Source organism: Papio anubis, chromosome 4, assembly GCF_008728515.1.
Source record: "Papio anubis isolate 15944 chromosome 4, Panubis1.0, whole genome shotgun sequence".
NCBI classification, from domain to species: domain Eukaryota; kingdom Metazoa; phylum Chordata; class Mammalia; order Primates; family Cercopithecidae; genus Papio; species Papio anubis.
Window position 1 is genome coordinate 141,155,625 of NC_044979.1, and position 70,531 is coordinate 141,226,155.

General features: G+C 50.6%; 2 protein-coding genes across 17 annotated transcripts in view; one reads left to right on the forward strand and one right to left on the reverse strand.

The window, feature by feature from the left end:
• TRRAP (transformation/transcription domain associated protein) overlaps positions 1-3,483 on the reverse strand; it is a 135,699-nt gene extending 132,216 nt beyond the window's left edge. For 8 of the 12 annotated variants that reach the window (XM_031665603.1, XM_031665596.1, XM_031665597.1 and 5 more), the window contains exons 1-3: positions 3,336-3,466; positions 760-920; positions 1-41 (exon numbers count right to left, since the gene is read on the reverse strand). The exon at positions 1-41 is cut by the window's left edge and continues 9 nt beyond it. In XM_031665603.1, the coding sequence (XP_031521463.1) occupies positions 1-41; positions 760-859 (141 nt within the window). In that variant the 5' untranslated portion in view covers positions 860-920; positions 3,336-3,466. Of the gene's footprint in view, positions 42-759; positions 921-2,892; positions 3,006-3,335 lie in introns of those variants that run through there. The other 4 variants (XM_031665604.1, XM_031665602.1, XM_031665595.1 and 1 more) reach the window with 3 other exon arrangements.
• A 3,128-nt stretch (positions 3,484-6,611) lies between these two features.
• Positions 6,612-34,878, forward strand: TMEM130 (transmembrane protein 130). 5 transcript variants are annotated; one of them, XM_021935672.2, is made up of 8 exons: positions 6,612-6,651; positions 18,741-19,046; positions 21,728-21,887; positions 25,576-25,742; positions 26,448-26,532; positions 30,106-30,308; positions 33,049-33,161; positions 33,469-34,878. In XM_021935672.2, exons 1-8 carry the CDS (start codon positions 6,627-6,629, stop codon positions 33,655-33,657), a joined length of 1,248 nt encoding a protein of 415 aa, XP_021791364.2. In that variant the 5' UTR covers positions 6,612-6,626; the 3' UTR covers positions 33,658-34,878. The 5 variants fall into 5 exon arrangements, with proteins under 5 accessions (XP_021791364.2, XP_009200868.2, XP_009200870.2 ...); XM_009202604.2 differs by lacking the exon at positions 6,612-6,651 and adding an exon at positions 11,252-11,662; XM_009202606.2 differs by lacking the exon at positions 6,612-6,651 and adding an exon at positions 11,252-11,662 and having other exon boundaries at positions 33,505-34,878.
• The last annotated feature ends 35,653 nt before the right edge of the window (positions 34,879-70,531 follow it).

Here is a 70,531-nt window from a genome sequence, read left to right on the forward strand (position 1 = left end):
TTCACTAACTTCTTGCATCATTTTCAACTTCGTTTCATCAGCTGTAAATGGCAATACAAGCATCAGGTAATTGAAATTATGTTAAGGAAATTATGTTAATGCAAAACTTGGATTTAGTAATTTAAGAGAAGCAATCAGATCTTATCAGTTTGACTGTCATGGCCTAATAGAAGGCACATAGCTAGTTCCCTACAACCAGTCGCACACATTTGTACTCTCAGACATACACACGCATGCACTGACAAGCATATACATACACACAAACATACACACATGTGCCTCTTTGGGGCTCCAGCCAGTATTACTCATCACTTTGCTTCTCTACAAGGTAGAGAAAAGGAAAACGAGAATAAAAGTTAATGTTACAATTAATCTTAAAGTGCACAACATTGGAGCTGAGATGGATGTGTCGTATTTATGCATTTCTTTCTTTCTTTTTGAGAGAGAATCTCGCTCTGTCACCCAGGCTGGAGGGCAGTGGCGTGATCTCGGCTCACTGCAACCTCTGCCTCCTGGGTTCAAGTGATTCTCCTGCCTCAGCCTCCCGAGTAGCTGGGACTACAGGCGTGAGCCACCACGCCCGGCTAATTTTTGTACTTTCATAGAGACAGGTTTCACCACGTTGGCCAGGCTAGTCTCAAACTCCTGACCTCAGGTGATCCACCTGCCTCGGCCTCCCAAAGTGTTGGGATTACAGACGTAAGCCACCATGTTCGGCCTTGTTTATGCATTTCTTAATGACAAAAAGGATCAACTCACGTGTATTCACATCTGTGAGAGCTGCCACGAACTGAAGGTACTTTTTCATCAAAGTGGTCTGGTCAACCACCGTGGCCCCCTGTGTTGCAACAAATGCCATTTTTCTTTTAGGCTGGTTTGATTCTCAAGAGAAAAGTATCAGGTCCATGAGTTTAACCAGCCTATGAAAAGAAGCATAGAGTTAGTCAACTTACCAAGGGCACAGGATCACAATCTCTGTGAAAATCTTACCTAAATGCCTATATAATCGATATGCTTTCATCTTAATCCAGAATCTAACACTATTCCTTCTGGTTTTTTGAATATGAAGTTTACCCATTTTGTCTATTAATTTTGAAACATGATTTTTCTACGCAGATATTTTCTTTCCTATGGTATTTCCTCTTTCCCTGAGTCAGTGGTTGGCAAACGTTTTCTGTAAAGAGCCATATAGTAGATATTTTAATCTTTGTGGCCACACAGTCTGTCACAACTACTCAGCTCTGCTATAACCAGAAAGCAGTCACAGACAGACAACATGTAAACAAATGAGTGAGGCTGTGTTCCAATAAAACTTTATTTATGGATGCTGAAATCTGAATTTCATATAACTCTCATTTACCATGAAATATCCTTCCTCTTTTCCCCAGCCATTTAAAAATATAAAACCATTCTTAGTTCATGGGCGGTATAAAACAAGGCAGCAGGCCAGGCGCGGTGGCTCACGCCTAGAATCCCAGCACTTTGGGAGGCCAAGGCAGGGAGATCACGAGATCAGGAGTTCCAGACTAGCCTGGGCAACATGATGAAATCCCATCTCTACTAAAAATACAAAAATTAGCCAGGCATGGTAGCGGGCACCTGTAATCCCAGCTACCCGGGAGGCTTGAGGCAGTAGAATCACTTGAACCCGGGAGGTGGAGATTGCAGTGAGCCAAGATTGTGCCACTGCACTCCAGCCTGGGCAATAGAGCAAGACTCAGTCTCGCGGGGAGGAAAAAAAAAAAAAACCAAGCAGCAGGCTGGATCGAGGCAACCTTGGTTGTACGTGTGACTGGTTCCCAAACTTCAGCCGGCATCAAAATCCCCAAGTGCCAAAGGTGGGCTCCCAAGCAGCCCCCCTTCAGACTGTGGTTATGTGAGGGGCACGGGAAACTATGAATTCTGTTTGTAGCTGGCAGACAGTAGGTACTCAACGGCTGCACCCAGCTGACACACAGATGGAGACTTGGTTTCTATTTTAACAGGTGTCACAAAGTACACGGAGAAGCTGGTGAAATAAGTTGCTTTAACCCCTCCTCCCTGCATAATCCTGCTCTGCACTAAGTGGCAGTTTCACAGCTTCGTTTTCTTTCAACAGACACACCAGGACCTCCTCTGCAGGCCTACCGGATACACTGCTTTGCAGCGGACACAGGTGACACTAGAGAGCTCCTTCCGGGCACTCTCTCCTAAACACCAAAAACGCTTCTTCCATGCACAGAGCATGCCCACAGGTGTCCCACAACACGCCCACCAGAAGCCCCAGCCTTCTGGCTCCAGGTAGGAAAAGCCACGAAGGAAACCAAGGCGGGGGAGTGTGTCATGCACTGCTAAGGCACCCGGCAACTACCTGTTTCAGGTGACACCCCCGCCCCAAGACAGAAGACCCCACACCCCCTTCCCCATCTCCATCGGGCCAAGACATGGGGTTCTCGGGCCTCTCCCTGCCCATCCCCAACGCAGGGTACCCAAGACTCGGGGATCACGGCCTCTCCCTGCCCATCCCCAACCCAGGGTACCCAAGACTCGGGGGTCACGGCCTCTCCCTGCCCATCCCCATCCCAGGGGACCCAAGACTCGGGGTCACGGCCTCTCCCTGCCTAAGAACCTCCCTAGTCCTGTCCAAACTTCCCCCTTCCCACGGAAGTCGACAACTCTTCCATTTCCCGGGGTCCCGCGGAGCCTGGGGGCCTTGGCCGGGGAAAAGCGCCCCCATTCCGCGTGTCTGAGGGAAAGCAACTTCACCACCCCGAACGCCGAAAGCCCAGGCCTGGCTGGCGCCGCGCCCGCTCCCACTCCCGGGGACAAAACGGCCCTGCCGCCCCCAGACCCCGCCGAGCCCTGCCTGAGGCGGCGCCGCCGGGCCAGAGGGGGCGCTGTGGTCGCAGCTACCTTCTCTCCCCTCGCCGGGCCTAACGAGCCCAGTGCCTGCGTAGAGGCCCGGAGGTGCCAGGTTGGCCGGGGGGCGCCTCCGGAGGGACACGACCCCAACGTCCCACCCGATCTCTCAGCTCGCAAACGGCCCTCCGGTTCCCTCCTTTTGTCGCCGTCCCTGGCGCTCTGCGACCGCGTCCCAGGCCGAGCTACGGCGAGCGACGAGCGCCAATTCCCGCGCCCGCGAGCTCTGCGCCTCCCACAGCTTCCTCTCAGCTCGGCCGCAAACGCCGTCGGCCCCGCAGCCCCGGGTGGGCTCTGGCTGGGGCCTAGAGGATCCCGGGGCGCTCGGAGCCCCCAGCTCCATCCCTCCGCGGAGCCGCCGCGCCGCAGAGGCCTCCCCACGCCTGGGGGCCACGCGCACCTCCCGGGGCCGTTCGGACCCCCGCCCGCCAACTTACCCCTGCCTCGGCGGCCGGGCTCCCGCAGGCCCGGCCCGCGACCCCTGCGACCCCCAGCCGAGTCCTCGTCGCAGCCGCTCGGCCGCGCGCAGTCCCGCCCCCGCTTAAAGCGGCCGCGCCCGCCGACCGAGCGCCAGGCCCCGGCGCGCCGCCCCCAAGTGGGTGCGGCCTGGGCGGGCGCGGGCACGGGGAGGGGCGTCCGCCGTCCGGGTGGGCCCCAGCCCTTTAAACCCCAGCCAGCCGTGACGGGGCCGGGCCGGCGCCCGGGTTCTAGGGGCTCCTTTTTCCCTAAGTCTCCTCCCAAGAGCCAGGCCGCGGGGAATGCTCGGGGATCCTGGGGGTGGGGGGCTTCCCCAGTTGGCAGCGATGGGGCCCAGGTATTGTCCACCACTGGACTGAAGGTGGCAGGCAGGGTAGGATTTGCCACCTCCACTCCTCGCTCCCGGCCCCCCGCTGCCCTCCTGGGGTTCTTCTCGGCCCGCAGAAGGGAGAGGAAGCCAAGAGGGTCTTTGGGAAAGTGAAGGCTGGAGATGGACCGAGACCCTGTTAGTGAAAGAAAGTCCAGGTGGGCTTCCTGGAAGTGGCCGCCCAGGTGCAGAAAGGCCCCATTGGTTCTGCAGCTGCTTTACCTCCGAGGCTGGATCCACCTGGCAGGCAGATCTACCTCCATCAAAACTGGATGGAGAGAGGCCTAAGCCAGGCCAGAGCAATGAAAGGATAGAGTGGGGATGGAGCCAGGGGAGGTGGCATGGGCCAGACCAAAAGGTGTCTCGAAGGTTAAGGTACGGTCAGGCACCATGGTTACCATGTTACAGGGACAGAGTGTGGAAGCATGACGTGAACTTGGCCACCTCCAGGCCCTGGTTCCACCTCCTACACCTTCGTTCACCTACCCCCCACCCTCACCCCATTTACCACTAACCCACCAAGATCATTATGTTCCCTTCCCAGACAGATACATTGCACACCCTACAATAAATAAATGCCGCGATGCCCGTGGGTACCCTGGAGGGGAGGTGCTCTTTTGTGAAATAAGCTCCTTACTTGTTTAATGTTGCCACGCGAGGACAAGGCCACAGCTGAAATGTTGGGATTGTGAATGGATGTTTTTAGCACCAGTTAATTCTGCCCCAGGAGAAACAAAATGGCTCAGAATAGCCCTTCCATCACGGAAGAAGTTGCTTGTTTGCAAGCAAAATCTGCTATTGTCTTACCTCCACTGCCCCCCAAAAAGTGGGAGGTCCAGGCCGGCTGTGGTGGCTCATGCCTGTAATCCCAGCATTTCAGAAGGCCAACGTGGGAGGACTTTGAGTTCAGAAGTTCATGACCAGCCTGGCCAACAGCCAGACCTTGTCTTTGCAAAAAAATACAAAAATTAGTCGGGCTTAGTGGCAGGCACTTGTGGTCCCAGCTACTGGGGAGGCTGAGGTGGGAGCGAGACTTTGTCTCAGAAAATAAAAATAAAAAAATAATAAGTAGGAGGTCCGAAGTTGAAGACTGAAATATTTGAGGGCTGAAATTAGTGTGCTAAACAATTGTTTAATATTGTTTTTTGAGGAGAGTTAGGAAAACAGCTGTAGACACTTTTTAAAAATAAGTTTTGGCTCAATTGCATATGATAAAGACCTACAGTTAAGCCTGGCCCTAACATTGGCAAAATCCTTGCGCTTTCAGGTGGCCTAAGCTTCTATCAAAGTAGTCATCACACTTTCATGATTTTTGCCTGTTTTCTCATCTGTCTCCTGAATTAGAGGTGAGGGACGGTGTCAACTTCCTCCCAATCAGGTAAATTAGATCACATTCACTCCTCTGCTTAAAATCCTTCAGGATTTTTGGAGATTTTTTCGGAATCCCAGCTATTCAGGAGGCTGAGGTGGGAGGATTGCTTCAGGCCAGGAATTCGAGACCCACTTGGGCAACATAGCGAGACCCCATCTCTAAAAAATATTTTAAAAATTAGCAGGGCATAGTGGTATGCACCCAAAGTCCCAGCTACTCGGGAAGCTAAGGCAGGAGGATGGCTTAAGCCCAGGAGTTGAAGTCTGCAGTGAGCTATGATCACGCCACTGCACTCCAAATTAGGCAACAGAGAGAGGCCCTGTCTCTATAAAACGAAGGAATAGGCTGGGCGTGGTGGCTCACACCTGTAATTCCAGCACTTTGGGAGGCTGAGGCGGGTGGATCACTTGAGGCCAGGAGTTTGAGACCAGCCTGGCCAACAAGGTGAAACGCCATCTATCCTAAAAATACAAAAATTAGCCAGGCGTGGTGGTGAGTGCCTGTAATCCCAGCTATTTGGTAGGCTGAGGCAGGAGAATGCTTGAACCCAGGAGACAGAGGTTGCAGTGAGCCAAGATGGCACCACTGCACTCCAGCCTCGGCGACGGAGCAGGACTCCTTCTCAAAAAAAAAAAAAAAAAAAAGGATATCCCTGAACTCATTTTGACCCCTCCAAGCTACTCCAGGATTTAGCCCCAAATGCATCTCCCAGGAGCTGATTCCAAGTCATCGTTACCTGCCCGGCACCCCCTGACCTCCCATAGTTAATTTCCAATGCAGGACAATGAGGATGTGTGGTAGGGATATGGACCCCAGGGCTACTGCCCTCGAATGACCAAAGAAGATTCGATCATACCACCTTGCTAGGGCCAACAGACCAACTAACACTAACTTTCTTTTTTTTTTTTTTTTTTTTTTTTTTTTGAGGCGGAGTCTTCACTCTGTCGCCCAGGCTGGAGTGCAGTGGCACCATCTCGGCTCACTGCAAGCTCCGTCTCCCGGGTTCGCGCCATTCTCCTGCCTCAGCCTCCCGAGTAGCTGGGACTACAGGCGCCCGCCACCGCGCCCGGCTAATTTTTTGTATTTTAGTAGAGACGGGGTTTCACCGTGTTAGCCAGGATGGTCTTGATCTCCTGACCTCGTGATCCGCCCGCCTCGGCCTCCCAAAGTGCAGGGATTACAGGCGTGAGCCACCGCGCCCGGCCACACTAACTTTCATCAACAAGAATTGACATCAAAGAAGTGTAAACTTTCCATTACCCAGAAAAATTCAATGAACCAAAACAGGCCACCATCCCTCCCCCACCACCTCCTCCCAGAGCCAGATGAATGAGGTCTGACTGTTCACAACATCTGATCTGTCCCCAGGTCCCAGACCCTTACCCGTGGCTGCCGTTCTAGATGTTTGGCTCCAGGCATCCCCTGTTAAGGCTGCCCTCAGTGTCTGTTCTGAGCAGTGCTCACCTCGCCAGGGGAGAGAATGTCCCCTCTGTGCTGCTGTGACCATATGAGATGGTGTCTGCAAAAGCAGTCCAAGGTCAGTACGGAGGAGGCACGGAGAAACGGCTTCCAACACTGAGTCATGTTCGAGGCTTTGGGGGAGTTATCAAAGGGAGGCCTCATCTTATTCTTTCAGCCAATCCACAAGCATCTACTTTGCACCCAACTACATGCTAAGTAGCAGGGATGAAGACATATGGCATAGGCGAGGATGCTTGGAGGAGGGTCAAAGTCACCCTGGTAAGAGGTACTTGTGGCCCCTATAGGCTAGGCTGGGAGAATTTGTGGGGGGGAAAAATGACTCTTGAGGCCGGGCACAGTGGCTCATGCCTGTAATCCCAGTACTTTGGGAGGCTGAGGCAGGAGGATCACTTGAGACTAGGAGCTCAAGACCGGCCTGGGCAACATAGTGAGACCCCATCTCTACCAAAAATCTAAAGAATTAGCTGGGCATGGTGGTGCATGCCTGTAATCCCAGCTACTTGGGAGGCTGAGGTGGGAGGATCACTTGATCCCAAGAGTTAGAGGGTGCAGTGACCTACAAGTCACAATTGTGCCACTGCACTCCAGACTGCGCAATAGGGAGAGAACCTGTCTCAAAAAAAAAAAAAAAAAAGGAGGATGACCAAGAAGACTCTTGGGATGATCAGACTTATTTGTACCATTTATACCCAGACAACTGAGTGCTGTGCTTTCCCACTTCAGTAACCGCTAGCCCCATGTGCAGTGTGGCCCATCTGAATGGAGATGAAATCGCAGTGTAAAATGCACATGAGATGGTGAACCCTTACAAAAAAAAACAAAAAAAAAGGCTAGAGTGCAGGGGCACGATCTTGGCTCACTGCAACCTCTGCCCCTCAGTTGAAGAGATTCCCGTGCCTCAGCCTCCAGAGTAGCTGGGATTACAGCACCTGCCACCACGCCTGGCTAGGTTTTATATTTTCAGTAGAGATGGGGTTTCGCCATGTTGGCCAGGCTGGTCTCGAACTCCTGGCCTCAAGAGATCCCCCCCTCGGCCTCCCACAGTGTTGAGATTATTGATGTGAGCCACTGCTCCCAGTTTATTGATCATTTTTACATTGATTATACGTTGAAATGATATTTTGAATATGTGGAGTTTTATAACAGCAGTAAAATTGATTTCACTTATTTCTTTTTTGAACTGTGACTACTCGAAAATTTAAAATTACATACATGGCTCCAATTCTGTTTCTAGCCAACAACACTAATTTTGGAAAGCCAAGTTGCACTCAGTGGTGTACACCTGTAATCCTTGCTACTCTGGAGGCCAAAGTGGGAGGATCACTTGTGGTCAGGAGTCTGAGACTAACCTGGGCAACGTAAAGAGACCCCTCTCTGAAAGAAAATGAAAGAAAAAAGAAAAGAAAAGCTAGCTTTCTGGACTGGGCACGGTGGCTCGCACCTGTAATCCCAGCACTTTGGGAGGCAGAGGCGGGTGGATCACTTGAGGCCAGGAGTTTGAGACCAGCCTGGCCAACGTGGTGAAACCCCATCTCTACTAAAAAATACAAAAATTAGCTGGGCATGGTGGTGTGCGCCTGTAATCCCAGCTACTCAGGAGGCTGAGGCAGGAGCATCGCTTGAATTCAGGAGGTGGAGGTTGCAGTGAGCCAAGATCATGCCACTGCACTCCAGCCTGGGCAACAGAGCTAGACTCCATCTCAAAAAATAAAAGAAAAAGAAAAAAATCAAAAGGAAACCTAGCCTTCTGAGAGGATTTTCTGCCCCTCCCTTATCGGATACTCCCTGGAAGAGTGAAGCTTCCCAGCTTGTTATGGGATGGAGCAGAGATGGGTACTGTGAGGGTGGTGGTGGTGATGGGGTAAGGGTAATGCCTATGGAAAATCCTGGCTGGGCGTGGTGGCTCGTGCCTGCAATCCCAGCACTTTGAGAGGCAGCAGTGGGTGGATCACCTGAGGTCTGGAGTTCGAGACCAGCTTGGCCAACATGGCAAAACCCTATCTCTACTAAAAAAAAAATAAAAAAAAAATAAAAAAATTAGGCATGATGGCGGGCGTGTGTAATCCCGGCTACTTGGGAGTCTGAGGCAGAAGAATTGCTTGAACCTAGGAGCCAGGGGTTGCAGAGAGCCAAGATCGCACCACTGCGCTCTAGCCTGGGTGACAGAGCAAGACTCCGTCTAAAAAAAAAAAAAAGAAAAAGAAAAAAAGAAAAGAAAATCCTGAGTGAAAAACAGGAAGTAGCCAAAGGGTGGCATCAGCATCAATTTCAGGGTGGCCTTGAAGGTGGCTTCCATAACACAGATAACACTGTGGCTGCTGTAAAATTCTTACTCAGTGAAATAAAGTTACACATTTTAGAAACAATACATCTTACTCTATTTGGTACATTTTAAAACGCAGGAGCAACCTGACCTTCCAATTTTGTTAAACAGTCTTAAAGATTTGCAACTTTGCAACCCTGACTATTTTCTTCTCAAGCGCTTCAAACTCCTGCTGAACAAGCCAATGTCTCCGAAGTCCTTCAGCAATTGCTATTTGACACCTAACACTGATTGAACCCTTTACTATGTCCTAAGCTCTGTTCTACATGTTAATTCCTTTTATCTTTACAATAGTCTCATTGTGTTGGGACTATGATGATGCCCATTTTAAAGAAAAAGGGGGCCTGACATGGTGGCTCATGCCTGTTGTCCCAGCTACTCCAGAGGCTGAAGCAGGAGGATCGCTTGAGCTCATGAGTTTGAGACCAGTCTGAGCAACCTAGCAAGATCCCATCTCTGTAAAAAATAATTTTTAAAAAATTAGCAGAGAGGAAAGTGACTTCTCCAGGGTCCTGTAACTCTCAGGGAGAACCCAAATTCTCCTTGTTCCTAGGTCTGGTATTTATCACCACCGTGGCAGTTGATGCCACTAGGGGGTGACATCTGTCTAGCACTTTTTTTTTTTTTTTTTTTTTTTTTGAGAAGGAGTCTCGTTCTGTCACCCAGGCTGGAGTGCAGTGGTGCAATCTCGGCTCACTGCAAGCTCCGCCTCCCGTGTTCACGCCATTCTCCTCCCTCAGCCTCCCGAGTAGCTGGGACTACAGGCGCCCGCCACCACACCCGGCTAATTTTTTTAGTTTTTGTTTTTAGTAGGGGCGGGGGGTTTCACCGTGTTAGCCAGGATGGTCTCGATCTCCTGACCTGGTGATCTGCCACCTTAACTCAAAGTGCTGGGATTGAGCATGAGCCACCACACCATTTCCTGCCTTTTTTTTTTTTTTTTTGAGATGGAATCTTGCTCTGTCATCAAACTGGAGTGCAGTGGCACAATCTTATTTCTGAAACTCCACCTCCCAGTTCAGCGATTCTCAGCCTCAGCCTTCCAAGTAGCTGGGATTACAGGTGCCTGCCACCGTGTCTGGCTAATTTTTGTATTTTTAGTAGAGATGGGGTTTCACCATCTTGGTCAGGCTGGTCTCAACTCCTGACCTCATGATCCACCCGCCTCGGCCTCCCAAAGTGCTGGGATTATAGGTGTGAGTCACCGTGCCCGGCCCTGTCTAGCCCTTTTAACTTTTCACTCAAATCTATTCTCCCTCCATTCCCTGAACATGGCAGTGGGGCTGGTGGGGCCCATTCTTAGGGAAACTCACAGCTATCCCAGAGCCAGGGGCCCTTTAGACAAGTAGTCCCCAACCTTTTTGGCACCAAAGACAATGTTTCCATGAATGAGGGGTTGGAGGGATGATTTCGGGGCGATTCAAGTGCATTACTTTTATTGTATACTTTATTTCTATTATGATTACATACTCACCGTCATGTAAAATCAGTAGGAGCCTGAGCTTGTTTTCCTGCAACTAGACGGTCCCGTCTGGAGATGATGGGAGACAGTGACAGATCATCAGGTATTAGATTATCATAAGGAGCACACAACCTTGATCCCTCACTTGAGCATTTCACAGTAGGGTTTGCACTCCTTTGAGAATCTAATGCCCTGCTGATCTGCCAGGAGGTGGAGCTCAGTGTGGCTCACAGGCCCTGCTCACCTCCTGCTGTGCAGCCAGTTCCTAACAGGCCATGGACTGGTACTGGCGACCAGGGGCTTGGAGACCCCTGCCTTAGATGCCTTGATGTCAGTGCACCGGGTGGTGCAGTGATGGTCCATCAGTGCCCCACAAGCCAGAGAGGAGGTCAAAGGCCCTCACTGTGTGGGAGGATCCCTCGCCCAGGTTTGTAGCAAAGCAGAAGCATAGCTGGAACCAGAACCCACCGGGCTTCCAGCCTTTAAGGCCAGCCAGGCCCCTTCAGCTTCTAGCAGAGCCCAGCCCTGCTTCTCTAAGGCAAATGGCAGTAACCGTGTAGGCCGGTCACCCCTCACCACAGTTGCCTGACTCCCACAAGGCCCTCAGTGACAAAGAAGTGGCCCTGGGCCCAGATATGAGCAGGAGCCCCATCTCACAGCAGCTGTGAGAGGGTAAACAGGGGATGACATCAAGCCCAGCGCAGGGGCCAGGCACTCAGGCCCCTCTTTCAAGAAGGAGCAAGAGACTGGGCACAGTGGCTTACACCTGTAATTCCAGCATTTTGGGAGGCTGAGGCGAGACGATCGCTTGAGGCCAGGAGTTGGAGACCAACCTGGCCAACATGGTGAAACCCCGTCTCTACTAAAAACACAAAAATTAGCCAGGCCTGGTGGCGGGCACCTGTAATCCCAGCTTACTCAGGAGGCTGAGACATGAAAATCGCTTGAACCCGGGAGGCGGAAGTTACAGTGAGCCGAGATAGCGCCACCCTGGGACAGAGCAAGACTGTCTCAAGATTTAAAAAAAAAAAAAGAAAAGAAAAAAAAGAAAAAGAAAAAGAAAAGAAAAGAAGCAGCAGCAGCAACACCAAGGGGAATTTCGAGGTCTTTCACCCTTTCCAGGCCTTTCGCCCAGCGCCTGGCACACCTTAGCACTCAACAGTTCTTGAATGAGGAGCAGCATCTCGGAGCCACGAACATGCAGAGAGAAGGCACCTGGAGGAGAGCCCCAAGGGACCTGCAGGCGACTTGCAGCGCAGCTCACACCCCTGGGGACGCTGAGTCAGTGGGCGGTATCGGACATGGAGGGGCTCGGGGGAAGGGAAAAATGCAGGTGCAGGGGGTGTGGACTCGGGTAGTGGAGGGGAAGGATGCAGCCGGGGGTGGATTTGGGTTGGAGGGTGGCGGTGCAGGGAGGAGCCAGGGCGCAGGAAGGGAGCTCAGGAACCCCTAGAGGGGAGGCAAACTGGGAGGGGCGATCGTGGACTCCTGGAGGGCAGGGGGCGCGGCCGTGGGGAGAGACGCGGGGAGGGAGGACGCGGCGGTGGAGAGGGACGCGGGAGCAAGGGGCTGCAGGAGGAGGAGGAGGGCGCGCGGCGAGGCTGACGTGGGCCGGGGTCGCGCAGCGGGCTGTGGGCGGCGGCAGCGCGCAGCGACAGAGCGTCCCCCGGCGAGGACGAGCGAGCACGGCGCCCGCACCTCCCCGCACCGCCCGCGCTGCGCGCCACGAGGAGCGGCCGCCGCCGTTCTCCAGCTCGAGCTGCATTCCCTCCGCGTCCGCCCCACGTTTCTCCCGGTCCGGGCCCCGCCATGGCCCGGGCAGTGTGGTCGCGCCTCGGCCGCATCCTATGGCTCTCCTGCCTCCTGCCCTGGGCCCCGGCAGGGGTGGCCGCAGGTAAGGCGCTGGGCAGCCCGCCCGGGGCCTGGAACCGTCTCCGCGGGCGGGTGGGCCCGGGATCCGGGATTGCGGAGGTGGCACCGTGCGCCCTGAGCGCATCTCCCTCCTCTGCTGAGGCCGCTGCAGCGCCCTCTCCCCTCTCCTTTCACCCTTTTCTCCCAAAGTCGTCTGGGCACTGCAGGGGGCTCCCCGCACCCCCTGGATTCCTGCTTCCACCCCCCCCCCCCCCCCGGCAGGCTGGCCCTGCCCTGGAAACCGCGCGGGGGTGGCCGGCGCATCCGTCGATGTCTGGGGACCATGCACCCCCTAAGGGAGGGGAGGATGAGGCAGGGAGGTGGGGATGCGCCAGGGTCCATCATGGCACCACAATCCCCCAGGCCTCCAGGGAGCACAGGATGGGCAATGTTTTTGCCTTAAAATGTCGCCTCATCTGGAGGGGTTTTTCACCCCGTTAGTGCTGGCTTTGGGGAGATGCGATTTTGGAGCCCAGGAGGCCAGGCTGCCATTTCGTCTCTGGTGGTGATATCCAAAATGGACCCGGAGCTGACAGGTTGCTGGGGTGTGTGTGTGGGCGGGGTGTGTATGGGGGGGCAGGGTCGTGTGTCTACTGCCCCCACTTCCTCACCGCCAGAAGGCCAGCACCCACCTCTCTGCTACATTTTAGGAACCATCAAAGGACCCAGATTGAAGACTTGTCGAGGGACAGGTGGGACGTGGGCAGCTAAGGGGGTTGAATACCATCCAACGCTTTTCATCCCCCTCCCCCCTCATAAAAGAGTAGTAGAGAGAGAGAGCAAGGGATCTAATGAAAATTTGTGAAAGAAAAACCACGAGGTAAAAGAAAACCTGCAACTCAGGGATGAATTAGATGAATTTTATGGGCATTGCGTTTGGACAAGATCACCTATTTCCTCCTGGAAATACAGAAAAGGGATCTCTTGTCCATCAGGTTTATTTGTGTCCAGAGATTTTCAATGTGTCCTCAATTGCAAAAGAAAAAGAACAAAAGAAAATAACAAAAGTGAATTATTTGGAAATCATGTGTGATTCCCATTCTAGCCAATTGCACCCTCGATGTGGTCAAAATCACAGTGGCTGGGAGTGGAGTTGGGAAATATATCTTCTCCCTCACCTGTGGGGTAGACTTTTCTACCCTTCCCCTTTCTGGAGTCTGCATGAATCAGGGATTTGTAAATCAGAAGTCCATGTACTGGACTATTAATTAATTCCGGCTTGTGTTACCCAGACTTTAGAGTGTTTTGGGTAGTCTGCATATTCTGTGTGAAAGGACTGAGGTAGCCATTTTCTAGAATGTTCAGGGCCACACATGCTGTGTTGTTGGAAAAGGTAGGTGTTTCTTCCATGAGCCAAGCTTCGGGGTGGTTGCCCCATCTCTTTTTGCTTTACCTCTTCAGCTCTGGGTGACTTGGGGGGCCCGTGGAGTCCCCTAAACCTCTGCCTTGGCTGCTCCATACCCCAAGGTCATGTCACCTGGACTCCCAAACATGGAAAGATGAATTTTTTGTTTGTTTGAGATGGAGTCTTGCTCTGTCACCCAGGCTGGAGTGCTGTGGCACAATCTTGGCTCACTGCAACCTCCACCTTCTGGGTTCGAGCAATTCTCCTGCCTCACCCTCCCAAGTAGCTGGGATTACGGGCGCCTGCCACCACACCTGTCTAATTTTTGTATTTTTAGTAGAGGTGGGGTTTCGCCATGTTGGCCAGGCTGGTCTCAAACCTCTGACCTCAGGTGATCCACCCGCCTCAGCCTCCCAAAATGCTGGGATGACAGGCATGAGCCACCGCGCCGGCCTGGAAAGATGAATTTGATGGGTAGAGCAGCAGGCCCTGTGATTGGTTCCTTCGGCCACATTTGGCAAAGGCTTCCTGGTCCATTTCCACCCTGGATGTCCTGGCAATCCCTGAGACCCCTGAGGAACAGGGGTAGCATCACCCAGGGGCTGTGACAAAACTGATTTTGAAAAAATAGACTGAGAAAAAAGTGTCCTTGGAGCCGGCAGGTGGTGGTGGAGCGGGGTGGCGGGCTCCCATGAGCTGGGCCAGTGTCTGCAGCAACGTCTGCAGCAGACACAGCCCCTCCCTGCCCCCCCAATCCCCCCTCCCAGTCCCAGCCGGCTGCCCTCCTGATCCATTCCCCTGGCAACCGATCTGCGTGATGACATGCGCCTGTCTCACTGCAGATGCTGTTTGGCCATTAGCATGCAGCCGAATGTCCCTGCCACCTGCCAGCCTCGCTCAGGCCCACGCTCCTGGGCTGGGGTGGTGGGTAGGGGATGGGAAGGAGAGGAGGGTGCCAGGAGTTAGGGGGATAAGGGAGGAGGTGGTCTCTCATCCATGCACCTCTCTGTCCACAGCCTGGTCAAATGCTGCCTCCCAGTCAAAGGGGAGGGAGAGCAGAGCCTAACCAGGGTGGTACAGACTGGTTGGGTGGTCTCAGGCAGCAGCAGTAGCCCACACGGGCTTCAAGTCCCTCAATGTGATATACACACTGTATTTGCGTGAAAAAGCTCCCACAACAGCACCTGGAATTCCCTCTTTGGGGTTAAGACACTGCAGGTCCCCTTTTCAATGCCAGCATTCTCTCAGAAGTGACCAGCTCTCAGCATCTTGACTTAAATGACTTGATTTTTATTTATTTATTTTTTTTAGACAGGGTCTCTCACTTCGTTGCCCAGGCTGAAGTGCAGGGGGTGCCATCATAGCTCACTGCAACCTGAAACTCCTGGGCTCAAGAGATCCTCCTGCCTCAGCCTTCCAAGTAGCTGGGGCAACAGGTGCACGCTACCATGCCCGGCTAATTTTTTAAATTATTTTTTGTAGAGACTGGGTATCACTGTGTTGCTCAGGCTGATCTCAAACTCCTGGGCTCAAGTGACCCTCTGGCCTCAAAGAGCTGGGATTACAGGTGTGAGCTGGCTAGGCCCGGCCTCAAATGCCTTTATAATTTAAGAAATTGCCCTGAAAGAAAGGGAAATGTGTAATGTGGGCCAAAGCAGTGAAGGCGTGATGTGGTCCTGAGGAAAGCTGGAGCCGGAGTCCCCCATGGGGACAGGTGATGTTGCTTCGAAATGAATGAGATGCAGCTGAAAAAAATAATCTCAGAGTTGCCTGAGCACTGGAGGGGGCGCCCCTTGCACCCTCGATTCCTGCTTCTACTTCCCGGGCTAGCCCTGCCCTGGAAACTGTGCGAGGGTGGCCCGCGCATCCGTCAGATCTCTGGGGACCATGCACCTGCTAAGGGAGGGGAGGACGAGGCAGGGAGGTGGGGATGTATCAGGATCAGTCATCGAGCCACAACCCCCAGCCCCCAGGGAGCACAGGATAGGAAGCCTTTTTACTTTAAAATGCCACCTCATCTAGAGGGGTTTTCCACCCTGTTGATACTGGCTTTGGGGAGATGTGATTTTATTTGATTTATTATTTATTTATTTGAGATGAAGTTTCGCTCTTTTTGGCCAGGCTAGAGTGTGGTGGCACAATCTCGGCTCATAGCAACTGCCATCTCCTGGGTTCAAGTGATTCTCCCGCCTCAGCCTCCCAAGTAGCTGGGATTATAGGCGCCCGCCACCACGCCTGGCTAATTTTGTATTTTTAGTAGAGACGGGGTTTCACCATGTTGGCCAGGCTGGTCTCGAACTCCTGACCTCAGGTGATCTGCCCACCTCGGCCTTCCAAAGTGCTGGGATTATAGGCATGAGCCACCGTGCCTGACCGAGATGCAATTTTAGAGCCCGGGAGACCAGAGTGCTATTTCTTCTGGAAGTGATTTCCTAAAATGGACCCGGAGCTGACAGGTTCCTGAGGAGACTTGCGGGGGGACCTTGTGCCCACCCGGTCGTGCATCTACTTTCCCCACATCCCCGTTGCCAGAAGGCCAGCACCCACCTTTCGGTCACATTTTGGGAACTGTAAAAGGACCCAGATTGGAGACTTGTCGAGGGACAGGTGGGATGTGGGCAGCTAAGGGGGTTGAATATTATCCAACAGTTTTCATCCCCCTCCCCCTTCATAATAGCGTGGCAGAGAGAGGGTAAGGGTTCTAATGAAAATTTGTGAAAGAAAAACAACAAGGTAAAATAGTTGAAATAGTTGAAAACCACAAGGTAAAATAATTGGCCTTTTTAAAAAAAATTTTTTGAGACAGAGTTTCACTCTTGTCACCCAGGCTGGAGTGCAGTGGCACGATCTTCACTCACTGCAACCTCTGCCTTCTCGGTTCAAGCGATTCTCCTCCCTCAGTCTCCCGAGTAGCTGGGATTACAGGCGCATGCCACCACGCCTGGCTAATTTTGTATTTTTAGCAGAAACAGGGGTTTCTCCATGTTGGTCAGGCTGGTCACCAACTCCCCACCTCAGGTGATCCACCCACCTCGGCCTTCCAAAGTGCTGGAATTACAGGTGTGAGCCACTGTGCCTGGCCAGCCTTTCCTGTTGAAAGCCCAGCAGGTCTCCTGTGAGGTCCCTTGGGGGAGGGGCATGTTCTGCATTTCTGGGTCCTCCCAACACAGTAGGGATGGGGTCCACGGAAGGGACTCAGTCAGTGCTGCCCGGGTGAACAGTCTCCCAGGGCCGGGCCAGGTGGGCTGGTCCCTCTGCTGCACCTGCTCTCCAGGTGCCTCTTGGCAACAGCAGTACCAAACACCTGCTATGTGCCAAGCGTTGTGCTGGTCACAGGGACGATGGCGATGACCCCTGCTCTAAAGGATTTTGAAGCGTAGTAGGAGAGGTAAAGAAACCTTCGTTCCCACGTGGAGTTGTGACAACAGTGGACTCAGGCTGTTGGGAGAGAGCTGAGGGGGTGAGAGGTACAGGGAAGTGTTTTTATCGTTTGTTTTCTTTTGTTTTTGAGACGGAGTCTCACTCTGTCGCCCAGGCTGGAGTGCAGTGGCTCGATCTTGGCTCATTGCAATCTCTGCCTCTGGGTTCCAGCGATTCCCTTGCCTCAGCCTCCTGAGTAGATGGGATTACAGTCATGCACCACCACGCCCCGCTAATTTTTTGTATTTTTAGTGGAGACAGGGTTTCACCATGTTGGCCAGGCTGGTCTTGAACTCCTGAGTTCAAGTAATCACCTTACCTCAGCCTCCCAAAGTGCTGGGATTATAGGTGTGAGCCATGGTGCCTGGCCGACAGCTGGATCCTTTAACCCTGACAGAGAGGGAGGAGTGAGGAGAGGAGGAATCCAGAGGCATAAGACCAGCACTGTCCAGTAGATCTTGGGCAATGTGGTTGAGCTTGCTGGCTCATGCCTGTAATCCCAGCACTTTGGGAGGCCAAGGCAGAAGGAGTGGTTGAAGCCAGGAGTTCGAGACCAGCCTGGGCAACATAGTGAGATCCCGTCTCTACAAAAAAAAAAAAGAAAAAAGAAAAAAAAGAAAAAATCAGCCAGGCGTGGTGACTTGGACCTACAAGTCCCAGCTACTCGGGAGGCTGAGGTGGGAGGATCACTTGAGCCCAGGAGTTTGAGGCTGCAGTGAGCTATGATCATGCCACTGCACCCCAGCCTGGATGACAGAGGGAGACCTTGTCTCAAAACAAAACCACAAGGATTCTGGGGAACGGTAGAAATGCTCTCTGTGTGGCCTGCCCAGAAGAGTAGCCACTAACCAAGGCCCTGCCTGGCTGGCATGAAAAGAAAATATAATTTGGGCAACCTGGGCAACATAGACCCCCATCTCTACAAAAAATAAAATAAAAAATTAGCCGGGTGTGGTGGTGTGTGCCTGCGGTTTCAGCTATTTGGGAGGCTGAGGCAGGAGGATCACTTGATTCTGGAAGGTGGAGGCTGCAGTGAACTGTGATGATTGTATTCCAGGCTGGGTGACAGAGTGAGATCCAGAGAAAGGAAGGAAAAGAGAGAGAGAGAGGAGGAAGAAAGGAAGAAAAGAAAGAAAGAAAAGGAAGGAAGGAAGAAAAAAGAAAGAAGGAAAGAAAGAGAGAGAGAGAGAGGGAAGGAAGGAAAGAAAGAAAAACAGAAAGAAAGGAAAGAAGGAAGAAAAGAAAGGAGGGAGACAGGGAGGGAGGAAGGAAAGGAAGGGAATGAGAGGAGGGAGGGAGGGAAGGAAGGAAGGGAGGAAGGAAAGAAAGGAAAGAAAGAAAAACAGAGAGGAAGGAAGGAAGAAAAGAAAGGGAGAGAGGGAGGGAGGGATGAAGGAGGGAGGGAGGGAGGGAGAGAGGAGGGAGGGAGGGAAGGAAGGAAGGAGGGAAGGAATGAAGGGGAAATAACATTGAAAAGACTGTTATCTGGAGTCAGTGGGACCCAGGTTTGAACCTCAGTTTGATGTTGAATTGGCTGAGTGACCCTTGGGCAAGTCACTTGAGCTGCCTGAGCCTCAGTTTCTCCACCTGGGAAATAGAATAGTTGATGCCAGCCCAGAGGTGGCTGTGGGGCTCCTTGCCACATACCCTCCTGAAACACAGTCTTTGTTTCTGGGCTCCTAGGCCTGTATGAACTCAATCTCACCACCGATAGCCCTGCCACCACGGGAGCGGAGGTGACCATCTCGGCCAGCCTGGTGGCCAAGGACAACAGCAGCCTGGCCCTGTCCGCCGACGCCCACCTCTACCGCTTCTACTGGATCCACACCCCGCTGGTGCTCACTGGCAAGACGGAGAAGGGTCTCAGCTCCACCATCCATGTGGTCGGCCACGTGCCCGGGGAATTCCCGGTCTCTGTCTGGGTCACTGCCGCTGACTGCTGGATGTGCCAGCCCGTGGCCAGGGGCTTCGTGGTTCTCCCCATCACAGGTGAGGGTTGCTCCTGTTTGTTAGTTTGCCTTCAAACCCTTGGTGCAGAGAAAAACATCCAGCTTCGCTAGGAATCAGATCAATGCAGATTAGGCCCATGGGTTCCTTCCTTCCCTGGGTCAGCCGAGTTAGAAAGGATCTGAAAATTGCAGTGATTCCCCCCAGTAGGTATTGTGCTAAAATGGACGCCTCTTGCTGCTGGGGGTATACATTAATACAATCCTGTGGAGAGCAGCTGGTCAATAGGTACTGATGGTTAGAAATTATTGTAGTCTTGGCTGGGCGCAGTGGCTCCCAGCACTTCGGGAGGTCGAGGCAGGTGGATCGCCTGAGATCAGGAGTTTGAGACCATCCTGGCCAGCATGACGAAACCCCGTCTCTACTAAAAATACAAAAATTAGTGGGGCATGGTGATGGGCACCTATAATCCCAGCTATATAGGAGGCTGAAGCAGAATTGCTTGAACCTGAGGGGCAGAGGTTGCAGTGAGCCAAGAACGTGCCACTGCACTCCAGCCTGGGGGACAGAGTGAGACTGAGTCTTAAAAAAAAAAAAAAAGAAATTATTGTAGCCTTGCGGTCATTCACTGGTTCTTTCTCCCCTCTTTCTCACCTTTCTTTTCTGTCTGTCTCTGTCTCTCTCTGTCCTTCTCTCTGTTCTCTCTCTCTATCTCTGCCTCTGTCTCTCTGTCTCTTCTCTCTCTCTGTTTTCCCTGTCTCTCTCTTTCTGTTCTGTCTTTGTCTCTCTCTGTCTCTCTTTCTGTCTCTGTCTCTTTGTCTCTGTCTGTCTCTTTATCTTTGTCTCTATGTTTCTTTGTCTCTCTCTCTCTCTCACATTCCAAGAGAAGATGCCCCTTTGGACTTTACAGTCTAATAATGAATTTATCTTCAGGAAATAAACCTGCATTTGGGTCATGCCCTATGCATGAAAATGTTCATTGCAGTAGCGTTTATAATAGCAAAAGAAGAGATAAACAAGCTAAGTGAGCAACCGTGAGGATACTGGCTAAATATAATGAAATCATTTATACCACTATTAACAGTGACCCTTACAATGAGTTTGTAATGCCATGGGTAAACACACATGCATGTAAAATTACATATTAAAAAAGCAAAGCACAGAATTGTCTAACTAACCCAATAATCTGTATTTAATATATGTGTATATTAAACACACGAGCAAATACTTTGTCACACTTCAAAATGGCAACAGTGGTAGAGTTGAATGGTAGTTAGCTTCTTATTTTATGTTTGAACATTTTCCAAATGAGCTCTATTGAACATGCCTCCCTTTCCACTTTTACTAATTTTAATTATTATTATTATTATTTTTGAGACAGTCTCCCTCTGTTGCCCAGGCTGGAGTGGTGGCGTGATCTTGGCTCACTGCAACCTCCACCTCCCCGTTCAAACAATTCTCATGCCTCGGCCTCCGGAGTAGCTGGGACTACAGGTGCTGGCCATCATGCCCAGCTAATTTTTGTATTTTTAGTAGAGACAGGGTTTTGCCATGTTGGCCAGGCTGGTCTCGAACTCCTGGCCTCAAGTGATCTGCTCACCTCGGTCTCCCAAAGTGCTGGAATTACAGGTGTGAGCCACCGTGCCTCACCAGTTTTTTTTTCTTTTTAGAGAAGTAGACACAGGACAGTGGTCCCAGCATGTGGAGCTGTGATCAGTGGAACTGCTAATTTTTCCTTTTTTGAGACGGAGTCTTGCTCTGTCACCCAAGCTGGAGTGCAGTGGTGTGATCTCGGCTCACTGCAAGCTCTGCCTCCCAGGTTCACGCCATTCTCCTGCCTCAGCCTCTCAAGTAGCTGGGACTGCAGGCGCCCACCACCATGCCCGGCTAATTTTGTTTTTGTATTTTAGTAGAGATGGGGTTTCACCGTGTTAGGATGGTCTTGATCTCCTGACCTCATGATCCGCCCACCTCCCAAAGTGCTGGGATTACAGGCGTGAGCCACTGTGCCCGGCCATTGGAACTGCTAATTTTTCTAGGGTCACCTGACATTCTGAAATATTTCCCAAAAGTTCCTTTCAAAGCTTATGCATTTCCTTCTTTTTTCTTTTTTTTTTTTCCTGAGACGGAGTCTTGCTCTGTCACCCAGGCTGGAGTGCAGTGGCGCGATCTTGGCTCACTGCAAGCTCCGCCTCCTGGGTTCAAGCGATTCTCCTCCCTCAGCCTCCCAAGTAGCTGTGACTACAGGTGTGTGCCACCACACCCAGCTAATTTTTGTATTTTTAGTAGTGACGGGGTTTCACCATCTTGGCCAGGCTGGTCTTGAATTCCCCACCTTGTGATCCACCTGCCTTGACCTCCCAAAGTGCTGGGATTACAGGCGTGAGCCACGGTGCCTGCCCATGCATTTCCTTCTGACCTTGGCCATCTTTTGTGCCAGAAAGTTCAGGGTCCTGGTGAGAGGGGACAGGAGAGAAAACAGTGAATGTGACAAAGTCCTCTGGTGTTCAGCAGTGTTCATGCAGCAGGGGGAGGGTGTGGAGGCCTCTGTGTTCAGGGGTCTTTGGGGAAGGGTGGGGTCCCCTCTCCCTGCCTAGCTCTGAGAGCCAGAAGGTCCGGCCAGGGAAGCGGTGGCTTTGACAGCTGCCCACGAGGTCTCTATCTGGTTCTCTGATCCCTGAATCTCCAAGACTCATCCTCCCGTGTCTCTCTCTCTCTCTCAGAGTTCCTCGTTGGGGACCTCGTTGTCACCCAGAACACCTCCTTGCCCTGGCCCAGCTCCTATCTCACTAAGACAGTCCTGAAAGTCTCCTTCCTTCTCCACGACCCGAGCAACTTCCTCAAGACCGCCGTGTTTCTCTACAGCTGGGACTTTGGGGACGGGTAGGTCCCTACCCCTCTGCAGGCCCTACAGCTGTCACTGGTGCTCACCGTCTCATGCACTGTGCAGGGTACTCTGAATCTCCCCACTTTTATTTATTTATTTATTTTTTTGAGATGCAGTCTTGCTCTGTCATCTAGGCTGGAGTGCAGTAGTGCCATCTTGGCTCACTGCAACCACTGCCTCCTGGGTTCAAGTGATTCTCCTGCCTCAGTCTCCCCAGTAGCTGGAAATACAGGCTTGCACCACCACACCTGGCTAATTTTTTTTTTTTTAAGTAGAGATGGGGTTTTACCATGTTGGCCAGGCTAGTCTCGAACTCCTGGCCTCAAGTGATCTGCCTGTCTTGGCCTCATGCTGGGATTACAGGTGTGAGCCACAATGCCCAGCTTATTTATTTATTATTTATTATTATTTATTATTATTATTATTATTATTATTTTAGTAGAGATGGGGCTTCACCATGTCGGCCAAACTGGTCTTGAACTTCTGACCTCAAGTGATCCTCCCACCTCAGCCTCCCAAAGTGCTGGGATTACAGGTGTGAGCCACTGGACCCCCCTGAAGCTCTTCACCTTTCCCTGCTCACTCTGTCTCCCTTCAAACATCTTTCAAGCACCTCCTTTCTGCCACGCTTGGGGATCCTGGGGAACACCGGTGAATCAGTCACTAGCCCTGCCTTTGTGGTGTCTTCACCTGATAAAGGAGGCCATTGGTGCCCAAAACAGCCATTTAAGGAAGGTCAAGGTGCATAGGACTTTTTCCCATTTGACTTTGAAGGGTACCCAGCCAGCCGTTGCTAGATACGAGGTAGAACCCGGGTGCTCTAGCTTCATTTCTCTTTATTCCTCCCTTTTAACTTTTTGTCTTTTTTCCCCTTTTTTGTGGAGGAGAACAGGGTCTTGCTATGTTGCCCAGGCTGGTCTTGAACTCCTGGGCTCAAGTGATCCTCCCACCTCTGCCTTCCTAAGTGCTAGGATTACAGGTGGGAGCCACAGTGCTTGTCCCTACTCCCTCCCTTCCCTCCCTTCCCTCCCCCCGTCCTTCCTTCCTTTCCTTCCTTCCTTCCTCCCAAAGTGTTGGGATTACAGGGGAGAGCCACTGTGCCCAGCAAAACTCAGAATGTGGATTTCTAACTCTTGATGACAAAAGCAACCTGTGGTCAAACACTCAGGCTAGAGTACAGTGGTGTGATTATAGATCACTGCCACCTTGACCTCCCAGCCTCAAGCAATCATCCCACCTCTGCCTCCTGAGTGGCTGGGATTACAGGCATGCACCACTACGCCCTGCTAATTTTAAAACTTTTTGTAGAGACAGGGTCTTACTATGTTGCACAGGCTGGTCTTGAACTCCTGGGCTCAAGAGATCCTCCCATCTCAGCTTCCCAAGGCATTGGGATTACAGGTGTGAGCCACTGTGCTTGGTTTCCCTCCCCCGCTTTTTTAGAGACAGGGTCTTGCTTTGTCACTGAGGCTAGAGTGCAGTGGCACAAACCTGACTCACTGCTGCCTCAATCTCTTGTGCTCAAGGAATCCTCTCGCCTTGACCTCTTGAGTAGCTGGGACCGCAGGCGTGTACCACCACACATGACTTTTTTTTTTAATGTTTTTTGGAGATGAGGTCTCGCTATGTTGCCCAGGCTGATCTTGAACTCCTGGTTTCGAGCCATCCTCCCACCTCAGCCTCCCAAAGCACTGACATGATAGATGGGGGCCACTGTGCCCGGCCAGATCATCTCTTTAGATGCCAAAAAAGTGTTAGTTTGAACAGAAATGAACATTAAATGTAATATCAATAAACTAGAAAAAGAAGTTGCTGGAACTAACAACTAACATTATACTGAGTAGAGAACTTAGAATATGTTTTTGTTTATGACCGGGCGCAGTGGCTCACTTCTATAATCCCAGCACTTTGGGAGGCTAAGGTGAACAGATCACTTGAGGTCAGGAGTTCAAAACCAGCCTGGCCAACATGGCAAAATCCCGTCTCTACTGAAAAAAAAAAAAAAAAAAAAGCTGGGCATGGTGGCGCGTGCGTGTAGTCCCAGCTACTCAGGATGCTGAGGCAGGAGAATTGTTTGAACCAGGGAGGAGAAGGTTGCAGTGAGCCGAGATCATGCCACTGCCCTTCAGCCTAGGTGACAGAGCAAGGCTCTGTCTCGGAAAAAAAAAAAAAAGACGTGTTTTTGTTTTTATTTTTGAAACGGAGTCTCACTCTGTTGCCCACGCTGGAGTGCAGTGGCGTGATCACGGCTCACTGCAACCTCTGCCTCCTGACCTTGAGATCCTCCCACCTCAGCCTCTTGAGTAGCTGAGACCACAGGCCTGTAACATTACGGCTGGCTAATTTTTGTATTTTTTGTAGAGACGGGGTTTTGCCAAGTTGCCCAGGCTGGTCTCGAACTTCTGGGCTCAAGCAGTCCTCCCACCTTGCCTTCCCACAGTGTTGGTATTACAGGGGGTGAGCCAGCGTGCCTGGCAAAACGTGGAATGTGGATTCTCTAATTCTTGGTGACGAAAGTGACCTGTGGTCAAATACCTTTGGGGAATCATTGCATTGAGATGCTGGGGGAACCTGGCTCTAGATGCGGGAATAAAACAAGGGTGCTCCTTATCAGGGTCCATCAATATTATTCTGAAAGTTCTAACTTACTCAGTAAAGTTAAGAAAATAAGTGCAGGCCTATGGTGGCTCACACCTGTCATTCCAGTGCTTTGAGAGGCCAAGACGGTGGGGGAAAACTTGAGCCCAGGAATTTGAGACTAGTGTGGGTAACATAGGGAGACCTCGTCTCTACAAAAAATACAAAAATTAGCCAGGGATGGTGGCACGTGCCTGTAGTCCCAGCTACTCGGGTGGCTGAGGTGGGAGGACTGCTTGAGCCTAGGAGTTCAGAGACTGCAGTGATCTGATTGCACCACAGCACTCCAGCCAGGGCAACAGAGCAGAACCTTATCTCTAAAAAGGAAAAAAAAAAAAGAGAGAGAGAGAGAGAGAGAAAGTACTGTATAAATATTGGAAAGCAGACAATTTGCAGAAAAGATCATTTACTTGAAAAATCTGGATGGCAGCTTTGTCCAGCAGAACCCTCGGCTTAGCACAGTGGCTCATGCCTGTAATCCCAGCACTTCGAGAGGTTGAGGTCAGAGGATCACTTGAACACAGGAGTTCAAGACCAGCCTGGGCAACATAGTGAGACCTTGTCTCTACAAAAAATCATATATTAGCCGGGCACAGTGGTATGCGCCTGTGATCCCTGCTACTTGGGAGGCTGACATGGGCAGATTGCTCAAGCCCAGGAATTCAAGGCTGCAGTGAGCCATGATTGTACAACTGGGTGACAGAGTGAGACCCTGTCTCAAAAACCAAAAACAACAAAAACAAAAAATTTTTGACAAACAATTCTTCTGTCTTTACCACATGGGGCTGTTGAGCCCTTGAACTTTGGCTAATGTGAGAAATTTGTAATTCTCCTGAATTTTAGGCCCTCTCTGGCCTCGGTTTCCTCGTCTGGGAAATGGGTCAGCTGACCTGGAGCCCTGTGATGATGGGTGTGCTCACTGGTAGCTGGGAGTATCACTGCACAGCCTCCCCTGACTCTGGCAATCCCATGAATCACTTCTGAGTTACAGGAAGGAGAAGTAACCATCTGCTGTCTTCCTCCTCTCTCCTCCCTGTCTCCTAACAGGACCCAGATGGTGACTGAAGACTCCGTGGTCTATTATAACTATTCCATCATCGGGACCTTCACCGTGAAGCTCAAAGTGGTGGCAGAGTGGGAAGAGGTGAAGCCGGATGCCACGAAGGGTGTGATGCAGAAGACCGGGGACTTCTCCGCCTCGCTGAAGCTGCAGGGTGGGTGTCCAGGCAGGCTGATGCGGTCTGGGCGTTCCAGAGTGGGGTCAGCATATGCACAGATCACAGTGGCTCCGGGCTGGACCCACATCCTGTCTCCTGGAGCCCCACAGACCTCTGAGGAGTGTCTATCATTACCCCTGTTTCAGACAGGGCGCTGCAGGCCGTGGATGGGATCATGTGGCTGTGCAGTGGCTGAGCGGCCCTCGTGCCCAGGGCCGCCTGAGCCTGAGCCTGAGCACCCAGAGCCTGAGCCGGTGATCAGCTGTCTACTGTGAACTGGCCAGTCCATGCCATTCCCTGTTCCCTGGCCCCATTGGCCTCCCACCGAGGCTCACCCCAGGGTGGGACGGTCTCCATCTCTCCCTGGCTTTGGCAAGATGGAGCCCTTGGGCAGCTGCAGAAGATGTCTTGGTTCTTGCTGATGGGATGGTGCTGCCCTGTATGACACGGACGATGACTTGGCATTGGGTGGGACAGTCATGTGTTTGCCTGCCTTTTCCAAATTCCTCCCTCTGAGCCTGCTCCAGCACCTGCTGCTGACAGGGAAGGGCAGGACCCAGAGGAACCCCGCACAGAACTGTGACCTGCTCTTAGGAGAGGGCAGAGGGGAGGACAGGGTGGCGGTCACACCACCCTGTGCCCTGGGAGCCTTGACAGCAATCCTTAGCCACCAGGTCTAATGGGGTTCTCTCGGCCTTACAGAAACCCTTCGAGGCATCCAAGTCTTGGGGCCTACCCTAATTCAGACCTTCCAAAAGATGACCGTGACCTTGAACTTCCTGGGCAGGTAAGTGAACTCCAGAGTGCACTGTGGGCGCCCCATGGGCTCTGCACATCCAGTTTCATGGTGACCCCAAGTGTGTTTCACTCTGTGACGGTCCCCACGTCTGGGACCTCGTGGAAGGGCAGTGCCACTCTGTCCTGAGGCTGGGCCATGGGGAAAGCATGGGCTCAGCTCCAGTCTTTATTTTATTTTTATTTTTAATTTTTTTTTGAGACACAGTCTCCCACTCTGTTGCCAGGCTGGAGTGCAGTGGCGCAATCTTGGCTCACTGCAACCTCTGCCTCCCTGGTTCAAGTGATTCTCCTGCCTGCCTCAGCCTCCCGACTAGCTGGGATTACAGGCACACTCCATGATGCCCAGCTAATTTTTGTATTTTTAGTAGAGATGGGGTTTCACCATGTTGCCCAGGCTGGTCTCCAACTCCTGACCTCGAGTAATCCACCCGCCTTGGCCTCCTAAAGTGCTGAGATTATAGGCATAAGCCACTGCATCCGGCCTTTAATTTGTATTTTTTAGAGACAGAGTTTCGCCCTGTCACTCAGGTTGGAGTGCAGTGGCACCGTCACAGCTCACTGCAGCCTTGACCTCCCAGGCTTAAATGATTCTCCTGCCTCAGCCTCCTGGGTGGCTGAAACTATAGGTGGGCACAACCATGCCTGGCCAATTTTTAATTTTTGTAGAGCTGGGGTCTCCCTAAGTTGCCCAGGCTGGTCTCAGTCTCCCGAGCTCAAGCGATCCTCCCAGCTTGGCCTCCCAAAGTGCTGGGATTGCAGGCATGAGCCGCCACACCTAGCCCTCAGCTCAATTCTTGAGGTCCCAGGGAGGGAGGACCTGCCTTTTGGGGCTGTATTCACCATGGGCGTGGAGACAAAGGTTGGGAGGGAACCCTCCTGTTGAAAAGCCCTCTGTATAAAACGTGGCCTATTTTCCAGCCCCCAGGCCTTTGTCCTGTGGTTCTTTCAGGGTTCTCTTCTCTCCCATTACATGTCCAGATGTTTCTTATTCTTCTAAGCCCCTTGGAATGCCTGACTTCAAAAGCCTTTTCTGAGGCCGAGCGCTGTGACTCATGCCTGTAATCCCAGCTACTTGAGAGGCTGAGGCAGGGGAATTGCTTGAACCTGGGAGATGGAGGTTGCAGTGAGCTGAGATCCTGCCATTGCACGCCAGCCTGGGCAACAGAGCGAGACTATGTCCAAAAAAAAAAACCCCAAACCTGTTCTGCCCTCCAGCCTGCACGGGGGAGCTTGCACCAGCCAGCAGAAGTTGGTTGAGCATCTGCTTTGGACCAGGTGCTTTTCTGGAAGCTTCTAGACCAGAGTAGACAAGACAGAGCCACTGCTTCCAAGGGTTCTGTGTGCAGGGTGGGGCACCCCACATGACACAGAAGCAGATCATCCCAGGGGACTCTCATCAGCCAGTCTACTCAAGGCAGCCTGGCCCAGGCTCCTGGCAAGCACAGCACCAGGCTGTTCAGTAAGTGAGGAGACACAGATGCCGAGTACATTCTGTCCATGAGGGTGCCCCTCCCTGGGGCCACTGGGATGGATAGAGCAGCAGACATCAGTGGTCAGGGCCCAGGCCTTAAAGGACTCTTTTTTTTTTTTTTTCCAGACAGAATCTCGCTTTGTTGCCCAGGCTGGAGTGCAGTGGCACAATCTCAGCTCACTGCAACCTCCGCCTCCTGAGTAGATGGGATTACAGGTGCATGCCACCATGCCGGGCTAAGTTTTTGTATTTTTTGTAAAGACAGGGTTTCATCATGTTGGCCAGGTTGCTTTCAAACTCCTGACCTCAAGTGATCCGCTCACCTCGGCCTCCCGAAGTACTGGGAGCAGGCGTGAGCAACTGTACCTGGCCAGCCCTTGAAGGACTCTTGTCCCCACATGGAGACACATGAGAGGGATGCTAGGCCAGACAGAGAGTGAGCAATGGAGGCCAGGGGAAGAGGAAAATGAGCTATGAATAATTTAGGGGTTGGAGGTAGTTTTCACGGGGCGTTGGAGGCAGGAGCTCAGCATGGGGAGAATGGGAAGCCCCGTGGGTTTAGCAGCCCTGACCTTTGAGGTGGCATGAGTGCGTGGCTTTTCCTGCGGACCTGGGGTTGTATGGAATTGGAATGTTCATTTCACATTCCTTGGATGGACCTGCATTTTCCAGCTTCTGAGCCTATGCATGTGGAATGTGGATAACTTGGAATGTCCTTATCCTTTCTCATGCATCAAAGGTTCATTTATCCTTTCAGATCTGCTCAACTGCCAGCTCCTCCAGGAAGCCTTCTCTGGCTACCTCATTAAGAATGCTCTCATGGTCAGGGACGGTAGCTCATGTCTGCAATCCCAGCACTTTCAGAGGCTGAGGTGGGTGGATCACTTGAGGTCAGGAGTTCAAGATTAGCCTGGCCAACATGGTGAAACCCCATCTCTACCAAAAAAATACAAACATTAGCCAGACGTGGTGGCGCATGCCTGTAGTCCCAGCTACTTGGGAGGCTGAGGTGCAAGAATCACTTGAACTCAGGAGGCAAAGGTTGCAGTGAACCGAGATCGTACCACTGTACTCCAGCCTGGGTGACAGAGTGAGACTCTGTCAAAAACAAAACAAAACAAAACACAAAAATGAAAACAAAACAAACAAAAAAAACAACCCTCTCATGCTGGTTGCAGTGGCTCACACCTGTAATCTCAGCACTTTGAGAGGCCAAGGCAGGAGAATACTTGAGGCTAGGAGTTGGAGACCACCCTGGGCAATATAGTCCCATCTCTATAAAAAAATAAAAAAATTGGCCAGGCATGATGGCTCACGCCTGTAATCCCAGCACTTTGGGAGGCTGAGGCGGGCAGATCACCCGAGGTCAGGAGTTTGAGACCAGCCTGGCCAACATGGTGAAACCCCGTCTCTACTAAAAATACAAAAATTAGCCAGGCATGGTTGTGCGCGCCTGTAGTCCCAGTTACTTGGCAAGCTGAGGCTTGAACCCAGGAGGTGAAGGTTGCAGTGAGCCAAGATCGCGACATTGCACTCCAGACTGGGCAACAGAGCGATACTCCATCTCTAAATAAATAAATGAACTAATAAAATAAAATAAAAAATTTAGTTGGGCATGGTGGCTGGTGCCTGTAGCCCCAGCTACTCGGGAGGCTGAGGCAGGAAGATCGCTTGAGCTCAGGAGTTGGAGGCTGCACCGAGCTATGATTGAGCCACGGCACTTCAGCCTGGGTGACAGAGTGAGTCCCTGTCTCATAGAAAACAAAAACCAAAAAATGGGACGTGCCTATTATTCCCCTGGGCTTCTGTGGTACGCCATGTGTGCAGTTGGACCCCTCATCCTGCCTCCAGTGAGCAGTCTGTGTGTATCTCTGCCTTATTCACTTGGAATTCCCTTGGGGGTCCGGGACCATCTCTTTTGCACCATAGTGTCCCCTGGTCTGGAATGCATGAAGCTGAGTCCAGGACAGCTTGATGTCCTGTCCTGGAAAGGACACTGAAGTTCCTGGCCACCTGGCCTGTCTTGGACTTGGTCTGTGCTGACACGCTTTACTGAGCCTTTTTTTAAAAACCGCCCGCATTTTCCTGCAGCCCTCCTCTGACCGTGTGCTGGCGTCTCAAGCCTGAGTGCCTCCCGCTGGAGGAAGGGGAGTGCCACCCTGTGTCCGTGGCCAGCACAGCGTACAACCTGACCCACACCTTCAGGGACCCTGGGGACTACTGTTTCAGCATTCGGGCCGAGAATGTCATCAGCAAGACGCATCAGTACCACAGGATCCAGGTGTGGCCCTCCAGTAAGTGACACCTCGCCTTCTGCTCCAGTGCCACATGGGCAGCACAAGCCTGTCCACCCTGCCACCACCACCAATACGCTCCTACCAACCAACCTTACCAAAGTCCTCAGCAACGAAGCCCACCAGCATCAGCACCATCATTAACCCTACTGACTCCAGTGATGGCCAACATCAGCGTTGGCCAACTGCCAATACCACCACCACCAAACTCTCCAATCCCACCAGCAACCAACTCTGCCAACCCCAGTACAGCACCCATCGATTCTACCAGCACCACCATCAACACTAGCACCACTAACAACTGTAACCAACTCAGACACCACCATTACCATATGCTCTCCTGACAACTTTTCCAGGACCACCAGCGCCACCACTAACGACTCTATCAGCATTCTCACCAAGTCACCTCAATGGCCCCTGCCCCTACCCACATCTATAAGCCCATGCTACCACCTGCCCCAATGCCAGCTTCGTGGACCAAAAGCAACCATGCCAATGTCTTCTCCCACATATTTCCAAGACCACACATGTCCCCAGCACAAACACTTTTGCACCAAATAAGCCACCATGATTGCAATGTTCCCTCCCTCATCACCATCACGCCTGCCCCAGCAGTTGCCACCGCTAAAACCAGCATCCCCAACAGTAACTCAATTCACAGTGTGGTAGTGAGTCTTCCAGGGAGAAGGCATTGCATATCATTAATAAGGATGCCTGGGCTAGGCACGGTGGCTCCCAGGACTCTGGGAGACTGAGGTGGGTGGATTGATTGAACCCAGAGGTCTGAGACCAGCCTGGGCAACGTGGTAAAACTCTGTCTCTACAAAAACTATAAAAATAGGACAGGTGCGGTGGCTCGTGCTTGTAATCCCAGCACTCTGAGAGGCCAAGGTGGGTGGATCATTTGAGGTCAGGAGTTCGAGACCAGCCTGGCCAACATGGTGAAACCCCATCTCTACTAAAAAATACCAAAAAATTAGCTGGGTGTGGTGGTGTGTGTCTGTAATCCCAGCTATGAAGGAGGTGGAGGCATGAGAATCCCTTGAACCTGGGAGGTGGAGGTTGTAGTGAGCTGAGATTGTACCGCTGCACTCTAGCCTGGGCCACAGAGAGGCTCTTGTCTCAAAAAACATATATATATATGTATATATATGTGCATATATATACGTGTGTGTGTGTGTGTGTGTGTGTATATATATATATAGAGAGAGAGAGAGAGAGAATGGCGTGTGCCTGCAGGTCTCTGCTGTGCTACTTGGGAAGCTGATGTGGTAGGATCACTTGAGTTCAGGAGGTTGAGGCTGCAGTGAGCCAAGATCGCACTATGGCACTCCAGCCTGAGCAACAGAGTGAGACCCTGTCTCCATGAATGAATGAATGAATGAATGAATGGAAGAAAAGGATGCCCAACCTTCTTTCTTGAAATACCCTTCCAAAACCATCATCAGGCCCAGTCCCTGGCTTACGGTCATAGGCTTTGCTGATGACAGCATTGGGTTCTACAGTTCATTTTTATGGAGGACTCTGGGAGCCCCAGATAAGTACGTCCTTACATAGAGTAGGATCTCAGGTCCTGAAGGCACCATCTTTCAGATGCTCAACCTAGTCCTACTTTTGATGCTACAAAAGGGGAAACTAAGGCACAGGGAGGCAACAAGACTGGATGTTAGCCTGAGCCTGAGCCAGGCTTTCAGACTCTGGTCCTGGGATAGGAGTTAGTTCTTCCCAGTGCTCCCAAGCTCTTGCCAAACCCTGCCAGCTGCACCTGTCTTCAAGGTTGGTCCTATGGATGCACCTGAAGCTGTCACTGTCCTCTACAGTCTCCCCAGTCCCACTCTGGGCCCTTGAGAGAATGCTACAGTCCAAGTGGGCCCTGGCTTACTTTGTGGGCATCGTCAGGTCACTTGAGCCCTACGTCTCTCAGCACCCTCTGGGGACCAAGTTCCAATCAGGAACCCCCTGAATTCTGCAGAGAAGACAGCAGTACAGGTAATCAATGCCAACTTTTCCTGGGGAAACAGACACTCATGGCAGAGGGTCAGGGAAAAGGGAGAGGGAACCCACACTTCCTGATCACCTACCACATGCCACACACATCAACACCCCTCTTCTTGTTGCATCTCCTTAGCAGTCTTGCAGGTCAACATTAGCATGAGGTAGCATGTTCAGAGCTAGGATTTGAACCCACAACTGTTTAACTTCAGACACTAGACTCTTTCTATCATACCACTTCATTGCAACAGGTTTAGTGGGTGAGCCTGGAGTTGCCAGAGGGTGGAAGACAAAGCAGAGACACAATGCCAATTGGGTGACCTCACAACAGGGCTGCCCTTCCCAAAAGGGTGTCACCCAAGAGAGCAAAGAAGGAGCTGTGGTGTCCTTTATGGCTTAGACTCAGGAGCCGTGCACTGTCACTCCTTTCATCTGCTGTACACTAGGAGCTGGTCACTGAGTCCAGCCCTCACTCAAGCGGTGAGGAATTTAGCTGCCACTCTTGGAAGCTACTATCAAGTAATTGTGGATGTATGCTGAAAGCCCCCCACCCAGACCCCAGTTTATTTTTTGTGAAGTCCTGGATTTACCTATTGGGGTTACCCAGTTGGGATGCATGTACACGAGGGTAAAAAAATCACTGGTAGGACTTGACCATTCATTCCCTCATTTGTTGTGCTTGCTTCCTGAGAACCAGCACTGCAGCACCAGCTACCCAGTCCTGTAATGTTACCTCTTTCATTCCCAGGAATCCAGCCGGCTGTCTTTGCTTTCCCATGTGCTACACTTATCACTGTGATGTTGGCCTTCATCATGTACATGACCCTGCGGAATGCCACTCAGCAAAAGGATATGGTGGAGGTGGGTACTCAGTGGGGTGGAGGCTGGACTACTGGGCCTTGCCTAGAGAGGATCTTTAGAGAGGGGTCTTGATGTTACAGCGAGGCTCTGGGACTTGGGGTGACGTGCCCAAGAGGCATCTGTAAACTAGGAAAAATTGCTAAGTTTGTGTCCCATCTGATTTATCTCCTATGTCCATCTCTTGCATCTGTGTGGTACCAGAAAGGTGTTTCTGTGCACTCTGCTGCCAGGCAGCTGAGCTCATAAGGCCACCTGATGGGGCTCCTGGTGGGTGGGTGATTGACCCGTGGGATTTTGTTCATCATAGGTGGCTGATTTTGACTTTTCCCCCATGTCTGACAAGAACCCGGAGCCACCCTCCGGGGTCAGGTGCTGCTGCCAGATGTGCTGTGGGCCCTTCTTGCTGGAGACGCCATCTGAGTACCTGGAAATTGTTCGCGAGAACCATGGGCTGCTCCCACCCCTCTATAAGTCTGTCAAAACTTACACTGTGTGAGCACTCCCCCTCCCCACCCCATTTCAGTGTTAACTGACTGCTGACTTGGAGTTTCTGGCAGGGTGGTGTGCACCACTGACCAGGAGGGGTTCATGTGCGTGGGGCTGTTGGCCTGGATCATCCATCCATCTGTACAGTTCAGCCACTGCCACAAGCCTCTCCCTCTCGGTAACCCCTGCCCCCAACCATTCACCCACCTGTACAGTCCAGCCACTGATGTAAGCCCCACTCGGTTACCACCCCCTCGACCCCCTACCTTTGAAGAGGCTTCATGCAGGACTTTGATGCTTGGGGTGTTCCATGTTCACTCCCAGGTGGGCCTGGCTGCCCATTGCCCATTCCTCTCACATTGGCACATCTGCTGTCCATTGGGGGTTCTCAGTTTCCTCCCCCAGACAGCTCTGCCTGTGCCAGAGAGCTAGAAAGGAGGTCACAAAGGATTAAAAATCCATAACTAAAGGTTGTACACATAGATGGGCACACTCACAGAGACAAGTGTGCATGTACACACACACAGAAATAGAAACACACGTGTCACATGGAGATTTCAGATGATCGGCTCTGTCTCCGGTTAAGTCGGTTGCTGAGATGTAGCCTGCACTAGAGCTGAAAGGAAATTTGACCTCCAAGCAGCCCCGACAGGTCCTGGGCCGGGCCCTCCCTTTGTGCTTTGTCTCTGCAGTTCCCACACCTTTTATAAGGCCACCCTAGTCCCTGCTTGCTGGCAGGGGGCTGGATGGGGGGCAGTACTAACTCTTAGTGAGTGCAGAGGGCTTTATAAATATCACCTTATTTTATCAAAACCCATATGTAAAGCTTTCATCAAGGAAAAGGGCTTGCAGTGGTAGAAGAGGTTGAGTCAGTAGGGACTTGGGTTCCCTGTGTGTGAGGGGGGCATTCTTGCCGGCCAGCTGCTCCCGAGGTGGCCTTGAGAAGGAAGAAGCAGGATGACAGAGCCTGAGCAGCGGAACCAGACTGCACTCTCCCCTCTGGCCCGGCGACCTGGGCTGTGGTTGAGAGAGACAATAATGAGGCCAGAAGTAGCCGGAGCCAGTCGGGAAGGGCAGGGGAGGACTGTAGGGTCTGGGCTCTGTCTCTGTAACCATCTGCTCCCAGGCTGTGTGCAGGAAATGGCATTTACGCTATTGTGCAGCTCATTCTCATGAAATACTGCCATTGTTGCTAAATAAAGCTTGTGTGCTCTGAATATAGCCAAGCATAGACGGTGTGGCCGGAGTCTCTCTTTTGTGCATGGACATTTTTGCCTTGCAGACAGCAACGGCAGTGCTGTGACGTAGCAGGACATCCCACTTGTCCTCTGTGGTGAAGACAACGGAAGGGAGCCAGTTCAGGTCCCTGGAGGTGGGGAGAGCTGTCCCCGGGTGACTTGGACATGCATCCCAGTCTGAGACCTCAGGTGGATTCTAGAGTCAGAGGGGGAACGTGGGCCACACCTGGGGACGTGCTGGAAATGCAGACCCCTGGGCTCGACCTGATACCTGAAGCAGTGCCTGGGGAGGGGGGCAGCACCTGTTTTCACAGGCCCTCTGGGATTCTGGTGCAAATCAGGCGTGAGAACCCCTAGTCTCTAGCCGGCTTCTTAAACTTTGAGGTTCGTGAGAATTGCTAGAGATCTTGGTAAACAAGAATTTTCATTTTGGAAGTCTGGAGTGGGGCCTGGGATTCTGCATTTCAAGTCTTTTTTTTTTTTTTTTGAGATGGAGTCTCACTCTGTTGCCAGGCTGGAGTGCAGTGGCATGATCTTAGCTCACTGCAACCTCCGACTCACTGGTTCAAGCGATTCTCCTGCCTCAGCCTCCCGGGTAGCTGGGATTACAGGCACATGCCACCACGCCCGGCTAATTTTTGTATGTTTAGTAGAGATGGGTTTCACCATCTTTGGCTAGGATGGTCTTAATCTCCTGACCGCATGATCCACCCGCCTCGGCCTCCCAAAGTGCTGGGATTACAGGCATGAGCCACCACACCTGGTCTTATTTATTTATTTAGACAGAGTCTGTCTCTGTCACCCAGGCTGGAGTGCAGTGGCATGATCAGAGCTCACTGCAGCCTCGACCTCCTGGGCTCAAGTGATTCTCCCACCTCACCCTCCTGAGTAGCTGGGACTATAGGTGCATGCCACCATCCCTGGCTAATTTTCTGTTTATTTTTTGTAGAGATGAGGTCCCACTATGTTGGCCAGGCTAGTCTCGAACTCCTGAGCTCAAGTGATCCTCCTGCCTCGGCCTCCCAAATTGCTGAGATTACCGGCGTGAGCCACTGTGCCCAGCCCTGAGGGTTTGCTGTTGTTGTTGTTTTGTTTGTTTGTTTTATGACAGAGTCTGTCTCTGTACGGGAGTGCAGTGGCATAATCTTGGCTCACTACAACTTCTGCCTCCCGGGTTCAAGCGACTCTCTTGCCTCATGAGAATCTCCTGAGTAGCTGGGACTACAGACACCCACCACCACACCCGGCTAATTTTTGTATTTTTTTTTTTTGAGACGGTGAGTCTTGCTCTGTCGCCTGGCTGGAGGCAGTGGCCGGATCTCGCTCACTGCAAGTCTCCGGCCCCAGGTTTACGCCATTCTCCCCTGCCTCAGCTCTGAGTGGCTGGGACTACATACCACACTGGGCCCAGCTGTTTTTTGTATTTTTTAGTAGAGACGGGGTTTCACCGTGTTAGCCAGGATGGTCTTCATCTCCTGACCTTGTGATCCGCCTGTCTCGGCCTCCCAAAGTGCTGGGATTACAGGCTTGAGCCACCGTGCCCGGCCAATTTTTGTATTTTTAGTAGAGATGGGGTTTCACCATGTTGGCAAGGCTGGTCTCGAACTCCTGACCTCACGTGATCCACCCACCTCGGTTTCCCAAAGTGCTGGGATGACAGGCGTGAACCATGGCGCCCGGTCCCGTTTCTGTTGTTTTAAGCCACCTGGTTTGTGGTACTCTGTTTCAGCAGCCCCAGGAAACAGACTTCCCTACGTCATTTTCAGCAGCTCTGTCTCTCACATTTCATATCCATCCTACGGGAAATCCTTCAACTGAGATCCAGAATCTGACCGCTGCTCCCTCCTCCCCTGCTGCCACCACCCCCGTCCCTGGCAGGGCTCTCTCAATGCCTGGCGGGTCCCGCTCACCCCTCACTGCGCCAGAAGTCTGTCTATAAAACTGCTCCAAGACCACGTCTTCCTCTGCCCCAAACCCTTCAGCGTCTCCCATCTCAGAGCAAACCCCAAATCCTTCCAGTGGCCCCCTAAGTCCCTGTCCAACCTGGCCTGTGACCTTGTCACCCCCAGCCCCTGCTGCTTGTCTGGCTGAGTCTTTCCCGAGTTGTTCCCTTTGCTGGGCAGGCCGCCGTTTCCTGGACATGTGTGGGGTTTCCTCTCTGCTCCTTCAGGGCTGTTCAAACATCACCTTCATCTGTGAAGTCACCTTAGCACTCTCCTCTCCTTCCTGTCCTTATACCCACGGTGAATGTCACCTTCTAACATACTTTTTTTTTTTGAGACGGATTCTTGCTCTGTCTCCCAGGCTGAAGTGCAGTGGCGTGATCATGGCTCACTGCAACTTCTGCCTCTCAGAGTCAAGCCATTCTCCAGCCTCAGCCTCCCAAGCGTCTGGAATTACAGGCACTCGCCACCAGGCCTGGCTATTTTTTTTTGTATTTTTAGTAGAAAAAGGGTTTCGCCATGTTGGCCAGGCTGGTCTCAAGTGATCCGCCCGCCTCGGCCTCCTAAAGTGCTGGGATTACAGGCGTGAGCCACCACGCTTTGCCTAACATACTATTTATTTATTTATTTTAAAATTTATTTGTAATTTTTTTCTTTTTTAATAGAAACAGAGTCTTACTCTGTCCCCCAGGCTGGAGTGCAGTGGTGCAATCATAGCTCACCACAGCCCCAGCCTCCCTGGCTCAAGCAATCCTCCCATCTCAGCCTCCCAAGTAGCTGAGACCACAGGAGCACACCCCCATGCCCAGCTAATTTTCAAAAAGTTGTTGTAGAGATGGGGTCTTGCTATGTTGCTGAGGCTAGTCTGGAATCCTTGGTCTCCAGGGATCCTCCTACCTCGGCCTCCCAAAATGCTGGGATTACAGGCATGACCCACTGCAGCTGGCCTTAAGTTGTTTATTTAATCTGAACCTTACACAGTATATAAACTTGAAGACAGAAAGGATTTTGCCTATTTTGTTCACTATTTCTACTTCTAACACCCAGAATACTACCCAGCACATAGTAGGTGTTCATTAAATATTGTTCAAAGGAAAGAGGGATGGCGTGAGGGAGGGAGAAAGAGCTACTTCTTCACACTTGTGTTGTAACCTCACAATGACTGGAATTAGGGGAGGGAAGACAAGACTCTAAGGAACAAACTCAACAGAGTTTGCTATGTTGCCCAGGCTGGTCTTGAACTCTTGGTCTCAAGCGATCCTCCTGCCTTGGCCTCCCAAAGTGCTGGAATTACAGGTGAGAACCACCACACCTGGCTAAATTTTTAAGAAAGTTTTTGTAGAGATGGGGGTCTTGCTCTGTTGCCCAGACTGGTCTTGAACTCCTGGCCTCAAGTGATCCTCCTGCCTTGGCCTCCCAAAGTGCTGGGATTACAGGTATAAGCCACCACACCTAGCTAATTAAAACAAATTTTAAAACTCAACAGAATTTGCTATGTTGCCCAGGCTGGTCTGGAACTCCTGGCCTCAAGTGATCCTCTCACCTCAGCCTCCTGAAGTGCTGGGATTATAGGTGTGAGCCAGTGTGCCCAGTGCTATTTTATAGTATGCTTTTGAAAACATTCTGAGAAGAGGGCTTGACTTGATTTAAAGCGGTTCATGGTGCCAAAAGTTTCATCAGTAGGTGTTTTCCTTTTTTTATTTTTGAGGTGGAGCCTCTCTCTGTTGCCCAGGCTGGAGTGCAGTAGTGTGATCTCGGCTCACTGCACCCTCCGCCTCCCAGGTTCAAGCGATTCTCCTGCCTCAGCCTCCCGAGTAGCTGGGAATACAGGTGCCTGTCACCACGCCTGGCTAATTTTTGTATTTTTCGTAGAGACGCGGTTTCACCACGTTATCTTGAACTCCTGAGCTCAGAGTGATCCGCCCACCTCAGCCTCCCAAAATGCTGGGATTGCACCCTGTAGGTGTTTTCTACAGAGGCCCACATAGGCAATGAGGGGTGATGGAAGACACTACTTTCTGGGGACCTTAAAAGATCTAGGAGATGAAGTGCCAGGCCCCAAGCCATCTGCATGCAGTGCCCAGTGTGTCCAGCAGGTGGCAGTATCTGCCCGGCTATGCTTTCTGCAGCCTCCCAGCCTCTGCCGGGTGCGCTGTGGGGCAAGGCGGGCAGAGGGGCATGGACGGGCGGGGTCCTGGCATTGCAGCACCTGCTGGCACACCTGCATGAACACACAGGCACACTGTATGCACACACACATACTCACAGATCAGTGAAACAGCCCAGCTGGCAATGAACTTCTAGAACCTTCAGCCCCTTCCAGGACAGAAGCCTTTTCTGGGACTCTGGCCCTTCAGAAATCTTTTCAGAAGAGGAGATCGCTTTTGTTCTGCCTCTTCTTTTTCTTGCCCAGTAGCTTTTCCAAGGCATCCACAGGTCAGCACAAGTCCACAGCTACAATCACAAGATAGTTTGACTGTGGGTTGAGGAAATGGAGATCTGTGTTCCAGCCTGGCTCTGTGACCTTGGGTCAGCCGCTGAATCTGTCCAAGCATTTGTTTTTTCATGTGTACAATGTTGATAAAGAGGGGACTCGCTGTAATCTCAGCGCTTCGAGAGGCCAAAGTGGGAGGATCATTTGAGGCCAGGAGTTTGAGACCAGCCTGGGCAGCACAGCGAGACCCCATCTCTACAAAAAAATAAAAATTAAAAAAATTAGCTGGGCATGATGGTGGGTGCCTGTGGTCCCAGCTACTAGGGAAGCTGAGGTGGGAGGATTGCTTGAGCCCAGGAGTTGGAGGCTGCAGTGAGCTAGGATCACGCCACCGCACTCTAGCCTGAGTGGCAGAGCAAGACCCTGTGTCTGAGAGAGAGAGAGAGAGAGAGAGAGAGAGAGAGAAAGAAGAGGGAAAGGGTGTGTTTTTCTAGGCATTCATTCAGAACACATTGTGGAGGCACCCACAGCTCACTGTCCCAGGGACCCAGCAGAGCCTAGATACCTGCCCATTTTTTTCCCAGCTTGTTGACCATAGTGAACTCACACAACTCAGCAATTAAAAGATAACCCAATTTAAAAAAATGGGCAAACGACTTGAATAGACATCTAGCCAAAGAAAATATACAAATGGCCAATAAACCCATGAAAAGATGCACGATGTCATTGGTCATTCAGGAAATGCAAATCCAAACCACAACGAGACATCACTTCACACACAGCTTCTAGGGCTGTCATCGACTGGGAATGGAAGATTCTGTAGGAAGAAGTGTGAAGAGAGACTGAGGGAGCTGCCCACCTGCTCCCTGCCCCCCCTCTCCAGGCTGTGCTGTATTCTCCACCTTCTCACCAGGTCTACATGTGACCCACAGCAACCCTTGCCCTATAGTCTCCCAAGCTGAGCTTCTCACTGGGGACGGGAAGTTTCTAAGTGAACTCCTCCCTCTACGGGCATCTTTCTGACCTGTTTTGTGCTGGGCATTGGGGACACTGGCTCAGAGGTGTGCAAGACCCGGCCACGACTCCCTTCCATCAGATGATGGGGACAGATGCCCCAGGGCTCCAGAGCACGGCTGTGGTGGGGAGATGAAGGAGGGAAGGAGCAGAGGCCACCAGCTGGACCCCTGCACGGGACCCTCGGGGGAGCAGGGAGGCCTTTGGGGATCCAGGGTGCACTAACCACTTGGTGTCACTGCCACTGCCTCAGCTCTGGACAGCTGCTGATTCCGGGGCTGTCACCACCGTCACAGCGTGATCAATCCACCTGTTTCTCCTGCTTCTACTATCCCTGTGTCTGCTCTTCTCTATAAACAGCACACTGTGCATGTGCGTGTGTGCATGAGCGTGTGTACATGTGTGGGGGCATCTGCATGCTGGATACTTTCCTTCCTTTCTTCCTTTTCCTGAGACAGAGTCTCATCCTGTTGGCCAGGCTGGGGTGCAGTAGCAACAACATGCCTCACTGCAGCCTCGACCCCATGGGCTCAAGGGGTCCTCCCTCTGCAGTAGCTGGGACTATAGGCACGCACCACCATGCCCGCTAATTTTTGTATTTTCATAGAGATGGGGTCTCTCTGTATTACCCAGGCTGGTCTCAAACTCCTGAAACTAAGCAATCTCCCCACCGCAGCCTCCCAAAATGCTGGGATTACAGGTGTGAGCCACCACACCAGGCTCATTTTTGTATTTTTTTGTGGAGACAGAGTCTCACTGCGCTGCCCAGGCTGGCCTCAAACTCCTGAAACCAAACGATCCCCCCAACCACAGCCTCCCAAAGTGCTGGGATCACAGGCGTGAACCACCGTGCCTGGCTCAAGGCTGGGTGCGTTTTTTCACTCTGTTGCTCAGGCTGGAGTGCAGTGGCGCGATCTCGGCTCCCTGCAAGCTCCGCCTCCCAGGTTCACGCCATTCTCCTGCCTCAGCCTCCCAAGTAGCTACAGGCACCCGCCACCGCGCCCGCCTAATTTTTGGTAGTTTTAGTAGAGACAGGGTTTCACCGTGTTAGCCAGGATGGTCTTGATCTCCTGACCTCGTGATCCATCCACCTCAGCCTCCCAAATTGCTGGGATTACAGGCATGAGCCACCGTGCCCGGCCAATGCTGGGTGCATTTTAAAGTCACAAGAGAGTGTGTGTTAACATTTGGAGACTGTGATCAGCCAACAGTCCCCAGCGCAGACACCCTATCTGGTAGGGTTTGGGCTTTGCCACCTTTTAGTTTTCTTCCAGTTGCCCCCAAAGCCCCTTTGTGCTCCTAGGAACAAACACTGGGTGTTGGGGGTGGGGGGCGGTGCTATAAGCTCTTCTGAGAGGAAGCCTCAGGGAGCAAGGGTTCCCTTTAAGACAGGCTTCCCTTTAAGACAAGGTTGTCCTGCTGAAACCAGGTCCTCAACTCCTAGGTCCCCAAAGGGCATTTGACCTGGCACTGGGCTGCTGCAGGCTTGGTTCTTTGGGGAGGCTGGGGGTGTGTAGCAGGAACTGCTTCTCTCAAGCAGAGAGCACAGCTTGTGTCTCTGGGCCATACACTGGAGCATTGTTTTCCAGACTGTAAGCTGCGTCAGCTCACTCTCCCACTCAAAACCCTCATGGATTCCCCATAACATTGAGCCCCAGGTCCAAACGCTTAAGGGTTATCATCCCAGCTGCGGCACTCCAGCTCATTTGCTACAGCTTTCACACGTTGCCTGTTTGATTTGTTTTTGTTTTTGAGACAAGATCTAGCTTTGTTGCCCAGGCTGGAGTGCAGTGGCACGATCATAGCTCACTGCAGCCCCCAACTTCTGGGCTCAAGCCATCCTCCCACCTCAGCCTCCCAAGTAGCTGGGACCACAGGTGTGCACCACCACGCCCAGCTAGTTTTAAATTTTTCTGTCAAGGTGGGGTCTCACTATGTTGCCCAGGCTGGTCTCAAACTCCTGGCCTCAAGTCATCCTCCTGCCTTGGCCTGCCAAAATGCTGGGCTCACAGGCATGAGTGACAGTGGCATCTGGTCCCCCCGATTCTGCCTTTGTTTATTCCTTTCTATTAAAACAATTTTTTTTTTTTTTTTTTTTTTTTGCCTTTTGCCCAACTATTGAGCAGCTTGCAGACTTGTCTCTCTTGCAATAAATGCTTTCCTCCCTATTTTTTTTTTTTTTGAGACAGGGTCTTGCTCTATCACCAGACTGGAGTGCAGCGGCACAATCATAGCCCACTATAACCTCGACTTCTTAGGCTCAAGGGAACCTTTTGCCTCAGCCTTCTATGTAGCTAGGACTACAGGCGTGTGCCACCGCACCTGGCCAATTACACTTTTTTTTTTTTGTAGAGATGCAGTTGCCCTGTGTTGCCCAGGCTGGTCTTGAACTCTTGGGCTCAAGGGGTCCTCCTGTCTTGGCCTCCCAAATTACTGGAATGACAAGCATAAGCCACGATGCCTGGCACTTTTTCCTCCTTTGCAATAGCCCTTTTGAAAAAAGTCTCTCCTTACTAAGCCTGGGTTTATTTTTATTTGACACTCTTGAGAGATGGTTGTTAGTGACTAGGCTCAAGTTTCAGGAGACTTAGCAGGAAGCCTTCCCTCCTGTTCCCTGAGATGTGCGGGCCCTATCGGAGGCTCGAAACAGGCCCCCACAATTGGTGGGGAAAATGCTTTCATGTGCAAAGGAGCAAAACCACATGATTTTAGCCCCAAGTCTGTGACAACACACGGACAGGGTTAGACTCCCCCAGCCACCCTCTCCCCACACAGCCCAGCGTCATCCCCCACTAGTTCAGCATTCACAACAAAAGCCAGGAAACAAAAGATGACCGCATGCAAAGACCTGGAGACTTGATCTCTTCTTGGAACCAGGAAGGGGAAAATGCATCAAGAACAAAACAGAAATTAATCTCTCAGTGATTCCTCCTACCTGAGCACCTCACCGAGGTCACAGAGCTGAGGGCCGCAGAGCTGAGATTTGAGGTCCTGGGCTGCTGGATGGATCACCACCCTCCTGGGCATCTCAGCAGGTGTTGCTTGGGTTTTCTGACTGTCGACCTGCCCGAGGCCCACTTATCCCAGAGTGACCAGGTGAAAATTGGATCAGAAAGATGGGAGCTGAACCGCAGGGGTTGGTGTGACCACCAGGGGGCGCCCAGACTCCAGAAGAACAGGAGGGTTTAAGGCCCAACTCAAGACAGTTCAAGACCCTGTCTGGCTCAAATCCTTGAAAGCTGCATGATAGAAATAAACAGAAATAAGCTAGCTTTTCTGAGTCTCATTTTCCTTGTCTCAATTGAGGGAAACCATAGCACCCACCTAGGGAACCCTGTGCCATGTGCCACATAGGGAGGACTTAGAAAATATTAACTCCGATGGCCGCTGTCAGCCCCAATCTACGGTTGAGAAAACTGAGCCCAGGGAGCTGGGGCTACTTGCACATAAAAACTAGAGACATGTCCCCACCCAGTTCTTAATAAAAATCCAGTTGAGGCCGGGTGTGTCACACCTGTAATCCCAGAACTTTGGGAGGCCAAGGTGGGTGGATCACTTGAGGCCAGGAGTTCGAGACCTGCCTGGCCAACATGGTGAAACCCCGTCTCTACTAAAAATACAAAAAATTAGCCAGACATGGTGACGCGCACCTGTAATACCAGCTACTTGGGAGGCTGAGGCAGGATAATCACTTGAACCTGGGAGGTGGAGGCTGCAGTGAGCCAAGAACGTGCCACTGCACTTCAGTCTGGGAGACAGAGCAAGACTCTGTCTCAAAAAAAAAAAAAGATCAGTTGGCTGCATAGCTCAGGCATGCCTTTGCACCAGGTTCAAGAATCTTCCAGTGTCCCTGGAACAGACATCTTTATTTCTGTTTTTGTTTTTGTTTTTTTGAGACAGAGTCTTGTTCTGTTGCCCAGGCTGGAGTGCAGTGGCATGATCTTGGCTCCTTGCAACCTCCGCCTCCTGGGTTCAAGAGATTCCCATGCCTCAGCCTCCTGTGTAACCAGGATTACAGGCATGTGCCTCCATACCTGGCTAATTTTTGTATTTTTAGTAGAGACAGGGTTTCACCATGTTGGCCAGGCTGGTCTTGACCTCCTGGCCTCAAGTGATCCGCTCGCCTCTGCCTCCCAAAGTGCTGGGATTACAGGTGTGAGCCACTGTGGCTGGCTGTAACACAGACTTATATTGGAATAGGCAGCTCCTTGCAGTGGATAATACTGGGACCACCATGGGGACAGAGAGAGCCCCAGGTCTGAGCCTCAGCTCAGCCACAGGCAGCCACACTGACCTCTCTGAGCCTCAGTTTCCCCCGGAGATAATGCTTGGAAGTGGTTGGAAATTAGGTGTGGGGATGTTGTGAAAATGCTTTGTTTCCAGAAATATTGGCCCCAACTTGGAGCTCCTTGAGGGCGGGGTTGGTGGTCAACAGTGTCCTGGTGAGGATACCAGGGATGAGGGGACCAGGGCTTAAGGATCACAAAATCTCTCCGCCTAAGGGACCGGTCTAGGGCCACTGCAGAGGATGGAGGGACACTATTGTCCTGAGTGTCCTGGGGTAGCCGGGGAAGGAGCGCTTGTCCCAGGAGCCTTCTCCACTGCCTGGGTCTTCTGACGGCGGAATATTTGTCCGCGGGGCACCTCACCAATAATGGATTTTTCCCTCAATGCCCTGACCTTGAGGAGAGCACTCTCTGTGATTTTCCTCACAGCCTAGCCTGCAGCTCCGTCTTTAAAAATAGTTGCAGAAAAACCCATTGCTTATTCAATGAGCTCTTTTGTTAAAAAAAAAAAAAAAAAAGAATACCCTGCAGTTTCAGTTTGTTTAGTTCCTAAAAAACACACTGCAGTTATCAAAGAGCTGGCTTATTAAAGAAAAATAGGATGATGGGAAGGAGGGAGAGGGGGAAGGGGTAGGGATGATGATGGAGCTGGGCTGGGCTGGGCTGGGCTGTGGCTGGAGGGCCAGGCTCAGATGCAAACTTCCAGTCCCTTCTGCAAATCTGGACAATCGTTCTACCTCTTTGGGCCTCAGTTTTCTCATCTGTATGTTGGGGATAATAATAATGATGATGATGATGATGATGATTATGATGGTGATGCTGATGCTGGTGATAAGGGCCAGGCACGTGGTGCCTGTTATCCCAGCACTTTGGGAAGCTGAGGCAGGAGGATCGCTTGATCCCAGGAGTTTAAGACCAGCCTGGGCAATATAGTGAGACCCTCGTCTCTATAAAAAATTTAAAGAAAAATTAGCCAGGCATGATGACACACACCTGTAGTGCCAGCTACTTGGGAGGCTGAGGCAGGAGGACCACTTGAGCCCAGGAGTTGGAGGCTACAGTGAGCTATGATCGCACCACTGTACTCCAGCCTGGATGACACAGTGAGACCCTGTCTTTAATAATAATGATGATGATGATGTTGGGTGCTGAAATTCAGAGCTGAGTAGGGCACTGTTCTTCTCTCCACTTCCCCTCACCTCCCCAGTCAAAATTCTGGAGAGAATGACTCCTTCCTGTCTGCCCACTGCTCAAGGGGACCCGGCCTCCTCTCTCCTGTCTCCTCGAAGTTGCTCTTAACAAAGATATTGAGAATGTTCACATGGTCAAATCCGCCTTATTCAAGAAACAGGCTGCTCGCAATGGCTCACGCCTGTAATCCCAGCACTTTGGGAGGCCGAGGCAGGTGGATTACTTGAGGTCAGGAGTTTGAGACTGGCCTGGCCAATATGGTGAAACCCATCTCTACTAAAAATACAAAAATTAGCTGGGTGTGGTGGCGCACGCCTGTAATCCTAGTTACTCAGGAGGTTGAGGCGGGAGAAACACTTGAACCCGGGAGATAGAGGTTGCATTGAGCTGGGATAGTGCCATTGCATTCCAGTCTGGCAACAGAGCGAGACTCCCTATCAAAACAAAGCAAAACAAAACAAAACAAAAAAAGAAAGAAAGAAAAAGAAAAAGAAAAATGAAAAGAAAATAAATACGTGTTGATCACCTCCTGTGAGCCAGGGGGTGATCTCTACAAAATTTTTTTTTGTAGAGACAGGGGTCTTGCTATGCTGCCCAGGCTGGTCCTAGGCAGCTTCCAGCCTCATCCTGCCTGAAGCTTGGAGGGGTGCTAGGTCCTGGGCCCCAGCCCTTCCCCCCAAAACCCTGTGTTCTCCTGGTTTCCCTTCTGCCCACTAGCCAGGGTTTCCCTCCTTTTTCCTGACTTCCTCTCTAATGATGTATCTCAAGGCTCAGTGCTGGGAACCCTGCTGTGTTGCTTGTCTCTGAAGGATAGGAGGTCACCCTCCTCTCCAGGAGGTCACCTTGCCAGTAAGCAGCTCAGGAGAGCTGCGGCCACCTCTCACCTCCACAGCGCAGCCCTCTGAGGTGGCACCCGTGCATGTCATGGCTGTGGGCCCCTCCAAGACTCAGAGCCACCTACCCAGAACCCACTGTGCCGTCCCTGAGCTTACTCATTGTTCACTCTCCCTAGGACGGGGTCCTAATTTTGTCCCGGAGAGCCATGGAGCCAACTAAACTGTATTTTCCAGCCCCCCATATGGCTGGGGTGGCTGATGAGATTAAAGCAGAAATTTTGGGTGAAATTTCTACGAAATTTCCTTAAAAGAGAGCCAGGCAGCTTTCTCCATCCCTGGCACCTGTAGTGCCAGCTACTTGAGGCTGAGGCAGGAGGACTGCTTGAACCCAGGAGTTGGGGGCTACAGTGAGCTGTGGTCGCACCACTGTACTCCAGCCTGACAACAGAGTAAGACCCTGTCTCTAATAATAATGAGGATGAGGCTGATGGGGCCACCATCCTAACCCAAGCCCCTCTCATGTCTGGTGAGCTTGATGACAATGGTTTCCCAACTGGCTTCCCTCCTCCCTCCATCCTCCCCAAAGCTGCCAGAGGCGTATGTATCTGACTTTCCAGGCATAAGTATCCAGGCATAAATACTTTCCAGGCATAAGTGTCTGACCCTGTCATTGCCGTGCTCCAACACCTGCCGTGGCTCCCCATTACCCAGGAAGAAGTTCAAGCTCCCCATTGAGCTTATAAGAATTCCAGACCTCTCCAGCTCCCTTTCTGCCCCCTTCCTCCCCATCTAAGACCTAACCCCATACTGTTCCATAGAAATATAATGTGAGCCACATATGTATTTTTTTTTTTTTTTTTTGAGATGGAGCCTCACTCTGTTGCCCAGTCTGGAGTGCAGTGGTGTGATGTCTGCTCACTGCAACCTCCACCTCCTGGGCTCTAGCAATTCTCCTGCCTCAGTGTCCTGAGAAGCTGGGATTACGGGCATGAATCATCATACTCAGCTAATTTTTGTATTTTTAGTAGTAGAGACGGACTTTCACCATGTTGGCCAAGCTGGTCTCGACCTCCTGACCTCAAGTGATCTGCCTGCCTTGGCCTCCCAAAGTGCTGGGATTACAGGCATGAGCCACCACGCCAGGCACCACATTTTAATTTTATATATATATAAATATATATTTTATATATATATATTTTTTTAGTACACTCCTTCTAAAATATTATCATCTCACTATGCAATCAATATAACATTTCATAATAACATAGTTTACCTTCTTTTTCTTCGTTCTACGTCTTCACCGTCTGGTGTGCCTACTTTCCTTTTATAGAGCATTTCAATATGATCTGTGTTTAGATTTTGTAAAATGTACAGTTTAAAAAATAGATATATATATCTGAGTTGTACCAAACATAATTAAAAGTCTTCCAGTGCCTGAATTAAAGATCCGTGTTTAAATTTTAATTTTAACTAATTAAAATAAAATAAGATTTAAAATTCAGCTCCGCGGTGGCACTAGTGATATTTCAAGTGCCCAGCAGCCGCCTGTGACTCATGGCTGTGGCATTGGGATGGCACAGCTAGGCGTCTTGACCAGCACTGACCACGCTCACCTTTCCTCGATGATGAAAACATTCTGTGCTTGCCTTGCACAATGCACTGTGACTTTTAAGCACCGAGCAACCGAATTTTTAATTCTGTTTGCTTTTCATTGACTTAAATTTAGGCTGGGTATGGTGACTCCTGCCTTTAATCCCGGCACTTTGTGAGGCCTAGGTGGGAGGATAGCCTAAAGTCCTGGCCTAGGTGGGAGGATAGCCTAAGCCTAGGACTTTGAGACCAGCCTGGGGAACACGGCGATACCTGTCTCTACAAAACAACAACTAAAACAAAAACAAGCTAGCTGGGTGTGGTGGCATGCACCTGTAGTCCCAGCTATTCGGGAGGCTGAGGCAGGAGGATTGTTTGAGCCCAGGAAGTTGAGGCCACAGTGAGTGGGGATTGCACCACTGCACTCTAGCCTGGGCAACAGAACAAGATCCTGCCTCTGAAAAAAAAGAAAGAAATGAAAAAAAATGAAAATCAGCTTAAATAGCTGTATCTGGTCAGTGGCGCCTCCTACTGGAGAGAGCAGGCCTTGTCATACTGAGCTTCTGACAGTCCCCACACCCATCGCGGCCCTCTCGCCTCTGCCCGAAACATCCGAACCTCGCCCTAGTCTTTCTCTTGGCTGAGTCGCAAACATTAATTAGCTGTTAGGGGATGGCCCGGCTTGCCTCTGTGGTTCCCCATTCCAATAATTACATGTTTATTATGATAAACTGTTTAATTTATCTTCCCAGGTAGAGGGTGAGCTCCGTGAGGGCACAGACCAAGGCCATCTTGTTTATCATGATGTCTCCAGTGTTTTGGGAGAAGTACATAGTGGGCATTATAGAAGACTTATTGAATGAATGAATGAATGAGTGAATAGCCATGAATGAACAGATGAATATTCATGAAGGAACACATATTCATGAACGATCACATGAATATCCATGAAGAAATGAATAATCATGATAAGTGAATGAATGTGAATGAATGAATGAATGAATGAATGTGAATGAGTGAATGTTCATGAATGAATGAAGTGCAACACTGCTTGGGACCCCACAGTGCTCTTTGTGGTTGAGCGTTGCCTTTCTCTTCTTTCTCTTCTTCCTCCCTTTTCAGGCCAGCAAATTCCCAACACCATAGTGATAGCTGCTATTTATGGAGCACTTAGAATGTGCTAGGAGCAATGTTTAGAACACTTGACGTCTATTAGCTTATTTCATCCCCAAATCAATCCTGTAATGAGGGTAGGATTATTAACGGCATTTTAAAGGTGAAGGAGCTGAGGCACAGAGCGTTTTAGCAACTTGTTCAAGGTCACACACCCAATAATCGACAGAACTAGAGTCAGGCAACCTGACTCCGAAGGCCACGGTCACACCAACTACAAGAAGTGATTTTTCCAGCTCTTTGGATCATACAGTAAGAAGTACATTTTACATTCAGCACATTACCTCCCCACCCACGCCTGAAAAAAGTTTACAAAGTGGCCAGGTGCAGTGGCTCAAGCCTGTAATCCCAGCACTTTGGGAGGCCGAGATGGGTGGATCACGAGGTCAGGAGATCGAGACCATCCTGGCTAACACGGTGAAACCCCATCTCTACTAAAAAATACAAAAACTAGCCGGGCGAGGTGGCGGGCGCCTGTAGTCCCAGCTACTCAGGAGGCTGAGGCAGGAGAATGGTGTAAACTCGGGAGGCAGAGTTTGCAGTGAGCTGAGATCCGGCCACTGTACTCCAGCCTGGGCAACAGAGTGAGACTCTGTCTCAAAAAAAAAAAAAGTTTATAAAGTATTGCTTACATTATCACATGGAATGAATCCTGGTGTGTTCTATTCTAGACTGTTTTTTTTTTTTTTTTTTTTTTAAATTTATAGATGGGATCTCACTATGTGGCCCAGGCTGGAGTGCAGTGGTGTGATCATAGCTCACTGCAGCCCCAACCTCCTGGGCTTAAGTCATCCTCCTACCTCAGCCTCCTGAGTAACTGGGACTATAGGCGCATGCCACCATGATCAACTAATCTTTAAAATTATTTGTAGAGATGGGGGTCTTGCTATGTTGCCCAGAAGGGTCTTGAACTTCTGGCCTCAAATGGTCCTCCTACCTTGGCCTCCCAAAGTTCTGGGATGAGTCACCACACCTGACTTAGACGGTTCTATTTTATTCTATCTCATTTAAGAAGATATTGGTTCTGACCCCAAAAAAGTGATTTCATGACCCACTCCACTGTACTATTTTTACAAACCTTCTAGTAGAGAACATTTCAAACATACAAACGTGGAGGGAAAATAGAGGCCTCCTCCCACGTGACCTCATCACTCACCAGCATTTTCAGCTTGTTTTTGGCTTTTGTTTGTTTTTTTGCGATGGAGTCTTGCTCTGTCATCCAGGCTGGAGTGCAATGGCATGATCTCGGCTCACTGCAACCTCTGCCTCCTGGGTTCAAGTGATTCTTCTGCCTTAGTCTCCCGAGTAGCTAGGATTACAGGTGCGCGCCACCATGCCTGGCTGATTTTTGTATTTTTAGTAGAGATGGGGTTTCACCATGTTGGCTAGGCTGGTCTCAAACTCCTGACTGCAAGTGATCTGCCTGACTTAGCCTCCCAAAGCGTTGGGATTATACGTGTGAGTCAACTTGCCTGGCCAATTTTCAGCTTGTGGCCAATCCTGTTTCTTGCTAACCCTGCCCACTTCCTCACCTGTGCGATTTCGCAGCATCTCCCAGACTTGATATCATTGAATCTGTAAATGTTTCAGTCCTTGTCTTAGTGTGCAGGAGCTGCCGTAACAAAATACCATAGACTGGGCAGCTTAAAAGGCAAACACTTGGCCGGGTGCAGTGGCTCACGCTTGTAATCCCAGCACTTTGGGAGGCTGAGGCGGGCAGATCACAAGTTTAGAAGTTCGAGACCAGCCTGGCCAACACAGGGAAACCCCGTCTCTACTAAAAATACAAAAATCAGCTGGATGTAGTGGTGGGCACCTGCAATCCCAGCTACATGGGAGGCTGAGGCAGGAGAATTGCTTGAACCTGGGAGGCGGAGGTTGCAGTGAGCCAGGATCGCGCCACTGCACTCCAACCTGGGCGACAGAGCAAGACTCCATCTCAAAAAAATAAAAAAAACAGGCAAACACTTAACTTCTCAGAGTTCTGGAGGCTGGATGCCCAAGATCAAGGATCTGCTAAGACTGATTTCTTTTTTCTTTTTTTTTTTGAGACGGGGTCTTGCTCTTGTTGCCCAGGCTAGAGTGTAGTGGTGCAATCTCGGCTTACTGCAACCTCCGCCTCCCAGGTTCAAGCGATTTTCCTGCCTCAGCTTCCCGAGTAGCTGGGATTACAGGCATACGCCACTGCGCCTGGCTAATTTTTGTATTTTTAGTAGAAATGGGGTTTGCCATGTTGGCCAGGCTGGTCTTGAACTCCTGACCTCAAGTGATCCACCTACCTTGGCCCCCGCAAAGTGATGGATTCACAGGTGTGAGCCACGGAGCCCAGCCCTGCTAGTGTTGATTTTTCTTTCCCTTCCCCTACACCCCTTTCCTTCCCTCCCATCCTCTCCCCTCCCCCCTCCCCTTCCCTCCCCTCCCCTCCTTTCCCCTCCCCTCCCTGTCTTTCCTCTCTCCTCCCCTCCCCTTTCTCCCTTCTTTTAAGAGACAGGGTCTTGCTCTGTCGCCCAGGCTGGAGTGCAGAGGCACAACCACAGCTTACTGCAGCCTCAACTTCCCAAGCTCAAGGGCCGCTTCTCGATATGTCCTCACATGATTTTCCTTGGTGCCTGGTGCAGAGGCACCCTGGTGTCCTCTTCCTTTTATAAGGACACCAATCCCATCAGATCAGGTCAGATCAGGACCCCTCACTCATGACCTCATTTACCTGAATTACCTCCTCATAGGTCTCATCTCCGAATACAGCCCACACTAGGGGTCGGGTTTCAACATATGAATTCAACATACTGAATATCTGGACACAAACGTTCAGCCTGTTACAGTCTGTATCTTTTAGCAAAGATGTCCTCCCTCGAAGGGGAGGAAGATGGGGACATCAGGTACTTAGAGGGCTGTAGTGAAGAGGACAGACAGAAAGGTGTTAGGGTCTGGCCGGGCACGGTGGCTCATGCCTGTAATCCCAGCACTTTCAGAGGCTGAGGTAGCAGGATCGCTTCAAGTCAGACCCCACGTCTACAAAAAGTTTAAAAATAAGCCGAGGATGGGTGCGGTGGCTCACACCTGTAATCTGAGCACTTTGGAAGGCCGAGGAGGGTGGATCACGAGGTCAAGAGATCGAGACCATCCTGACCAACATGGTGAAACTCAGTCTATCAAAAATACAAACATTAGCTGGGTATGGTGGACCATGCCTGTAATCCCATCTACTCAGGAGGCCGAGGCAGGAGAACCACTTGAACCCGGGAGGCAGAGGTTGCAGTGAGCCGAGAGCGTTGTGCCACTGCACTCCAGCCTGGTGACACAGCGAGACTCCATCTAAAAAAAAAAAAAGGGCCGAGTGTAGTAGCATGCACCTGCAGTCCCACCTACTCGGGAGGCTGAGGCGGGAGGATCGCTTGAGTTCAGGAGTTCCAGGCTGTAGTGAGCTATGATCGCACCACTGCACTGCAGCCTGGGCTACACAGTAAGACCCTGTCTCTAAGAGAAAAAAGGTGCTAAGGTCTGCTCACCAAGGTCTGGTACTCCTGGAAAGGAGGAGAGGGAGGCAGGGGAGGCAACAGGCCCTGCCTGTAACCCTAGTTGTAACAGAAAGCTGTCTGTGGAGGATGCTGGGGTGTTAAGGACTCCTCTCGCATCATGGCTCTGTGCCTGAGAGGGCCTGCAGCCAAGGGCTGGAATGAAGACCTTAGGAGACCTGAGCTCCTTTTCCCCAGGACCACGACATGGCTTAGGCAAGCTGATTCTCTTTCTGACCTCAGTTTCCCCTCTGTAAAATCAGAAGTTTCAGATCAGCATGCCCAGCTCATCGATTCCTGGATTTCCACCACTGCGACTCAAGGTCAGAGCTTGCACACAGGCAAACACCAGCAGGTCTCTCCAGGTTGTGTGTATGTGTGTGTGTGTGTGTGTGTGTGTGTGTGTTTTAGAGATAGGAACTCACTACAGCCTCAACCTCCAAGCCTCAAGGGATCCTCCTGCCTCAGCCTTCCACGTAGCTAGGACTACAGGTGCATGCAACCATGTCTGGCTACATTTATTTTTAGTTTTTGTAGAGATGGGTCCGGGGGGGAGGTCTCGCTGTGTTGCCCAGGCTGGTCTTGAACTCTAGGCTTCAAATGATCCTTCTGCCTTGGCCTCCCAAAGCACTGAGATTATAGGCATGAGCCATTATGCCAGACCCTCTGGGTTGTTTCTGGAAGGATGGAGGGATCCAGTGTCTTGGGGGAGGCAGTCGAGGGCCACCTGGAGTAGGGCTGAAAGAGGGCACAGTCCTGGCTGATGGGGCAGATTCCATTAGAGGTGGGGGTGGGGAGTGAGGGGGCGGTTAGCAACCCCCTGATGGACCATTCTGATGAAAAGTGGAGTCTTAAGACCAGGTCCTGAGCGGGTAGGAGAAGGGGTCAGGGACAGTTCTCAGAGGTGGGATTGGCTGAGGGACGTCCAGGGCCAGGTGGCCTTATTTCAGCTTAAAGGTGTCCAAGGCTGTGCTGGAGCCCGGAAAAAGCCGCCTACAGGCAGTGTTGAGTCCCTGAAGCTCTGTGGATGTGACGTCTGGCCGAGAAGGACGGCTGGCACAGGGCACTCCCCGTAGCAGGGCAGATGGAGAATTGAGCGAGAGCCAGAACTGAGTGCCAGACGGGCCTGGAGCCGTGTCAGCCTGCAGAGAATCCCCGGGGAGCCAACGGGCACCAAGCCCAATGTTGTTGCAATGTGGCAGGACAAGGTGACCCCAGATGGCCAGTGGGCCTGAGGGTGATGGAAGAGGCTGGCAGATGGGCCAACGGTGGGAGAAAGTCTGTGCTGTGATTTCAACTGGGTTCCCCAAACTCGCCCCCGCGTTTGCACGCGGCCAGCAGGTACGCATACCTGTGTAGGTGTGCACACCACGGTGCGACCGCAGACACGCAGACACCTGGGGCGGCGGGCCTGCCTCCCCCTCCAGCTCTCACCACCGACATCCTCTGTTCCTAGAGGTGTGTTGTCCTAGAAATCCCTTTGCCGTTCGAGGATTTCTTGGATGCTGCGGCCAATTTTCATTCCTGCCATGAAGCTTCTCCGCAGACCCTGCCAGGAACATCTCTTTTTCATTTATTTCGGGCACAGGAGAAGCAGCAAGAGGAAGAACCCTGCAGACGTCTCTGTGGTATTTTCATCAACAAGACAGGCTCCTGAGCACGTACACCCTGGAAGCCAGGGCCTGGCTCCAAAGAGCGGTGGGACCAGAGCCCCTTGCTGGGAGGCAGGGAAGCTGGGTGAAGGGGAGCACACCTCCCTTCCTCCCTGCCTCCCTCCCTCCCTCCCTCCCAGATCTGGCCCTTAGCACCTGCCTGACTCCCACGTCTTCTCTCCTGTGGGGGCAGGGGCCATGACTGGGTACTCCCCCTCTGTAGCTTCAGTGCCTAGCATGGAACCTGGCCCACTGGTTCCATGGGCCACTGGGTTGTGTTAGTTCAGGTCCACCGGAATCAGAAGTCAAGGGGGATTTTATTCGGGGAATCACCTATATAATGGGTTAAATAGTGTCCTTCTCAAAAGTTTATGTTCATCCAGACCTCAGAATATGTAACTTTATTTGGAAAAAGGGTTGTATTAGTCCTTTTTTTTTTTGAGACGGAGTCTCCCTCTGTTGCCCAGGCTGGAGTGCAGTGGCACCATCTTGGCTTACTGCAACCTCTGCCTCCTGGGTTCAAGCAATTCCCTGCCTAGCCTCCTGAGTAGCTGGGACTACAGGCACCCCGACCATGCCTGGCTAATTTTTTTGTATTTTTAATAGAGATGGGGTTTCACCATCTTGTCCAGGCTGGTCTTGAACTCCTGACCTCATGGTCCACCTGCCTCGGCCTCCCAAAGTGCTGGGATTACAGGCGTGAGTCACTGTGCCTGGCCTGTATTAGTCCATTTTGTGTTGCTATATGGGAATACTTGTGCTGGGTCATTTATGAAGAAAAGAGGTTCATTTGGCTCACGGTTCTGTGGGTGGTGCGAGCACAGCACTGGCGTCTGCTTCTCATAAGAACCTCAGGAAGCCTCCAATCATGGCGGAAGGCAAAGTGGGGGCAGCCAGGTCACATGGCAAGAGAGGGAGCAAGAGAGTGAGGAGGAGGCTCCAGGCTCTTTTTACCAATCAGACCTCACAGTAGCTAATAGAGCAAGAATTCACTCATGACCAGGGCGTGGGCACCAGGCCATTCATGAGGAACCCACTCCCGCCACCCAAACACCTCCCACCAGCCCCCACCTTCAACATTGGGAATTATGTTTCAACATGAGATTTGGAGGTGACAAACATCCAACCTATATCAAGGGTCTGTGCAACCTATATCAATTAGTTAAGAATCTCAAGGTGAAATTATCTTGGATTTAGGGAAGACTCTAAGACCAATGACAGGTGTCCTTAGAAGAAGAGGCGAGAACATTGACATGCACAGAGAACAAAGCCATGTGACAAGAGAGACAGGGATTGGAGCAATGGGTCAACAAGCCAAGGATCACCAAGGATTTGCCAGCAGTCACTAGCAGCTAGAAGAGGCAGCCAGGCGTGGTGGTGGCACACGCTTGTAGTCCCAGCTACGGGCCATGAAACCTAACTACATGACTTATTGGGCTACATGACATCAGCTTGACCTCCAGAGGGGCTGGACATTGTCAGCTACAGGGGGAGTCAGCCATGTCTGTATGACCAAGTCCCAGTAAAAACTGGATGCCAAGGCTCAGGTGAGCTGCCCTGGTTAGCAATACTCTGTGCACATTGTCACACATCATTGTTGGGAATCCTAGCCGTGACTCCAAAGGAGGGGACAACTGGAAACTCCACGTATGGAATCCTCCTAGTCTCTGCCCCCTGCATCCTTTCCCTGGGCTGAGTTTTTCTTTTTTTTTTTTTATTTATTTATTTATTTATTTTTGACGGAGTCTCGTTCTGTCGCCCAGCCTGGAGTGCAGTGGTGCAATCTCGGCTCACTGAGACCTCTGCCTCCCGAGTTCAAGCGATTCTCCTGCCTCAGCCTCCCAACTAGTTGGGATTGTAGGTGCCCACCACCATAACTGGCTTGTTATTGTATTTTTAGTAGAGACATTGTTTCGTGGTTGGCCAGGCTGGTCTCAACTCCTGACCTCAGGTGATCTGCCTCCTTGGCCTCCCAAAGTGCTGGGATTACAGGCATGAGCCACTGCGCCCGGCCAATAAACTCTTGTTCAATGAATGAATGAGGGAAGGCAGAGAAGCCCCCAGCCTGGACTCTTGCACAGGGCTGGTCCTCTGGAAGGGAAGGAGGCCTCCAGAGAGCGGTGCTGGCTCAGCCTGCTGCCTGACTCACAGGTGACTCATCCCCAGCTTTAGGACAAGATCTAAGGGGCCTTGGCCGTGTGCGGGGTTCTTAAGAGGTGAGTTGCCACGCCAGCTACAGAGTAAGAACCGAGCTCATTATGTGTGGCCTTTTTGATGAATTATAAAAAGCCTGAGTCTCATGCTGAGAACGCAGAGAAGGGATGTGAGGCCACCAGCAGATGTACACATTTTATTTCTGAAGTGAGAGGAATTCTGGCTTTACTGGGAGAAGTAAACTTTGTGCAGAATGACTGAGCAGGTTGAGGGCTGAGAGGTGCTGTGCCACAGTCAGAGCCCCATCAAGGAGAAGGCAGCGGGGCCAGATGTCAACTGCGCCTTTTAGGGGACAAATCCAGGGCTGCGTCATCTGCTGGCAGTGAGAAGTCAGCTCTGAGCTCCTCCCTGAGGGGAAAGGAGGAAAAGGATGCAGCCCAGGGAAAGGATGCAGGGGACAGAGACCAGGAGGATTCCACACATGGAGTTTCCACTTTGAGAAATGTGCTGGCAGGCATGGATTTTTTTTTTTTTAGATGGAGTCTTACTCTATCACCCAGGCAGGAGTGCAGCGGTGTGATCTTGGCTTCCTGCAACCTCTGCCTCCTGGGTTCAAGTGATTCTCCTGCCTCAGTCTCCCGAGTAGCTGGAATTACAGGTGCATGCTGCCACACCCGGCTAAGTTTTGTATTTCTAGTAGAGATGGGGTTTCGCCTGTTGGCCAGGCTGGTCTTGAACTCCTAACCTCAGGTGATCCACCTGCCTCGGCCTCCCAAAGTGCCGGAATTACAGGCGTGAGCCAGCTCGCCGAGCAGGAGTCGAAGATTTTCTATTTGTGATCGGTTAAGGAGGCAAGGCTTTGTCTAAAAAATTGTGGACAGGGCCTGACATGGTGGCTCATGCCTGTAATCCCAGCACTTTGGGAGGCCGAGGCAGGCAGATCACTTGAGATCAGGAGTTCAAGATCAGCCTAGCCAATGTGGCAAAACCCTGTCTCTACTACAAAAAATACAAAAATTAGCTGGGCGGAATCCTAGCTAATGGGGAGGCTGAGGCAGGAGAATCACTTGAACCCAGGAGGCGGAGGTTGCAGTGAGCTGAGATCGTGCCACCGCACTCCACCCGGGGTGACAGAGCGAGACTCCATCTCAGCAACAACAACAAAAAAGAAAATTGGGGAGAGTAGAAAAGAATGTTAGCTCTGGCCTGTGCGTATGACCCCCTCCAGGACCCTCAGGAAGAAATTTAGAACAAAGCACTGTCAGAGTTCAGTGCTCAGTTCCCCCTTATCTGAGGTCGACCTGCCAGCAGGTCCGTTTGGCAGGAGCCCAGGTTTCTGAACAGCTCAAGGACGTCTTCACTTTCCATCAGGAACTAAACATCTTGTGACTCTAGCTTCCTTGGCTATTGTTTTAAGCTACTATTACCTTCTTGGTTATCAAGGTGGCCATTTGCTGCTCAGGACTAGTCAGGCACCTGGACTTCCCCTTGAAGGAACTCAAGAGTTTCCTTTATTTCCATGCCTGGAGAGGGAAGGTGCCCACCAGGCCCCTAACAGGGCCTCTGCTCTATTGCATCTTCAGGGAGGGCTTTCCAGTGGACCTGGAGCCAGGAGGACAGGTCCTCCACGACCCACCCTCAAAGTCCATGCCTGGCGGGGCATGGTGGCTCACACCTGTAATCACAGCACTTTGGGAGGCTGAGGTGAGCAGATCACCTGAGGTCAGGAGTTCAAGACCAGCCTGGCCAACATGGGAAAACCCCGTCTCTACTAAAAATACAAAAAATAGCTGGGCGTGGTGGCACGTGCCTTTAATCCCAAGAATTGCTTGAACCTGGGAGGTGGAGGTTGCAATGAGCCGAGACTGCCCCACATTGCTCTCCAGCCTAGGCAACAGAGCAAGAGTCTGTCTCAAAAAAATTAAAAAAATAAAAAATAAGAAAATAGTGAAGGTTGCCAGTAGGATGTGTCAATAGATTGAAGGTGAGGTTTGAGAAAACATGAGAGAGGTCCAGGGTCTCCCTGAGGTTTGGCCTGAGACACCAGAAGAGTGGAATTGCCATCAACGGAGATGGGAAGGCTGGAATGAAGAGGTGGGAGGGAACAAAGCTGGAAGAAGACCACAGGGGCCTATGGGGAGACGTTTCAGGAAACAGGAAGAGGAAGTGAAGATCCACTGTCCACCACCACCCACTGCCCACCACATCCTTCTCTGAGCTTGTCTTGTTACCAAACCAAATTGAGGTCCTCTCACCCAGCACAGTAACACTAAACATCCACACCACGGTTTGCAGTGGGAGAGAAGAAGGTGTTCATTGCAGGGCTCCAAACAAGGAGAGGGAAGTTACAGTCAAAGCTGTCAGTCAATACATGGAAGTTACACATTGGTTTCACCTAAAAAGGTGAGACATCTCAAAGTAGGAGCCCACCTGTCATAGGAGGATTCAAAGATCTTCTTCTTCTTCTTTTTTTTTTTCTTTTTTGAGCTGGAGTCTCACTCTGTCACCCAGGCTGGAGTGCATTGTCGCTATCTCCGCTCACTGCAACCTCCGGCTCCCGGGTTTAAGTGATTCTCCTGCCTCAGCCTCCCTAGTTGCTGGGATTACAGGCGCCCACCACCACACCTGGATAATTTTTGTTATTTTTAGTAGAGATGGGAGTTTCATCATGTTGTCCAGGCTAGTCTCAAACTCCTGACCTCAGGGGATCCACCCGCCTTGGCCTCCCAAAGTGCTGGGATGACAGGCGTGAGCCACCGTGCCTGGCCAACCTTCATGATTTATCCAGAATCGACCCATTTTTTTCCACCTCTGCTGCTCTCACCCAGTCTGTCATCACCACCTCTTGCCTGGATTATTGCCGTTATTTCTGCCCTTGTCCCCGTGATCTAGTTTCAGCGCAGCAGCCTATTAAGACCTAGGTTGATCAGGCCACACCCCTGCCCCATATCCTCCAAGTCTCCTGGTCTCGCTTAGGGTCCCTGACCTGCTCCTGTCCGACTCCCCGACTTCACTCCTTGTTCACTGTGGCAGGGGGACCTTATAGGCAGCAGGGGGTTCCAGAATGTGGGAGGTCCTATCATGCTAGAGCCACCCATCCTGAAATCAGGCACCAGAGTAGGGATCTGGGCTTGAGGTACAAGGTGGTGTGGGATATAATGAGGTTTCTCTCTTCAAATAATCTGATCAGTCTTTTATCCTTTAATTCCTGGTACCCGCCCCCGCCTCCTCTCTGCTTTCTCCTTTTGTTCCTTTTTGCCTTTGTTAGATGTCCAGGCACGCCACAGTACCGGGCGTTATCAGTACCAGCTCACATTCCTTTCCTTATTTGGAAAGACGACTTTCTAGCTCATTGCAGACACCCCTTCCCCTTCCTCTCCACTTTCTTTTACATGATCACCTTATGTAAAAAAAAAAAAAAAAAAAAAAAAAAATCAAATGTTTAGCCAATCAGGATTAGTTTAGATTGTACGACCTGATCCCAGCCAATAGAAAAAAGGGTACACGGGCAGAACTTGCATCAGGAATAAAGACTCTCATGCCCCTTTGTTCAGGTGCGCTGTCACGGCGACTGGCCAAGGAGGCACCCCTCTGTACAAAAGTAAAACTGCTTTGCCAGGAATCCTTTGTTTGAGTGTTCAATTTCCTTACGATTTTGAGTGTTATTCCTAATGGTGGGACTCCACTCTGCCGGCAGGGCTCAAGCACTAGACCAAATTGAGGACTAGCTAAAACAGAACTTCGGTGGAAGCAATTTTCCATAAGACACGCCCACCAGTGTGCCATGTCAGTTTACCATTGCTGTGGCAACGCTCAGAAGTTACCGCTCCTTTCCGTGGCAATGATCCAATGATCCAGAAGTTGGCACTCCTTTTTCCTAGAAATGTCTGCATAAACTGCTCCTTAACTTGCCTATAATTAAAAGTGGGTGGTATAAATATGACTACAGAATTGCCTCTGGGCTGCTGCTCTGGGTGCATCACCTAAAGGGTAGCCCTGCTCTGCAAGGAGCAGTACCTCTGCTGCTAGCTGTGCACGGCCACTTTATTTATTTATTTATTTTGAGATGGAGTCTTGCTCTGCCGCCCAGGCTGGAGTGCAGTGGCCGGATCTCAGCTCACTGCAAGCTCCACCTCCCGGGTTCACATCATTCTTCTGCCTCAGCCTCCCCAGTAGCTGGGATTACAGGCACCCGCCACCTCGCCCGGCTAATTTTTTTTGTATTTTTAGTAGAGACGGGGTTTCACTGTGTTAGCCAGAATGGTCTGGATTTCCTGACCTCGTGGTCCGCCCATCTCGGCCTCCCAAAGTGCTGGGATTACAGGCTTGAGCCACCGTGCCTGGCCCTACGGCCACTTTAATAAAAGTTGCCGTCTAGGCCAGGCTCACGTCTGTAATCCCGGCACTTTGGGAGGCTGAGGCTGGCAGATTACCAGAGATCAAGAGTTTGAGACCAGCCTGCCCATGGTGAAACCCTGTCTCTACTAAAAATACAAAAATTAGCCAGGTGTGGTGGTGCATGCCTGTAGTCCCAGCTACTTGGGAGGCTGAGGCAGGAGAATTGCTTGAACCTGGGAGGTGAAGGTTGCAGTGAGCTGAGATCACACTACTGCACTCCAGCCTGGACAACAGCTTGAGACTCCATCTTAAAAAAAAAAAAAAAAAAAAAGTTGCTGTCTAACACCAGCGATTTGCCCTTGAATTCTTTCCTGAGTGAAGCCCTGAACTGTCCCAGACTAAGCCCCAGTTTTGGGGCTTGCCTGTACTGCATCAGGCTCAGGAGGTGAGCAGGTTCCACCACTGCCAGTGCAGGAAACTCCCTAAGAATAATTAGAGCTCTTCCCATGGGACATACAACGGCCACCATCTTGTTTCATAATGCAGCCAGAAGCCCAAAGAAAATCCTCCCTGAATATGCATTCATGTGTGCGTGCACACACACCACACAGACACACAGGACACACACACACAGACACACACACATGACACACACACAGACACACACACAGGCACACACAGACACACACACACACACAGACACACACACAGGCACACACACACACCCACACACACACACACAGATACACACACAGACACACACACACAGACACACACACAGGCACACACACCCAGACACACACATCACACACACACACAGATACACACAGGCACACACACACACAGACACACACACACACACACACACAAGATTAATAATTAATAATGGAAACCGAATCAACAAATCACCGTCATTAACACCAACACACACAGACACACATTACTAATATTGTGGTGGCCATTACACACACACACTTCTAGACACACACACATAGACACACACACACAGACATACACAATATTGTGGTGCCACTGGGTGCACACACAGGCACACACACACACCCAGACACACACACACACACACACAGAGATACACACAGGCACACACATGCCAGACATAAAGCCACACACACACATACACTTCTAGACACACACATAGGTACACACACACACCCAGACACACACACACACACAGACACACACACAGGCACACATAGACAGGATACACACATTACACATACATAGACATAATATTATTAGGTACACATTAGACATATTACACACATTATTAGACACAGACATACATACACACACTCTACACACACATTATACACACACTTAGATATTAATATTACACATTATTATTAGACATAAGTGCATACACACTCTCTAGACACACACATTATTAGGTAATATTACATTATTAGACACACACACACAGACATTAGATATATTACACACACAGACACATACATATATTACATATTAATATTAGACACACACATAGACATAGGTGGCTAGATATTATTATGACATTAGACATACACACACAGGACATTACATAGACACACACTTTACTTGACTTTATCTTAGTTTCTAGATCCAGATGAGATTTGATTCATTTAATCCTTACAATGACCCAGAAGACAGGTTACTACTATTATTTCCAGACGTATGGGGTTTTATCAGATTCTTTCTTGCAACATTGCAATTATTGTCAATAACAGCTCATTCTTTGAAAATTCTTCCTGGGACAGGTAGACAAATGTGAAACCCAAGACAGCTGGGGTGGAACACAATTCCTGGTTTTTTTGGTCAATAGGAGCTCGGTAGGAACGAGCTTGGAAGAGTTGATGTCTCATTCTTTTTACTCTAGTTTGAGTGTGGGGTGGAACCATTGGTAACTCTACAAGCCCTAACATTTGGCCATCGTGGGACACTGTGTTAATTCTCATACTGAAGCCAACGTGAGTTCTGTTCCCACCATGTGCCAGGCCCCTTGTGGAATGCTTTGTTCACCCTGTCAATAACCCAGCGTCATGGAGGGCGTGGACTTCATTGCACAAATGAAGAGACCGAGGCTCAGACAGGCTAAGTAACTTGCTCCTCAGCAAAGCTGGGTCGCCAGCTCCGATCCTGGGAGATTCACTTTGATCTCTGTTTCCACTGGTCTCTACGAGGGCCTTCCATCCATGGCAGAGAAGACGTGCAAACTCAAGGGTAAGTCAGTGATGTTTCCTTCCTCTCTCTGCTTCTGGCGAGAGGCACAGATGCTCTTCTCTGGGACTCTCGGCTGCCTAGCAACTCTCACTGTGTCCGGCCTCTTGTGTCTCTTCCCATTTACGCTTTTCACCATCTGCCAGGCCCTGTGCCCCCCAGAGCCGCCTGTCATAATATTCCAGCAGCCCAGCCACCCCTTATCCAGACTCTCCAGGCTGTACCCAGGGACTGGTTTCCAAAAATACACATTGGCTTCAGCACGAGGCTGAAGGGCAGGGCAGTCGGGAATTGTGGGGGCTGGCGCTGCAAGAGAGTCAGCCAGTAGCACGCTGGGATGGAAAATTTTACCCAAACTCATGGGGATATGGCAAGGATCAACTCTAGACTCTGGGGCTCATGAATGAGAATGGGCATCTTTGACATCAGGCATCCCAGTGTCTCACCTGCAACCTTTGTCGGGCCTGAGCGGCGTTGAGGAGGCTCTTCGCCATTGTGTGGGCAGATCTGTGTGTGGGGCCATAAAACCTAATGCATTTGCCTACTGTGAAGACATTTTAATAAGGGCCACTGTACACCGTTTTCCAGACAGCCTTGTCTGACGAATAGCTTGGATGAGCCTAATAAAGTTATAGGTGAATGGAAATTAGGTCTTTAATGGGTTCAGTGGCAGCTGGGGATCGTTCATATTGCCTTGTTTTATGAGATCAGGATAGAACCCCCACCGCCTTTCATCCCTTCAATCCCACCTTGGAGCAAAGGTCCTCACGGCTGAGACCTGAATGTTCTGTTAACCTCTCCCAATCCTCTGATCTTCCATCTCTTATCTATCTATCTATCTATCTATCTATCTATCTATCTATCTATCTGTCTCTCTATCTATCTATCATCTATTTCTGTCTCTATCATCTATCTATCTATCATCTATCTATTATCTATTATCTATCTATCTTCTATCATCTACCTCTGTCTGTCTCTATCATCTATTTATTATTTATCTATCATCTATTTATTATCTATCTATCTATCTGTCTCTGTCTCTATCTATCATCTATTATCTATCTATCATCTATCTCTGTCTCTATCTATCATCTATTTATTATCTATCATCTATCTATCTATCTATCTATCAATCATCTATCATCTCTATCATCTGTGTGTCTGCCTGCCTGTCTAATCTATCTATCCATCTATCTATCCATCTCTGTCTGTCTCTATCATCTATCTCTGTCTCTATCATCTATCTATCATCTATCTATTTATTATCTATTATCTATCTATCTTCTATCATCTATCTCTGTCTTTATCTATCATCTATGTATCTATCATCTGTCTATTATCTATCTGTCTATCATCTATCTATTTATTATCTATCTATCTATCTATCTATCTATCTATCTATCTATCTATCATCTGTGTGTCTGTCTGGCTGCCTAATTTATCTATCTATCTATCTATCTATCTATCTATCTATCTATCTATCTATCATCTCTGTCTGTATCTATCTATCTACCTCTGTCTGTCTCTATCATCTATCTGTTATCTATCATCTATCTATCTCTGTCTCTATCTATCTATAATCTATCTATTATCTATGTATCTATCATCTCTGTCTGTATCTATCTATCTATGTATGTCTCTATCATCTATCTATTATCTATCTATCATCTATCTACTTATCTATCTCTGTCTCTATCTATCTCTGTCTCTATCTATCTATAATCTTCTATCTATCTATCTATCTATCTATCTATCTATCTATCTATCTTTTGTTAAAGACTGGGTCTTCCTTTGTCACCCAGGCTGGAGTGCAGTGGTCTAACCACAGCTCACTGCAGCCTTGAACTCCTGGGCTCAAGTGATCCTCCTGCCTCAGCTTCCCAAGTAGCTGGAACCACAGGCATGTGTTACCGTGCCTGGCTAATTTTTTAAAATTATTTTTTTTATAGAGAATTGAGTCTTTCTATGTTGCCCAGGCTGTTCAAACTCTTGACCTCAAACAATCCCTCAGCCTCAGCCTCCCAAAGTGTTGGGATTACAGGCATGAACCACCATGCCTGGTCATCCATCTCTTTTTGGACCAGATGGGTCAAGGGAGGGGAAGGTTGTCCCAGTCTGCCTCCGACCTGGGTTGAACAGAGATCTAGCTTTGTACTCATAGCATCTTCTAGTGATAACCAAACCAGGAATGAGACAAGAGCGGGCCTGCCTAGCGCAAAGGAGGAGCAAATCTGCATCTGTGAGAGATGATTCCATTTGACAAATTTGCCCTGAGTTGGACTCAAACTTGTTTGGGGACAAACTTGTCCCCCCATATTCCTGGCTGGGCCACACACTCCAAGATGGACACTTGGGGAAAAGGCACAGAACTGATGGACACAGCGAGGCGAGAGGGTGAGTGTTCCACTGTGGACTTCAGAGCCATGACCGTCACCACCATCAGGTGACAGCTCCGAGGCAGGTCCAAGAGGATCTCCAGCACCAATATGGAAGACGCTATCTGTTTTCAAAAAGCTCCCAGTACAACGTTGATCCCAGCTGGGCTTTCCATATTACAATCCAGCCCCTCCACGCTCTCTTCATCCTCCTCCATGCCTCCTTCTTCCACAGAAGGCAAGCCTGGGACATGCACTATGTTTGCAAATGTCCTGGACAGTGGAACCTCTTGCACCATCCTGGAGTCCCCTTCAGTGGCTGCTGTCTGCACTGGGTCCCCCATGTAGCACACGAAGTTTATTGCACGTGGAGATTCATCAGATCCCAGGCAGCTCCGAAGAAGGATGGGTGTCTATGTGTATGCCGAGGGGCTGCCCCAAGCCATAGATCCAGGAAGTCGCACAATAAGAGTTGGGAACTCAAGCTTTCTGCCCTCTGCATCCCCTCCCCAACATTGCTGCACATCACATCTTGGAATAAATTTTTTTTTTTGAAATGGAGTCTCTCTCTGTCACCCAGGCTGGAGTGCAGTGGCACGATATTGGCTCACTGCAGCCTCTGCCTCCCGGGTTCAAACAATTCTCCTGCCTCAGCCTCCCAAGTAGCTGGAATTATAGGCATGCGCCACCACGCCCGGGTAATTTTTGTATTTTTAGTAGAGACAGGGTTTCATCAGGTTGGCCAGGCTGGTCTTGAACTCCTGACCTCAAGTGATTGGCCCACCTCAGCCTCCCAAAGTGCCAGGATTACAGGCGTGAACCACTGCGCCTGGCCTGGAGTAAGTTTCTTTTGATGATAGGAGCCCTCTTGCTGCCTTCAGGAATTTATAAATCCCTTGAGTCATAGCATAGAAGTCTGTGGCGTTGGGTGGCATTGTGGCTGTTTACTGTCTTTTGAAGACCCACACAAATTTTGTGTAAATTAGGATAAAGGATACTGGAAATTTTTTCTAAAATGACCAAAAAGTCACTACAAACAACTTTTCTCAGTGCAAATGTCCACAGGGCTTCGCTTCTCCCAAAGGCAGAGGGTTTCAAAGCTGCTTCAGCTGTGATGTAAGATGGTCAGGATGAACGAACGTCACAATGAATCAAAGCTCTCAGTAGCGATGTCTCAGCCTGTCACATTCATTTCTCAAGTTCATCTGATTGCCATTCTCATAACTGCTGCTGGCTCGGGTAAGCCTCAGTATTCATCCATCCGCCAGGAACACATGCCGGGGACTCTGGATTTGAGGATGAGTTAGATGTGGAGTTCACAGCCAAGGGTGGGAGGAAGAGGTGACACAAACTCAGATACTCTGGGCCTGGGAACTCAGGACCCAGGATGAGGAGTACAGCCAGGAGGGGACCTGGGCAGCACAGAGCAGAGAGATGAAACCTACAGGGGGAACTGGGTTGAGCAGGAGGTGACTTGGCAAAGGCTGCTCGGAAGGGCGACATTGGATATTCTCTCCACTCATTGAAAACGGATCATTTAAATTTGACCTTGGAGCCCTCTATGAAGAGACGGTCTGCCAAGCAAGTGATTGGTAGAGACAAGGTTGCAGGGAGAAGGTTCATAAGTTACATATTTGTATTTCACCAGTGTAGCTAAAACTGGATGCAAGTTCCTCCTTTCTCCATTTTTTTGGCTTAATGAGTATCATTCATTCAATATATATATTATATATATATACACAGACATACATGTGTCATACTGAATGAATAAGATTCATTAAGTCTATATATGATATACAATTGATATATATACATGATATATACAACGATATATACATTGATATATGTACATGATGTATACAATGTCTATATCACTGCCTACACATATATATAGGCAACGAAAGATAGGGCTTTTGGGAGGCCCTGTGTATACGTATATTTTATATATATATAGCCTATACATGTATGTATATACATACATCCTAGCATATATACATATATAGGCTATATATACACACACACAATATGTGTGTATATATATACACATTCACATACATACATAATTTTTAGAGATGAGATCTCGCTCTTTTGTTCAGGCTGGAGTGCAGTGGCCCACTCATAGCTCACTGCAGCCTTGAACTCTTGGACTCAAGTGATCCTCTGCCTTCGTTTTCCGAGTAGCTGGGGCTACTGGCATATACCACCACATCTGGCTAATTTTAAAACATTTTTGGAGATGCGGGGTCTCACTATGTTGCCCAGGATTGGTCTCGAACTCCTGGAGTTAAGCGATCCTCTTACCCTGGCTTTTCAAAGTGTTGGGATTACAGGCATCAGCCACCATGCCTAGCTGAAATCTTTATACTGTATGTTCTACCTGTTAAGAATAAATGTGGCCGGGCACGGTGGCTCATGCCTGTAATTCCAGAACTTTGGGAAGCTGAGGTGGGCAGATTGTTTGAGGCCAGGAGTTCAACACCAGCTTGGCCAACATAGTGAAACCCTGTCTCTACTAAAAATACAAAAATTAGCTGGGTCTGGTGGCTCACACCTGTAATCCCACCTACTTGGGAGGCTGAGGCAGGAGAATCACTTGAACCCAGGAGGTGGAGGTTGCAGTGAGCTGACATTGAGCCACTGTACTCCAGCCTGGGCAACCGAGTGAGACTCAATCTCAAAAATGAATAAATAAATAAATGTACATTGAATCTTAACATTTAAAAAATTGGTTTTCAAATACTGTCAGGAATTTTTGAAGTAGATGAATCAAGCCGGCCAGGGAGTGGGTCAGCAACGACCAGGAGGCAGCACAGCAGCCCTGACTGTCCAACAGAATCCCCTGGACTTTGTCAAAACCTCAGTGCTGCAGCCACCACTACCAGCACCACCATCACTACCAACCACCACCACCACCAGCACCATCACTAACCACCTCCACCACTACCAACCATCGCCACCACCACCACCAACCACCACCACCAACCACCACCATTATCACCACCACCATTACCAACCACCACCACCACCTCCACCACTATCAACCATCACCACCACCACCAACACCCACCACCACCACCACCATTATCACCACCACCACCTCCACCACTACCAACCACTACCACCATCACTACCACCACCACCATCACCACTACCAAATACCACCACTACCACCACCACCACCATCACCACTACCAACCACCACCATCACCGCTGCCACCACCACCTCTGCCAACCACCACCACCACCTCCACCACTGCCAGACACTCTGATTTCTTTGGCCTTGGGTGGGGCATGGGCATGGGAATTTAAGAAAATCTCACTAGATGATTTCACTGGCAAAGTAATGAGAAGCTGGTCTGGAAGTTAGGACAGCTGAATCTGCCTCCAGCTCTGTCCTGCCTTGTTGGGTGACATTGAGGACATCTGGTTTTCTTTCTGAGCCTCGGTTTCCCTATATTTTCTTGCCTGCAGGCAGAGCTCCATACACTATAATCTGTTCCACATTGTTAGGGACATTGGTGGTCAGTCACCCCTGGTTAGCAGAGATAGGCATTCAAGTCTGCAGAAAAGCCACCCAGGAGGCAAGGATTCCTTTCTTTCTTTCTCCGCCTTGGAGACGGCATTCCCCACAGCTCTCTGGGGTCCTCTTGTCTGTTCCTGGCTCCCACAGCTTACAGCTGTTTTCACACAAAGCCTAAGACCTCCTTAGGCTTCCGGTCCTTGCAAGAGCCTTTTCTGGTGCATTGGGAAGAGGGAGAGGAGGCAGAGGGTGTACAGATGGGATGCATGTGCTTTGGCCTATTTTCCCAGCTTTCTCTAGCTCTGGCTGCAGCCCAGGAGCCTAGGGAGTTTGTGATCCATTTGGTGCCACAAGCCACTTTTTTGGTCTGTGTCCCAGTTTCTCCAGCCTGTGGGTTTCAGCTGTTCTCCTGTGGCCTGTAAAACTGGAATTCAATGACCCCCCTCTGGGGGGTGGGTTTGGTTGCCATGGAGATGATTTACCTCTCAGCCCCTTACATCTTCCCAGGATGGGGCAGAGATCTGTGTTCAGATGTGGTCTCTGCAGGGAAGGGAATCCAGTACAGTAACAATAGCATTAATAGCCACAGTGACCCAAACGGGTTGAATGCTTCCCCCAGGCCACGCTCTCTGTTGCACCAGCCCTGAGCAGTCACTGCTGTGGACAGCTATGGGGTATGATGCTTGAGCACATTCAACAATCCAAGTGATGTTTTGTGTCTTTTTCTGTTTTCTGTTGCTATAACAGAAAACACAGACTGGGCGATTTATAAAGGAAAGATGTTTATTTAACTCATGGTTCTGGAGGCTGGGAATTCCAAGAGCATGACGCCAGTATCTGGTGAGGACCCTCCTGCTGCATCATGACGTGGTGAAAGGTGTCATATTGGGAGAGGGCAAGAGTGTGTCAGCTCAGGTTTCTCTTCCTCTCAGAAAGCCACCAGTTCCATCACAGGGGCCCATCACCCTGATGGTATTATCTAATCCTACTGAGACAGGGTCTTGCTCGACCGTCACCCAGGCTGGAGGGCAGTAGTATGATCTTGGCTCACTGCAATCTCCATCTCCCAGGTTCAAGTGATTTTCCTGCCTCAACCTCTCGAGTAGCTGGGATTATAGGTGCTTGCCACCACACCCGGCTAATTTTTATTTTTTAGTTTTAGTAGAGGCAGGGTTTCACCATGTTGGCCAGGCTGGTCTCAAACTCCTGACCTCATGTGATCCACCTGCCTCGGGCTCCCAAAGTGCTGGGCTTACAGGCATGAGCCACCACACCCAGCCCCCAGCACATTTTGCGCCATTGCCACGCTTGCATTGGTTCACATTCCCCTTGGCAGGGTCACCTTGCTGAACCCAACACCAATGGGGTTGGAGAGTTGTAAGTACATGCTCAGTAACCCAACTGAGCC

Excerpts from the sequence above, each read along its gene's own strand:
- TMEM130 (XM_009202604.2), top strand. The coding sequence starts at position 11,551 with ATGAGGAGCAGCATCTCGGAGCCACGAACATGCAGAGAGAAGGCACCT. Across the intron at positions 19,047-21,727 it reads CGTGGTTCTCCCCATCACAG|AGTTCCTCGTTGGGGACCTC; the intron begins GTGAGGGTTGCT and ends TCTCTCTCTCAG. Across the intron at positions 33,162-33,468 it reads AGCAAAAGGATATGGTGGAG|GTGGCTGATTTTGACTTTTC; the intron begins GTGGGTACTCAG and ends TGTTCATCATAG.